The 71,195-nt window shown below is 47.6% G+C and overlaps 2 protein-coding genes across 2 annotated transcripts; one reads left to right on the top strand and one right to left on the bottom strand.

The window, feature by feature from the left end:
• The first annotated feature begins 15,938 nt into the window (after window positions 1–15,938).
• On the top strand, window positions 15,939–25,721 carry AQP8 (aquaporin 8). Its single transcript, XM_040973716.1, has 6 exons — window positions 15,939–15,950; window positions 16,079–16,320; window positions 21,024–21,150; window positions 22,327–22,541; window positions 24,410–24,544; window positions 25,673–25,721. The coding sequence occupies exons 1-6, from the start codon at window positions 15,939–15,941 to the stop codon at window positions 25,719–25,721; spliced, it is 780 nt and encodes a 259-aa protein (XP_040829650.1).
• Window positions 25,722–33,261: 7,540 nt separating this feature from the next.
• Window positions 33,262–47,971, bottom strand: ZKSCAN2 (zinc finger with KRAB and SCAN domains 2). Its single transcript, XM_040973887.1, has 7 exons — window positions 47,567–47,971; window positions 46,439–46,625; window positions 44,975–45,066; window positions 44,518–44,644; window positions 39,297–39,980; window positions 37,014–37,505; window positions 33,262–34,187 (listed from the first exon to the last, which is right to left on the bottom strand). Exons 1-7 carry the CDS (start codon window positions 47,969–47,971, stop codon window positions 33,262–33,264), a joined length of 2,913 nt encoding a protein of 970 aa, XP_040829821.1.
• Window positions 47,972–71,195: the final 23,224 nt, after the last annotated feature.

Raw genomic sequence — 71,195 nt, 5'->3', positions numbered from 1 at the left:
ATCCACTCCCAGTCCCGGATCTGGCACCCTCTCAATAGTTCCGCAGTCTTGCTAGACAGGATCTGCCCCCAGTCCCAGCACTTGCCAGCTGATGCAGTGGCAAAGCCCAACCAACCTGTACTTCCTCGGACTTATGCATACTCTAATGGGTACAGTCAGTCAGCCCAGCCTGGCTCTCCCTCTAACCCAGTTCATATGCAGGCGAACAGTCTTCCAGTCATATGCAGCCCTCCCCAGTCTTGTCTGCCCCAGTCCCAGTTCTCACACTCACCAGTGGGAGCGGTGGTCTAGCAGAGGGTCCCTCAGCGCCCCTACCAGGCTCACACCCTATCTTAGGTCTCATGTGTGCTGAAGTGTGTTGCAGCCCAGTCAGGCATGGCCTGCCTCACCTTGGCATTGGCCAGTAGTGCTGTAGTCTAGCCCAACCCGGTCTGCTCCCAGTTCTAGCTCATGTTGCTGGGTGCTGCAGCCTGGTCCAGCCCAGCCAGCCCCCAGTCGTGGCCCTAATGTGAACTGGCTGGTATTGCAGTCTGACCTAGGCTGAACCACACCTTGTCTTAGTTCTCAGATCTGCCAGTGGATGTTATGAACTGGCCCAGCCTGGCCCGCCCCCAGACCTGACCCACACAGATGCTGGCAGGTCTGGGCTGCTCCCAGCCTTGGTTCTTGCACTCAGCTGCAGGGACTGTGCCCTGACAAAGGAGTTCCCCTAGCTCCTCTCTCAGGTCTCCTCCCAGTGGCAGATCTCATGCACACTGATGGGTCCTTGGGCCAGAATGAGTCCACTTCCTGTGCTGGCAGGAACAGTGGCCTTGGCCAACCAGCCCACACGCATTCTGGTTCTTACTGTTGGATGTTACAGCCCAGCCACACCTGGTCTACGCCCAGACGCAGCTCTCGTGTGGCTCAGTGGGAGCTGAGATCTAGCTTTACCTGTCCTATACCCTCCCTGGCTTTCCAGAGCACTGAAGGGTGCTGGAGTCTAGCCCAGTCTGGCATACCCCAAACCCAGTCCACACTCATGCCATGGGTCCCTGCAGTCATGTCCATCCCAGATCGCCACTACGCTCATTCCTGCTCTGGTATTCACCAGTGGGAGCCACAAACCCATCCGGAGAGTGCCCCTAGTTTTCCAACCAGGCCTGTTCTCAGCCACAGGTCTTGCACACGCCAGTGGTTGCTATAAGCTTGGCATAGCCCATCTCCCTCTTGGCCTGTGCCACCAGATGCTGCAGCCTGACCTGTCCTGGCCTGCTCCCAGGTCCAACTATCATTGGCAGGTGCTTCAGCTAGCCCTGACCAGTCTGTTCCCATTCCTGGCTCATGCAAACTGGTAGGTGTGATAACCTAGCCCAGCATGACCCACAATGCAGCCTGGCTCCTGCACATACCAGTGAACTAATGCAACCACCAACCTTTGATACCTAGTCGTCCCTAGCTTGAATTACCCTTCTGCATCCTAACTTAATATCTCTGATTGTTTCAATTTCTACGATTATGTAACAGGTCAGTGCTTGACTCCCAGGTCAACTTAGATGAACCCTTTGCCTTGTGCCTTGCTCCTGCTCACCTCCTCTCCACTATGCCTAACCTCTGCTCCCATTACTACTGAATACTAGCACTTTATGTCCATCTTTATTCCAGCTGGGAATGTCCCGGCCCACCCATGGGTGAGACCTTGTAGCTCCAGCCAGAGGCTACCACACCCTTCCAACTGGGGTCTCAGGTACTGCTGGCACCTTCCCTGACACCCTGCTGACCTGTGGTCCCAGGTGTCCTGGGGTGGCCTCAGAGGCCACTAAGGAGTCTCAGCCCTTCCCAGACATTTGCATTCCCAAAGAGAATGATTGGGAACGAAAAGGACTCCCTTACTGACAAATTCTGGCATTGTGACAAAGGAGACACATCCTCTCTGATTGCCCCAGGGTCAAGCCCTCTGTGACAGTCATAAACTCCAGGGCAGGGTATCTGAATGTGATTTTTGCCCTTGGATGCTATACCTTGAGTAACAGTTATTAATGTGGCTGTCATGGGGCTGCTTGAGTTGACTGTAAAGTGCACGGGAGATGATGTTACTCACCCTTATTCTGGGCAGAGGTGTGCCCCAGGATGAGTCAGTGTTGCCTTGCCCTCTACATCCCAGCAACTATCTATGGTCCAAAAATGTCTGCTACCCCTGGTGGCTTCTCGCCCGGTGCCTCCCAGGAAAGCAGCAAGTGATATGTGCAGAAGGAAAGGGAATGTTGTAAAGCTGGACTAAAACCCAGCTATGCCTGGTCTAAGGAAGCCAAAGACCTAACAGACAGGGGCTGGCCCAGGCGAGGTTGCACCCGGGGCGGCTCATCAGACTTGTTCCCCACCATGTCCTACTTTCTTCTGAGTGTCTCCTTTTCCTACAAGCTCCTTGGCTCTTCAGTGAACAGAGGTGACTTCAGCAATGCGTTATCACCCTCAGTGACTCCACGGGATGGGCTGCTCTCTATCATCCAAGTTCCCGGGAAAATTTCCAGAGGTGCATGTGATTGCATGGCCACCCCCAGGACACAGAACATCTGATTGGCTAGACTGAGGTTGCATGACAAGCTTTGAAAGGGTGTGAGGGGGATGGGTTGCAGGAGCAGGGAGCGGTGCCTGCTCCTCCCTGATCATGTGAACCACCCAAGGAGCATCAGGATGGCATAACCCAAGGAGGGAGGGATTTGACTTTGTATAGAGATTCAAGATCCACAGCAAGCACAGAACAAGATTGGAGGGGCACGGAGGCAGGTGTTTGGTCTCGTGCTTTGTTTGCCCCTCAGACACCTGCAACTCCGCTCAGAGATGGTGTGTTGGATTCTCAGCTCTGGCTCCTGACTCCAGCTTCCTCTGTGCTGACCAAGGAGATAACAGTTGTGCAAGTAACTGAGTCCCTGCCCACCCCATGTGGGAGGCCTGGACTGAATTCTCAGCTCCCAGCCACAGTCCTGGCTCAGTCCAGACAGCCTTTCCAGACATTTTGGACCATAGTTTGGTTTTTTTTTTTTTGCCTCTTTTTTATGGTAAAAAAAAAATCCTATAGTTAAAATTAGGCAGCTCGATGACCCCATTTAAAAAATATTTATTTATTTTTATTGGAAAGGCAGAATTACAGAGAAGGAGAGACAGAGAGAAAGGTCTCTCCTCCAGTGGTTCACTCCTAAAATGATCACAACAGCCAGAGCTGAGCTGATCTGAGCCAGGAGCCAAAAGCTTCCCACATGGGTGCAGGCTCCCAAGGCTTTGGGCAATCCTCCTCTGCTTTCCCAGGCTGCAAACAGGGAGCCAGATGGGTAGTGGAGTAGCCAGGATGTGAGCTGACACTCATATAGGATCCTGGATGTGCAAAGTGAGGCCTTTGGCTAGGAGCCATTGTGCCAGCCCTGACCCCGGTTTTATTGGTGACATGCACAACATCATAATGAGGAGCCAGCCGCACACACACCTTTTCTCCATCGGGTCTGATCAGGGTATTGGCTTTGGCCACAGTTTGATCTGGTGCTTGTTGGCCTTGCTGTCTGAACACAATGAACGAGTGTGTTGCCGTCTTCCATCTTCTTCATAGCGGATTCTGTGGTCAGGGGAAACCTGGTGATGGCCTATTGGTCAGGTTGGCTTCTCCTGGGGGCATTCTTCCGAGGGCATTTGGGCTGCTGCAGACACAATGTCTGGGACCAGCGGAAGGTGGGTGACATGCGGACACCTTTCAGCACTGCTTTCTCGGCCTTCAGGGCTTTTTCGCTTCGGCATTGGGAGAAACAGGAGCTTCCTTTGAAAAGTCTCTCTACCTGATAAATAAAATATTACAAACTAGAAGGAGAGTGAAAACAAGATAGACCAAGAGAAGCTCATCATTGATAGAGAAAAAAAATATTTTTGTAAGTTTAAGAAAGAAAAGTGACTTGTCAGAATGCTACTGCAAATCCAGGCTGTTCCTCTGCCCTTCCATCCCCTCACTAATGTACCCAGGAAAGCAACAGAGCACGGTTCAAGTGCATGGGCCCCTGCACCCACGTGGGACATCAGGATGGAGTTCCTGCCTCCTGACTTCAGTCCGGCCCAGACATGGCTGTGGCAGCCATATGGGGAGTGAGCTCTCTTTGGGGATGGAAGCTTTTACTGTCACTCTGCCTTTCAACTAAACGAATCTTTCAGAGTCATGGCATTCTGGCACATGCTACAGCATGAATGAACCTCGAGAACATTATGCTAAATGCAAGAAGCCAGGGACAACGGGATGCATGTAGGATTCCAGCATTATGAGGGACCATGAACTGTGAGATTTGGAGACAGGAGGTAGAAATTGTGTTCAAGGCGCTCGAATGAGGGGTGGGTGAGGGAGAAGGGAGGGTTGATGTTTAGTAAGACTGGAGTCTTGGTTTTGTGACATGGAAAGAGTTCTGCAGCTAGAGGACGTGGTGGTAGGAAAACCTTGTGACAGTGTTCAGGGCCACAGAACTGTACACTTACAAGTGGTTAAGGGGCAGGTGCTTGGCATGGTGCTCCAGCTGCCTGCATCCCATATCCCTGGATCAAGTCCCAGGCTCCTGGCTTTCCCCTGGCCCAGCCCTGGTTCTTGCAGGCACTTGAGTAGTGAACTAGCAGTTAGAGCATATCTCTCAGCCTATCTCAGTCACTTTCCGTTTCTCTTTGCCTACCAAATTTTAAATGGCTTAAATGATAATCTTTATGCAAAAATTATTTATCTTATTTGAATTTCAGAATGACACGGAGAGATCTTCTATCCACAGGCTCACTCCCTAAAAGACTGCTGCAGCCAGAGCTGGACTGATCTGAAGCCAGGAGCCAGAATTTTCTTCCAGGTCTCCCAGATGGGTGTAGGGCCCCAACGGCCTACACTTTCCCAGGCCACAATAAGGGCACTGGATGGGAAGTGGAGCAGCCAGAACACCAACCAGTGCCATACAGGATACAGGAGAGGAGTTAGCATGCTCTATCACCCTGCTGGCCCCAGTGGTAAACTTTATGTATAGCTTATCACAATGAGGAATAAATGGAAAGAAAGGAATTATTGTAATTGGGTCTGTGAGGAAGAAAGTCTTTTTGCCCCTGGCCTTCTAGACAATCCATCTTATCTCAGACTTTTCCTGGTGCCTTGCTTTATAGACACAAGCAATCAGAAAGAATTTGCTGGCCTCATCTGTAAGGACCTTGGAATGTCCTGGCTGTCTCTCTCTGCAGACTGGCTGTCATGTCTGAGCTAACAGAGGTCACCAACCCCACAATGTCATGTGGGTCCTGAATGCTTAGGTCTGTGCAGGGACCTCAGTGGGTGCTGTTGAGACTTGATGGTCACTTGTGCCTGTGGGAGAGCAGAAACTCCCCCAGTTACCCCAGATCCTTTTCTGTTCTCAACCTGTTTGGCCTCCGAGGAACAAATACCTAGAGACATTCTTGGTGGTTACAACTGGCGCAGGGCAGGTGGACAGAAGCCAGAGACATTGCTTAGCATTGACCGTGCACAGGACACTCTCTTCCCCCACACACATGCACACACACACACAGAGTTATCTGGTCCTGGTGAACCAAACTGAGAAGTCCACACACACACACACACAAACACACACCCTTACCCATCCCCTCCCAGCTGTTATCCTGGTCTTTGTTAATTTTCAATCAATCATAAGACGTTTACAGTGTAAAAATCCACTTCTAAAATTAGCTTCTTGCTCAATATCCTTTAAAGCAAAGAGTCATGCAATGAAATTGCTTGGGATCTGATCTTGTGCCCAGGACTCTGACAGGGCTGCAACAGGAAGACGGGGGTGGGGGGGTTGGGGTGGGGAGAGGGACATCAGGACACCGCTGTTAATACAAGACAAGGCTTAGGACACGCTCCTGCGAACCATTTGGAACTCAGTGGGCAGGTGTCATTCAGCCATTTTGAAACACACAGAACAGACTTTCTGGGAGCTGTGAGAGATGGGGGTTCAGAGTTAGGGATGCGTGTTGTTTGGCAATACATTTCATATGGCATATTTCAAACAGTTTATGCAAAATGGAATTAAAAAATAAGCGTAGAGGGTGGAAGGGGGAATGCCCGAGCCTATGGCACTGTATCACACACACACAAAAGATAACTGTATTTTGGTGTGAGATATTTTTTGAGATGCATGCATAGTATTTTCCATAATATGTACTTTCTATAAGTTAGAACTAAAAAGAGGAATTGAGAAGCAGGGAGAGTGAGAAAGAGAGCGAGCTCTCATATACTGGTCCCCTCCCCCAGATGGTCCCAGATGAAGTAGGATGCAGGTGTTCAACTCAGAAAACCAACCGCGTTACCTCTGTTGTCCAGGATGCGTGTCACTTGGAAGCTGGAGCCAGAGCTGGGGATCGAACCCAGTGACCCTGAGGTGGGACATGGGGACTCTGCCTGGCACCTTCACCCCCCGAGCTCCTACCTGGCCTTCTCCCACAAACATTTTGAAGACCTCTCTTATGGTCAGCTTAATTTTTGAGAGAGAAACAAATTTTGACATTTCATGTTTCTTGAAAAGTGGTGTCACTTCAACAATATTGCGATTTTACTTTGTGTCAAAAATTAAAATGTCCATGTCCTAACAGTGGTCTTCTTTAAAGACAAAGTCCTAAAAATAAAAACAAAATAAATTGAGTTACATATTCCACTCCCTGCTTTGAATGCTAGACAGTGCCAGCGTGAGTTAGGCTCAGCGACTTTTAAACTCACCCAACTTTAAGAACTCGTTAAAATCAAACTTGAATGATTTTTGTTGAGTTCTTCGTAGAATTTGCAGAACTTTATTTCGTTATTTTTTTTAAATAGTCTTAAATATTTAGCAGTTAATTTAAAAATATTTTTTCTTTATAAGTTCCCCACCCAATCTTTACTGCTTGGAGAAAGCATATTTTTTTAAATCATGCTTGAGGAGGCGGTGATTACAACCAATTTGGAGAAGATCCTTAGTTAAGGCCAAAATTTATTTCCTAATTTTGCCCACGGCAGGATTTTCTCTTCTACAAATCTGTTTACACAAAGGATTTGGTTTCCTCCTTATCAGAGGACGCGTGCTCCAAGACTCCCACAGGATGCTGAAGCCCAAGACAGCACAGCATCTGTGTCGTGTTTCTTCCTGCATGTATGGGTACGTACTTGTGATTTCCACCTTAGGCATGGTAAGAGATGAGCAACAGTAGCTCATAAAAAGAGAGTAACTAAATGATACAGGGTAAGAAATGTTAGCTAAAGATTTGGAACTGTTTATTTCTGGAATTTTCCATGTTTGGACTGCATTTGACCATGGGAAATTAAATTCCCCGAAAGTGAAGCTACAGATAAAGGATTGCTACTATAGATCATCTCGAGGAATCTGTCAGAAGATACTCGTGGTTCCTGTTCTTGGATGGCTCGGGCGTTTGTAGAGAGGATTCGCCTTTTGAAAGCACAGTCCTAGGTGGATGTTGTGGTATAGTGGGCTGAGCTACTGCTTGGGACACCTACATCCTATAGCTAAGTCCCACTTCTGCTTCTAATTCCAGCTTCCTACTCACACACCTGGGAGGTCGTGATGATGGGCCAACTATTTGGTTCTTACCAGGCACGTGGAAGACTCTGATGCAATTCCTGGCTTCTGCCTTACTCAACCCTTCCTGTTGCATGCACTTGGGGAGTGAATCAATGCAGGGAAAAGCTGTCTCTTTGTTACTCCTCTTTAAATTTGATTTACTTGTTTTTTGTTTTTTAAATCTTTGCCAACTGACTCCGACCCTACTTACATATGCCTTTAAGTGAGTTTCCAGGTCCTTGAATGTCAGGTTCCTGTTAGCAGGATGGGAGTAGTGCCCTCTCATCACATTGTCCTGAGGAGTAGATAGGATGAAGTTGATGAAGTCCCCTTTACAGAGCCTGGGCTGTGACTTCCTGGTCGTTAGCCCTTATTGCTATTGCCAACCAATTATAATTATGGTGATAATATGTTAGCTAGCGTTCACAGTATTGAGACAATTTGTTATTCTCTTCTTAGGAGCTGTAGATTTACACACCGATGTCTTCTTTTATGTCCAGAGATAATTTCCTAAGGAATGATTCATTTTATTATCTATTTTTGAGGGGAGGTAAGATTTTTGATTGATTTATCAGATGGCTTCGATGTGGCTTAGCCAGACCACAGCCTGAATCGAGGCGCACCCCCGGGGTCTCCCATGTGAGTGGCAAGGACTCACTCCTTGGAACATCATCCACTGCTTCCCGGGCTCACGAGCAAGGAGGTGGATGGAAAGCAAAGATGCTGGGACTTGACCCGGCACTCTGATACGAGATGAGAGGGTTCCTAACTCCTCACAGCAGAGTATGACTTTGCCTAGTTCTCTCACCTTTGTCAGCCCTGAAGTTGAATTGGTAAAAATTAAGATAAAAAAAAATTGTTCTTCTAATGTAGCGATAAAAATGTTATTGCTGGGACTGGCGTTGTGGTGCACCAGGTTAAGCCGCCGCCTGTGACACTGACATCGCCCATCAGACGCACCTGTTTGAAGCAGCGGCACTATTACCTGTCTGGCTCCCTGCTAATGAGCCTGAAAAGGCAGCAGGTGGTGGTCCAATAACCCACGTGAGGCTGTGAATGGAAGATCCTCTCTCTGCCTTTCAAATAAATAAGAATCTTTTTTAAAGATAAAAAGGAAAATGTTCTTTCTATGTATTTTAAAAGAGAGAGAGATTTCATCTGCTGGTTCATTCCTCAGATGGCTCAGCTAGGGCTGAGCAAGGCTGAAGCCAGGAGCCAGAAGTTTCCTCCAGTTTCCTAAATGGGTCCAGAGGCCCAAACACTTGGGGCTTCCTCTGCTGCTTTCAGAGGCACTTCAGCACAGAGATGGATTGGAAGTGGAGCAACCAGGACTCGAACTAGCACCCTTACGGGATGCTAGCAATTCAGGTAGTGGCTTAACACCCTATGGTATAGTACTGGCTCCTTTGTATTTGTTTATTTACTTAAAAAAATTTTTTTAATTGGAAAAGCAGATACACAGAGATAGAAACAGAGAAAGATATTCTGTTAATTGGTTCACTCCCCAAGTGGCCACAATGGCCAGAGCTGAGTTGGTCCGAAGCCAGGAGCCAGGAGTTTCTTCCAGGTCTCCCTCATGGATGCAGGGTCCCAAGGCTTTGGGCAGTCCTTGACTGCTCTCCCAGGCCACAAGCAGGGAGCTGGACGGGAAGTGGAGCAGCCAGTACATGAACTGGTGCCCATAGGACATCCCAGCTCATGCAAGGTAAGAATTTAGCCACGAGGCTGTTGTGCCAGGCCCTTTATTTATATTTTTTTTTCTGAAGAAAGAGAGGGAGAGACAACGGGGGAGGAATTGGTGCAGGGAGAGAGAGCTCTTCCATCCTCTGGTTCACTCTCAAAATGGCCTCACCAATCCGGCTGTGCCTGGAATGAGGAACTTCTCACGGATACAAGGGATCTAATTCCGGCCATCCTCCGATGCCTTCCCAGGAGCATGATCTGGGCAATGGAAAAGAAGCAGAGAAGTGGGAATCAAACTAGTATCCTGATATGGGATGCTGATTGCCTCAGGTGGTTGGTGGTCCAACTCCTTGCAACACATCACGGATCCCTTTGTATTGTTTCAATTGTTTCAACTTGAGCTCGTGGCTATTGGGTACATGTGTCTGCTGACATGCAGGGTTTCCTCTTCTGTAATGACCACATTTGAATAGTAGAGACAAGGATAACAGAGAAAGAAGAGGAGGAGGAGTGAGTGTGTTGTGATGGTCTGTGTAAAATGCGTTCCTAGTGCCCAGTTCCCCGCCCCTCCTGCCCCCACCCTCCACCCTCCACCCCTGTAGGTCTTCCGTAAATGGAAGCCGCTTTTACTGCCATCTTCACTGTTGTTACAAGTGCGGGTGGTGAGATCATGACCGCTACCCCGACTGACAGGGCAGTGACCGCCTCTGTTCAGAGCATCTGCCTGTTAGCGGCTCTGGACTAGCCCAGCTGTGTGGTTACCAGCGTCCCCAAAGACGGTCAGCACATTGAACTTGACATTGCCAGGAGGAGGAGGAGATGGCTCTGGTTCACACTGACCTGCAGTACAACCTGACAGAGGGTGGAAGCCACATTCATTTTCGACAACCGAAAGTTCCAAGGGACCCTACACGGAAAAGCAAAACCTTGGGACCCTGCACCCACATGGGAGACCTGGAAGAGGAGCTGGGCTCCTGGCTTCGGCTCGGCTCAGCTCCGGCCGTTGTGACCACTTAGAAAGTGAATCGATGGACGAAAGATCTTCCTCTCTGTCTTTGCTCCTGAGAGGAATGCCTGCTAGTTCTGTTTAGTAGGTAATGACACCCCGAGGTATTTAGTATTTACATTCTAACAACTCAGAAGCTATTTGGAAAAAATAGCGCAAGAGCACCAAAAAACAACCCACACCCATTGTACAAACACAGCAGTGCACACTGAACACACACACGAAATAAACATTTTATTTGCATTTTTATTTCACTCTGCAGTAACTAATGAAACAGCCGTGAATTTTTTATAACTTTAATTTTTATGTATTTGTTCATTTGTTTGAAAGGCAGGATTACAGAGAGAAAGAGGGAGAGACAAAGAGAGAATCTTCCACCTGCTGGTTTACTTTCCCAAATGGCCGTGACCGCCGGGGCTGGGCCAGGCTGAAGCCAGGAACTTCTAGGTGTTACGCCTGGCCCAGGGACCCAGGCACTTGGGCCACCTTCTGCTGGGACTCCAGATACACCTGCAGGGAGTTAGACTGCAAGTGGAGCAGCTGGGACTTGTACTCCCTCCTTTGTAAAATACTGCTGCTGCACACAGCGGCTTTTCATGACTGTGCCAGGGTGCCAGTCACATAAACCCTCATTTTTAAATGTTGCAGTGACTTATCACGGAATGTATGTACCTTTGGGCTACTACCCAGCTTCTCAGATCTTAGAATCAGATTGGATACTGTCCTCATTCCTTCTTTTCGTTTTTGAAATCTTATTTATTTGAAAAGCAGAGACAAAAACAAATATAGAACTGGGAGCAAGGGAGGGAGCGAAACAGACACAAAGAGATTTTCCATTGGCTGGTTCACTACCCGAATGCCCACAACAGCTGGGACTGGACCAGACCAAACTCCAGGAGCCAGGAGCTCCATCTGGCTGCAGGGACTCCAGCACTTGAGATGTCCCCTGTCCACAAGGGTAAAGCATTAACCGGAAGCAGAGCAGGGCGTAAGCCGGACACTCAGATACGGGTCATGGGCATCCGAGCAGCATCCTAGACCCTGGATCTATTGCCCAGCTCCTTCCACCCTGACTTCCAGGGGGTTCTTTCATTTTATCGTGACAACTGCCACACGGCCATCTCTGTGACAGCAGAGCACAACGCGAAGGAAGGGAGGGCCATCTCGACAGGAACCTGCTCTTGTGCCTACTGGGAGTGGTTCCTGACAGTATCACTGTTTCCCTTGGAAACGGAAAGTACTCTAGCCCCGCCGCGAGTTCTCTCAGTATCACCACACTCTTGCATGGACTGTTCATGCAAGAAAGGAGGGAAAGGACCATGTGCTAGGAATTTAAGAGAGAGAGCGAGAGCACTGCCTTAGCTGGGTTGGGCTGTGTTGAAGCTCCCAGAAGCAGGGAGCTGAGAACCCAACCCAGGTCTTCCACGTCTGTGTGTGTTTGTGGGGGGGCGGGGAAGGACCTGAATCACTTGAGCCGTCCTTGCTTTCTCCAAGGATCTGCATTAGCAGAAAGCCGGCGCGAGGTGCTAAAGTAAGAACTTGGGGTACTCCACTGTGGGCCCCTGGGTGTCTCAACTTCCAGGCCCAAAGCCCCTGCCATGTCTGGCTTTTGTGTTCCTTTTATGGGCCTGCCTGCAAGTGGCACACAAGATGCCTATGGGTACGTAAAGACAACTTAAGACTATTGCCATTCAAACAGGGGTAGAACCTGGAAGACTTGATCAATCAGCCTGGAATTGAAAAGTTGGCCTTCCCCCTTCTCTCCCTCCTTCCTCCAGATACTGGAAAAAAGTGTAAAAAACTGGAAGCAATAGTCTCATCCACTTCCGTGTGTTTCTTGATCCTTTCCACCCTAATCACTGCTCCACATGGGCATCTCAATTACATAAACATCATCAAAAATAAATGTGTTATATATGAAAAAAAAGCTGGCACGTTTACCAGTTCAGTTATTTCTTTGAATGACAATGTCTCTCTGGCTTCCCAGGTGGCTTAGTGATTTAGGTGGCATTGTGTGTGGGAACAGCAGGCCAGATAAGTATCCACCTGCATTGCAAATAAGTTGTTTTAACCTGCATGGAATTCAGATTTCTCTAGAAAACCACAGGCTCTGAGCTGCACAGCCCAGCCTTGTCTCCCTCTCCGAGGGAGAGGTGTGGCCCGATGACTAACCATCCCCTTGGGTCAGGAGACGTGCAGGGTGTACCACCTGGTCTGAGATAGGAATGTCAAGACATGTTGGCCAAGAGGGCACAAGAGGACTCGAGGTGGGCAGGGTGGCGTGAGGACATGGGGCTTCTCCAGTGAAATGTCGGTGGATCATGTGGCAAGAGGTGAATCAGGGGCTGGCGCTCAACGCCCGTGCGGCTGAGGGAGTTTGATGTTGCCCTGATGTCGTGGGAGGTGCTGACGGGTCAGATGTCCCGGAAGGGCTCGATCAGCGAAGCAGCCTGGGGATCCGCAGCAGTCTGCACATGGCAAAGAGTTGCTCGGTACTCACACCGTGCCTGCTGCCCCTTCCTGCACGCACAGCCCGGCTGCAACTCTTGGAGTCTTCTGCAGTCGGGGGAGGCCACGGGGCTGAGTCGCAGCCCAGCCGATGTGGATGGATGGAAGAGCTTACTGTGTCCAGGGATCACCCGGTGGCAAGGTCCTACACAGTTCTCCGTATTCTCTCTTCCCCATTTCCTAAGAAGACCCGAGGACCTCGATGGGGGAACCCCAGCATGGCAGGAGCTTGGATTCCTGAGGCACCGTGTGGCAGAGCGTGCGATGGGGACTGTCATGTGAGCAGTGAATCCGCTGTTGTTACGCTCAGGGATCAAGGTGTTGGGATTATTTGTCAGAGCAGTGAGATAAACTGTGCTAATAGCTGCTAGCTTTTAAGTACTTGCTGTGAACTGGGCTGGTGCCAAGTGTATTGCCTTACTTGATCCACACAACAGCCCAGTGGGATAGGTCCCACTTGTTAGATCGGCTGTACAGACAAGTACGTAGAGGCTGAGTGAGCAAATAGGGGATGAGGGTCAGAGCAATCCGATCCCCAAATCAATTCACGGGCTGAAAGATGCCCTGCTGCCTCCTTGCACTGAAGGAGATTGGATGAGAAGGGCCTGCCTTGCAAATGGGAGGAATAATAGGTTATTGTAAATAGTAATTAATGGGTTCTGGCACATGTTAGTTCATAGGCTACTAAAAATATTAATCATTAGATTATAAATATGAATTAATGTGTTATTTGTAAATATCAATTAACAGGCTATTGTAAACATGAAGAAGTTGTAAATTTCAATTGAAAAGTTATTATAAATATTAATTTCTCCTGTGACATGGAGGAAATAACTGATATTAATTGGTCATTATAAAAATTGCTAGGTGGTTCTAAATGCTAAGGAGCAGGTTATTGTGAATCTTTATTGAGAAGATGCAGCTGAAGGTTCTGGTGTCAGGCCCACCTGCTGGCCGACGCATACCAAGTGCTGGTTCAGCTTTTCCTCCAGAGACTAAGCAAGAGGTGTTGAAGGCCTGGTGAGCAGAGCAGAGAGCCATCCTGGGAGCATCCTGGCAGGCCTGGGCGAAGGCTGAGGGAGACAGGGAGGAACCCGGAGGGAGGTGTGAGAAATAGCTTGTCCAGTGTGCTACGGCATGGAGAATGGGTTGTGAGGGACTCGGTCAGCGGCGTGGCCTGGGACTCCAGGGCTTGGAAGCTGTCGAGCAGCCATGTCCTGTTCCTGGGCCACCAGCTCACCGGGGCCGTCAAAGCCCTGACCAAATGCACGCACTTGGAGGCGGAAATCTTTCTCTGCACAACTGGGAGCTGATGCCTGAGCTTCTCTCTTGGTGCCTTCTTTTTCTTCTCTGAGGGCAGAGATAGCAAGTCATGGGACTCACAAAGTTGAGATGAGCATATTCCGAATGCTTGGCACAGATAATAAATGGCCATTAAAATGCTCTTATCTCTACCACGGTGTGTCTATACGTGCACACCTTGCGTGAGAGCTGTGAGCCGAGCCTGGCTTGTTCATTGCTGCAGCCTTAGCTAGGTCTTCGGTGATGGGCTCACGGAGCTCGTTAAAATGTTTGTTGACTACGAAAACCTGTCTCACTGTTTCTCTCCCTCACTTCCTTCCTTCACCCCTCTCTCTCTCTCCATCCAGATAGCTGTGTTAGCTCCTCACTCCAGCGTCCTGGAGGCATCATGACATTTTTGTGTGTGTTTATCTGCTCTGTGTGGTACCTGAGCTGAAACTAACAAGTATAGCTACTTTTTTTTTTCGGGGGGGGGGGTTGTTGTCAGCTGTGAGCTGTGTAAAGTCATCAGGTTTCATTGTAAGCATCTGAGCCGGTGAAGGGGAGCGACCCTCCCCCCCAAGAAATCATTACAATGACGATGTAGTGGCTTAGCCCTCACGCCTCTCTCCCACCTCCATCATGTTAAATTACATTTAACATGAAATTTACCGCCTGGCTTCTTTTGAGCGGATGGTGAGTGGCAATAGGTGCATTCCCACGTGGGTACAGTCCATCTCTGTCTTCCCAAACAGGAACTGTGCCTGTTGAGCCCCCACTTCCCACCTGCCCTTCGGCTGGATCCCGGGAGCCACCCTTCTCCGTCACGTCTCTGTGAGTTTCATTCCTCTGGGAAGCTTGTTGCGTACGAGGAGCTGTCCGTCCTGCACTTGTCCTGCCGCGTCCCACAGTTAGGCAGCCACTTAAGCCATGCTGTAAGCGTAGGACCCAGCTGGGAGGTGTAGCTGAGATGATGTGCTTCAGGTGCTTAGCTCGGGATCTGGTGTATTTGAAAGTGTCCCAGAGAGAGCAGTGAGCTTGAACTTCCACGCAAGTGCATGTTATGGTGTGGATTATGTGGTACTGTCTCGAGCCCTCTGCTTCCATCGACTCCTCTCCACCTCTCCTTGACCCCTGTAACCTTGGAGCTATTCCTGTCGTCCACACCTCACCCGGGATCAGATTCCAGGAGGAAGGTGCTCTGTGAAATACAGCCAGCTCAGGGTCGAGCTCAGAGTCAAGGGCAGACAGGCAGCCAAAGTCCACGGCTTTTCTGTGCTCCTTGGGGATTCCCGTGGGACCCTGATGCTTCTCCGAGGCGTGTGTCTGTGCATGTGTAGGGGAGAGGAGTTATTTTGTCATCTCCGTGCTGCTCCTGGGTCAGGCTGTTAGGGGGCACCTGGCTATCCAGGCGACCCCAAGGAGATGTTGGTGACGATCATGGAAAAATCAACTGACAACCACCCTGCTGCTGCTTAACACGCAATCCCACCCCATAGGGGCCCTCTTCCGGCCTGTTTGCATGCACTGTGGGGAGCTGGGGTACTGGGCCCCCTCATTCCATTGTGTGGGCCTGGATGGTATCACCAGGTTCATTTCTTTGTCACCCCCAACCCTTGGCAGAAAGCCCAGCAGCCCTTATCCACCCACCTCCCTCGCTCCACTCTGCCCTGTTGAGATAAAAAAAAAAAGGTTTGCTCTTCCTGGCCTCAGGGCCGCCTCCCACCCAGGCTTTATTGCTTTCTCAACACCCGCGGGAGCCTCTGCAGCCCTTTAAAAGGGGCCGAGCCTGTAGCAGGATCCACAACCCCTGTCCCGGAGACGTGCGTGTGCAGTCAAGCAGGTGCAGGTTCCCAGCAGCTCTGGCAAGGGCCCAGACCTCATACCATCTCGCCCCGATGTCCGGAGAGGTGAGCCCACAGCCAGCGTGTCACGTGTGTGGCAGCTGGGCAGTGTGAGCGGCGGCCGGGGGTCGGGACTTGGTTCCGGCTTGCTTCTCACCTCCTGTGTCCGTCCTATGGTTTCCCCCCTCCTGCAGGCATCTGATTCGGAACTTGGCAGCGGCAAGGTGATGGAGCCGGGGATGGGGGACAGGCGCCGCGTGTGCTTGTACGAGCGGTTTGTGCAGCCCTGCCTGGTGGAGCTGCTGGGTTCGACCCTCTTCATCTTCATTGGGTGCCTGTCGGTCATTGAGAACGGGCCGGACACCGGCTTGCTGCAGCCAGCCCTGGCCCACGGCCTGGCTTTGGGGCTTGTCATCGCCACCCTGGGGAATATCAGGTGAGAGCCTGCTGCTGCCCTGGGGGACCGGGGAGGGGATGGGGGCTGCGAGCTGTTGACAGGGACCCCTGGACACGCACGCGGAGCAGGAGGAGCCCTTACAGAAAGGAGGGTGGGGCAGGGGTCTGTGGATCCTGCTACGGGCTCGGCCCCTTTTAAAGGGCTGGAGTTAAGGGCCCCGGGCACTACAGTCTCAGTCTAGTGGTGTAGGGCAAATTCCCCTGTAGACTTCAAATTTTCCACCCAGCTCATGGGAATAATCAGTATTGTAGGATATTTCTGACATGTAAAAATTGCATATCCTTATGGGATGCCATGAGATGCTCTAAGGAGAGTATTACTAGAGACTTTTAAAAGCCAACATGCAGAGATTGCTGTCCGGGTGCTTTTCTAAGCACTTTTTTTTTTAGCTATCAATCTTTTTATCCTGGCAACTGCTTTGTGGGGGTAGAAAAGACCAAGGAACCTGTACAAGCTTACAGGGAGGGGTGCAGCCAGGAGTTACAAACACACGCTGTCTGGCTCCAGTGCCCAAACCCACATGTTTTGGGGTCGGGGGAGAGGTGATATGAGACTTTGCAAAGAACTTGGAGTTTGTCACCTGTACCATCACCTGTGACTGCAACTGACAGGAGAGAGGCAGAAGAACCACGCAGGGGCTTGTCCCACCTGGTAGGTGGGCACCTGCCGTGGCGCCCGCCTACGGGGAGAGGGGAGCTGCTCCCCCACTGCTTCGTGCTGTCGTCTGGGTGGGAACTCGTGGAGGGGGACAGTGGGAATTGGTGGGTGCTAGGTGAGACAGTGTCTCTTGCTTGGGGCACCGCGCAGGGCGGTCAAGGCCCATGGCTGGTCTGCATTTTGTCTCACTCGGGCAACGGAAATAATGTTGCTGAGAAAAACAGAGTGAAATGTGACCTTGCACACCTGTGAAGGCGTGAGGGAGGCCCTGTTGGCCTGAAGGGGATGTGCTATTCTGATCTGATGGGTCCCGGGTTGAGTGCAGCGTTGCTCTACCGTGGTTGGGCGGGTGGCTGGGGTGAGCTGCGGAGCCTCTCGGGGTGGGCGGTGTGGACAGTTCCAGTAGCCTCAGGTGTTGGCTGTGTCCTCATCACGCAAACGAGGCCAGGTGCCGTGGGTATAATCTTTCCCTGGGCCTCTGCAGCCTCCCCAGGGATCATGTGCAGCTCGCCCAGCTGGCAGAGCTGTGCTTTGAACCCAGGCCAGCTGGTGTGAAAGAAACCTCTTAGGCACCTCACTGTATTGTGTCTTGGAAACACCAACCTTTTTTTTTTTTTTTAATTTAATGTATTTTATCTGAAAGGGAGACACACACACACACACACACACACACACACACACACACACACACACACACAATCTCCCATCTGCTAATTTTCTCCCCAGATAGCTACACAATCCAGAAACTCCATCCTGGACCTCCCACGAGGGGAGCAGGGCTCCAGGGACTTGGAGGCCACTGCCTTTTCAGATACATTAATTGGAAGCTGGGTTACAAGTGGAGCAGCCAGGACTCAAACCCAGAGCACCAAGATAACATTGCTGGTACTGCAGGCCGCCGTTTCACCCACTGCACCACAGCACCAGCTCCTGAAAAACTGACTTTACATTCAATCATTGACTTCTTCAGCCAATATTTATTTAGCCTTGACTTTGAGGCTCCTGAATGGATTCAAGATAAGGTGTGTACCAACACTGCTCCTGGTATACAATAAGTGTTTAATAAATAACCAGCGCATGCTGTGGCTGGCGCAGTGCCTTGACAGGCTGAACTTCCACCTGCAAGTTTAGGATGTCAGTTTCCACTTGACATCCTATAGAGGTGCCAGTTCCTATCCTAGTGGCTCCACTTCCCATCCAGCTCCCTGCTTGTGGCCTGGGAAAGCGATTGAGGATGGCTTAAAGCCTTGGGACCCTGCACCTACTTGGGAGACCCGGAAGAGGTTCCTGGCTTCTGGCTTCAGCTCAGCTCAGCTCTGGCCATTGTGGCCATTTGGGGAGTGAACCAGAGGATGGAAAATCTTTGATTCTATAAATCTTAAAAATCAGTACTGTATGCACAACAAATGAAGGAAATTGGGAAACACCTTGATCATGTTTGAGTTCATGAGTGTGAGGTTTGTCTGGGATGCTTGTGTGGTCCTTGGGTCACCCACCCTGGTCCTGGCTGGCTCGTGCTCGGTGCACAGGGTAGGGGACAGCGTGATGGCGTGGGAGCTTTATTTTGATTTTTAAAAAAGTATTACTATTTGAAAAACATTTTTCAAATTCTTTATGGGAGGAATTTTTGCCAATTATGAATATGACAAAGGATTAACATTTAAAATTCATAAGTATTCACATGGAATGGAGAAGCTAAAAATCTTAACGAAATTCAATGATAAGCAAGCAGGCAGTTAAGAAATGGGAAGAGGATTTGAATAGACAGTTGTTCGTTATTTTTTTCAAATGTTTGTTTTGCACCTGTTTGGATGGGGCAGAAGAGAGAGAGAGAGCCATTTTCTATTTGCTGATTTGCTCCCTGAAGACCCACAACAATTAGGGCTGGGCCAGGCTGAAAGCAGCCGCCAGGAACTCCATGCACGGCTCTAACACGTTTGGTTATCATCTGAGGCCTCTTGGGGGCATATTACTGGGAAGTTGGATCAGAAGTGCAATGGCAGGACCAGTACAGTGGGGCAGGGTAAGCCTCTGCCCGCAGTGCCAACATCCTATACGGGTACTGGTTGGAGTTCCAGCTGTTCCACTTCCCATTCAGCTCTCTCTTTATGGCCTGGGGAAGCAGCAGAGGATGGCCCAAGGCCTTGAGACCTTGCACTTGCATGGCAGACCAAAAAGAAGCTCCTGGCTCCTGGTTTTGGACTGGCCCAGCTCTGGTTGTTGCAGCCATTTGAGGAGTGAACCACTACAAGTGAATACATCTAAACACACACACATACACACACACACGTGCAGTAGAGGGGACTTGATCAGAACTCTATTTGATACAGGCTGCAAGTGTTCAAAACTGTGACTTCTCCAGCCTGAATAGATATTTTCTTTCTTTTTTTAAGTAAAGATTTATTTTTTACTGGAAAGGCAGATCAGATTTATGGAAAGGAGAGACGGAGAGAAAGATCTTCTATCTATTGGTTCATTCCCCTAATGAATGGCCAGAACAAAGGCCAGAACTGAGCTGATCTGAAGCCAGTTGCCAAGAGCTTTTCAAAGTCTCCCATGGTGGGTGCAGGGTCCTAAAGCTTTGGGCCGGCCTCTGCTGCTTTCCAAGGCCATAAGTAGGGAATTGAAAGGGAAGTGAGGCAGCCGGGACACAAACTGGCACCTGTATGGAATCTTAGGACTTGCAAGGTGAGGATTTAGCCATTGAGCTATTATGCCTGTCCCTGAACAGATATTTTCTTTTTAAAAAAGAAAGAAAGAAAGAAAAAGAAACACAAACTTAAAAAAAAACATGAAAAATGTTCAATGTTGCTAGCAAATGCAAATAAAAACATTACAGGTACTATCTCATTCCAGATAGGATGGCTGTTATCAAACAGACAAAATAGCTGCTGGTGAGAATGTGGGGAGAGTCCTCACACATGCTTGGTGGCAATGCAAATAACTTCTGGCATGAAGGAGTGCTGTGTGAGGAGTCCTCTGCCTACTAAAAGTAGCTCCACCCTGTGACCAGCTCTTCCCACTTGTGGGAGCAAATCCTCAGCAAGTGAAGCGAGCCACTGACAGAGACCCTGCATGCACATGTTCATTGCAACCCTGCTTACAACAGGCAAGAAATGCTATCCGCTTAGGCGCCCATCCCAGGCTGAGAGGATGCACAAACACAGGGAATGTGGATGGATGGGCTCGGAGATGGCGCTGCCCCGTGCGGTGAGCCAGACGCCCAGAGACAGCTGCCACCTGTTCCTTCCGATGGTGTAACTATCAGGAGGATTGACCGGCAGGGGGTATCCGAGAAATCCGAGGAAGGTCAAGCTTTGCTGCCAGCCACATTCCCCCCACCCCCTGCAGGGATGACGTTCCAGGAATGATGGAAGGGCTGGTGAACCTGAGCGTACCTTTGGACCCTAGGTTCAGACTTGTCTTACTCCCATCCAGGTCCCTCCCTAAACTGACGGTGAACTTCCAGCCACACCCAAGTCCTCAACACCGTTTCCACCTTGAACTCTAATCTCACCGTGACATTCTGAATTTCAGACTAAAGCCAGGATTTTTATTGGCTGAGACGTTCAAGCAACCAGCTTTTCTCCAAGGCCTGGCTGTTTTTAAGGTTCATTTTACTTATTTGAAAGACAGAGTAATACAAGAGAGAGATAGAGACAGAGGGGAAAAAAAAATCTTCCATCCGCTGGTTCACTTCCCAAATGGCCACATCAGCTGCAGCTGAGCCAAGGTGAAGCCAGAAACCTAGAACTGCCTCTGGGTCTCCCATGTGGATGGCAGCAGGGACTAAAGTGCTCGAGTCACCTTTCTCTGTCTTCCCAGGGACATTAGCAGGGGACTGGATAGGAAGCAGAGCTGCCGGGACTCGAACCAGTGCTGATATGGGAGGCTGGCATCAGGAGTAGCGGTTTAACCCACAGTGCCACGAGGCAGGCCCCTTCTGTTTCTAGCTGGGGTGTAGCCGCAGTCCTTCACCGTGCACCTTGACCTCACGTCTCTCCTTCTGCTCTTGCTGCTTGCAGTGGTGGACACTTTAACCCTGCCGTGTCCCTGGCGGCCATGATGACCGGAGGCCTCAGTCTGCTGATGCTCCTTCCTTACTGGGTCTCGCAGCTCTGTGGGGGGCTCCTCGGGGCCGCCCTGGCCAAGGTGGGTGTCCCCCAAGGGGCTGGGCTGCTGGCTTCAGCTCTTTGGGGTAAGGGGGAGGGCATGGGGAGTACATGGGTAATCCTTTGTTTCTCCCGTGGGCATTGGGTGGTCTCGTGTTATACACAGGGTAAGGGCTTCTTCCGGGGCTTTGGGCCCCTCCAAACCTGTCCTGCCCAGAGCGGGGAAGTCGACTAAGCCGTGGCTTTGGAGAGGATCTGGGGAGTTCTTACATGCTTGACTCATTTGCTCATTTTTCCTCCCTCCCTCCCTGCCTCCCTCCCTCCTTCCCTTCCTTCCTTCCTGCCTTGCTTCTTCTCTCCCTTCCTCCCTCCTTCCCTCTCTCCTCCCCTTCTTCTCCTCCTCCTTCCCTCCGTCTCTCCCTCTTTATTTCCTCCCTGCCTCCCTTCCTTCTTCCCTTCCTTCTCATCCTGCCTTGCACGCACAGCCCTCCCCCCACTTACCTACAGCTCAGTTGTAGCTTCCAGAGACCCGACTTCCCTAGAGTACACCTCACACCTGGAATCATGGGAATTCCATGGAAATAGCCATGCTGCATTTAGGGCTTAACCACCAGAAGATAGTCTGTGCATGCTCAGTAGCGATGCGGTTTTGTCTGGGATATTTTGATCTGCGCTAGTGGAATATGTAAATACAGACATCATGAGAAGCCGGCTGCTCCTTAGAGTGTGCCCACCGTGTGCCAGGCACCTCATGCCCTGGTGTGCGAGTGAGCAAGGAGCTCTCATGATCACCCCCACTGTAAAGACATTGGGATACCCTGCCCAAGGTTGAGCAAGCTGCTGGCTGCAGAGCCCGGAAGCTGTGTGCCGACCCTTCTCCCTCTCCGGGAGCCAGACCTCTTTCCTAAGGAGCCTGCTCTTCAGGACTGTCCTTCTGGAGTCTGGCAGGGACCTGGCCACCTGTGAGTGGCGTGTGTGACACAAAGATCTTAGTGAAAAAGATGTCTCAAAGACGGTCACCTGCGTTACCCAAGTGTAAGGCTCATAAACGCTGGAGCACGCAGGATTATCCCCACCTGGCCCAGGTGAGGTCAGAGGTTCAGTCACACGCAGCACACTCTGGGCACCCAGGTCAGTGCCCCCGACAGTTGATGCCCACAAGAGGTGGTGACGCATTGAGCACCCCGTCCCCCCCTTCTTCCCTCCTTCCCCGCAGTCGGTGAGTCTGGAAGACAAGTTCTGGAATGCCACAGGAGCGGCCTTTGTCACGGTCCAGGAGAACGAGCAGGTGGCCAGGGCACTGGGGGCGGAGATTATTATGACGACGCTCCTGGCACTGGCCGTGTGCATGGGCTGCATCAACGGGAAGACGCAAGGTCCTCTGGCCCCATTCTCCATCGGCCTCTCCGTCACCGTGGACATCCTGGCAGGGTGAGTGTCCCCAAAACGTGGGGTTGCTGGGCTCAGATCCGGGCTAAGGGCTGGCTCAGGAGGTGGTGTGTGTGTGTGTGTGTGTGGTGCGTGTGTGTGTGGTGTGTGTGTCAGACACACACTTACCAAGGGGAGCCAGGACGGTGTTGCCGTGTGGGGGACTGGGCTGGCACTGGGCAGACAACAGGGAGTGGTGAGGACTGCGGTGTTCGAGGAGGCTACCGTTCTTTCAGTGCTAGTGTGAGTCTGGAACTACCCTCCTTGTACTTTCTTCCCAGGAGAGTTAGAAATCTGGATTTTTACATAAAACGTTCTTCCATTTTTTAGGCATGCATAGAATGACTCTACACTGTTGTATTCCTTCTGTGGCAGGAGGGCTTGACCCACTCTCTCCTTTGAGCCTCTCGGCAGGTTTGTGCAGGGATTAAAGAGACAAAGTTGGCTCTGGGATTATTTACTCTCATTTTATAGATGACATGAGGCAACAGGATTAATGTAAGGTGACCCAGCAGTGGCAAGTTAAGTGACCAATCTGGAACAAGAGCTGGTGTCTGCTGCAATGAATGAGGGAGCATCTCCTTCATGTCTGACTTGGTTTCTGTGGACACAGAATCTAGGTCGTTTCCCCCATCAGGATTTTGCTGCCTCCCATGCCCCCTTCCTGGGCACGGACGGACACACACACACACACACACACACACACACACACACACACACACACACACACACACACACACACACACACACACACACACACACACACACACACACACACACACACACACACACACACACACACACACACACACACACACACACACACACACACACACACACACACACACACACACACACACACACACACACACACGTAGTGACATGTTACTGCCCTCTAGTGGCATCTGCTTCACTTACAAGACTTTTTCAAAAAGAATTTTTGTTTTATTTGAAATGCTACTGGTTTACTTCCCAAGTGGCCGTGACAGCTGGAGTTGGGCTAAGCGGAAGCCGGGAGCTAGGAGCTGGGAGCTTCATCAGACTCTTCTACGTGCGTGGTTGGGATGCAAGCATTTGAGCCGTCATCCGCTGCTTCCCCGCTGCATTAGCAGGAAGCTGGATCAGATGTGGAGTGTCTGGGATTTGAACCAAGCACTCATATGAGATGCAGGTGTCCTGAGCAGCCATTTAGCTCACAACACCTGCCCCACTTATGAGATGATTGGATCCTGACTGTGGCTGCTGGGTCCAGGGGTGGAATGAGGTCTGCAGGACACTCCCAACCCAGTGAACGGCTGTGAGGACACAGACCCAGACATGGAAACAGAGAGGTGCGCTTCGAGAGCCTGGGCCCCCAGTCCATGGTGCAACAGGCCTTCAGCTGAGTCAGCATGATCGTAGTCAACATCTGTTGTACATTAACTACATACGTGAGGCCTGGGCTCTCACCCCCTGGGACAGGACTTCACATCTGTGGGGAAATGGCAAGCGGTGAAGCCAAGCTCACACAGCACTCAGTGGAATTAACTGTGCTGGGTTTTGCATCTGGGTCAACTTGATTCCAAAGTTGCTGACACCTGCTTGACTTTGCCTGCAGGCTTGGGTGAGGATCTGGGTCCATCTTCTCTTTCTGCTATCAGGGAGCTGACATTCCTGGCTGTTCTAGAAGGGTGGGTGGGTGGAGAGTGGCCAGGCAGGAGCCAGGCTATTGTTTTCTACCTCTTCACCTTCCTTGAACTCTGCCCAGGAGTGCCTGACATGATGAGGGAAGGGGCGGTGAGTTCAGAGAGGGTTTTGCGGGGAGCGGGCTGGTCAGGTCTCAGTGGGGGCCTGCTCGGGATCCTGGGAGCAGCATGGTTGGGTGTTTGCAGGGGGACCATATCTGGAGCCTGCATGAACCCTGCTCGTGCCTTTGGACCCGCTGTGATAGCCAACTCCTGGGCCTTCCACTGGATCTACTGGGTAGGACCACTCCTGGGTGGCCTGTTTGTAGGACTGCTCATCAGGTAGGCATGTAGCGGGCACATGCCCTGTGGGCCCCTGGGCTGGAGGGCCAGGTGGCCCTGGCTTCTGGGGTATCCAAGCAATGTCCCTGGGATGGGGTCTCTTTCCTGAAGGCCTCAGGTGGGGAACAGCTACCCTGCAAAATCATCTGGTCTGACCCCATCAAGTCAACCACAGGCAGGACTCAGAATTAAACGAACACATATCCGTAGCAGGCTGGTTCTTAAGTTGGTCATTGGTATGGCTGATACATGATGCTATAACACCTGAAGTTGATGTGGGCAGAGAAGAGGAACCCCCACCCACCCCTGCATCTCCCATCCCCTCCTCCTGCCACCAGACCCTCCTGTCTTCCTCCTTGCCACCACCATGTGGACACAGTTGCCAGCAGAGGCCCAGTGCTTGGCAGCCACGCTTGGCTTGCCTGCTAACAGCTGAACAATTCCAGAGGAAACACAGCTCTAGCAGAGCTCCTGCCGTCAATGCTCACTGGCTGGGGCCCTGTGCCCACGCCCCCATGCTGGGGTCCATCACTGTAGCCAGAGCGGTGCCAGGCAAGCAGTGTCCCAGTACGGATCTAGCCCTGCAGCCTTGACCGGCTGTGAGCATGGGAAGGGGGAGGATGAGCTTCCCCCGCAGAGCTGCTGCTGTCTGCCACCATGGGGTCATGTCCACCAGAAGGTGATGATGCCCCCCAGCAGCGGGCAGATCAGGGCGTGCCATTCGCATCAGATGCATGGTGAGCAGTGCTCCCTCTGTTCCTCCTGGTCCTCCCTTCTCAGACCCAGCTCCCCTTGCCCATGGGGTGGGGGTGGGGGGACACAGGCGGCAGTGTCTGGACTTTGCAGAAGCCGGGCCCACTTTGCACTGTCTGGAGGGGATCCAAGCAGCGTGAAAGCCTCGTGGGTCCTTCCGTGGCTGCTGCGGTTGGAATGGCGGCAGGGCACATATGTTGCCAGGAACCGGGCTGCGGACCAAATAGGAAGCAACGTCTCCCTCACCCTTACCTTCATCTGGCCCTTGCTGGACAGGCTCAGGGGGACATTTCCCTGGAGTATCCTGGACCTGCATGTTTGATGAGAGAGGCTCTTGGAAGAAAGAAACCCGACAAGGCTGTTTTTTTTTCCTAGGTTAATCATTGGAGATGGGAAAATGCGCCTAATCCTTAATGGACGGTGAAGGGAAGCTGGTGGGATTCCTGCTGTGCCAGGCGCCCTCAGCTGACCTTCCCTGGGCTGAGGCCAGCTTCTGCATTTCCCGCCAGGGCGAGGCCCACAGGAAAGGAGAGGCCGCCTGGCTTCCAGGGTCCGCGGGAGGCTGCCGGCTGGGGGAATTCTTTTGCTCTCCAGAGCCCTCAGCCAGGAACATGCTAACAGCATCCCCTGCCCCAGAGAGCACCGCAGACTGCCCAACAGCAGGGGTTTCTTTTTTCCCCCAAAGAGGAACGCTCACAGGAGCACCAGAGCAAAACAAAGCTGTTCCATCAGTTCCCCGCCTCCCCACCCACTTCCCACCACTGCCGCCCGCTTCTTCCAGCCTCTTCTCTTTCCCCGGCTTGTTCCTTGGGTCCTCTGTTACAGACTGGCCTTCTGGGGCCTGACCACTTCCTTGCTTCCGACAAAACTGATAATAAAATTTTCAGTGTTTCCTTCCATGCATCTGTTGTCTTGTTTTTCATTGGCCAAGTGGGCGCTGTGGCAGGGGAAGGAAGCAAACATCTGGGGTAGGTTAGCTCAGTGACATGTACAAGAGCCAGGCTGCATTGTGGGTCATGCTGGGCTAGAGTAACCACTGGCATGTGCAAGATCTGTGGCTGAGAACAGGCCTGGTTGGGGAGTTAAGGAGACACCCCAGCTGGTTTGTGGCTCCCATTGGTGAGCACCAGAGCAGGAATGAGCGTAGTGGCGATCTGGGATGGACATGACTGCAGGGACCCATGGCATGAGTGTGGACTGGGTTTGGGGTATGCCAGACTGGGCTAGACTCCAGCACCCTTCAGTGCTCTGGAGAGCCAGGGAGGGTATAACACGGGCTAAGCTAGATCTCGATACGCATTGAACCATGCAAGAGCACTGTGTCTGGGCGTAGACCAGGTGTGGCTGGGCTGTAACATCCAACAGTAAGAACCAGAATGGGTGTGGGCTGGTTGGCCAAGGCCACTGTTCCTGCCAGCACAGGAAGTGGACTAAGTCATTCTGGCCCAAGGACCCACCAGTGTGCATGAGATCTGCCACTGGGAGGAGACCTGAGAGAGGAGCTAGGGGAACTCTTTTGCCAGGGCACAGTCCCTGCAGCTGAGTGCAAGAACCAAGGCTGGGAGCAGCCCAGACCAGGCCAGGTTATGGTACCTGCCAGCATCTGTGTGGGTCAGGTCCGGGGGCGGGTCAAGCTGGGCCAGTTCATAACATCCACTGGCAGATCTGAGAACTAAGACAAGGTGTGGTTCAGCCTAGGTCAGACTGCAATACCAGCCAGTTCACATTAGGGCCACGACTGGGGGCTGGCTGGGCTGGACCAGGCTGTAGCACCCAGTAACATGAGCTAGAACTGGAAGCAGACCGGGTTGGGCTAGGCTACAGCACCCAATGGCCAATGCCAAGGTGAGGCAGGCCATGCCTGACTGGGCTGCAGCACACTTCAGCAAACAGACCTAGGGTGGAGTGTGAGCCTGGTAGGGGTGCTGAGGGACCCTCTGCTAGACCACCGCTCCCATTGGTGAGTGTGAGAACTGGGACTGGGGCAGACAAGACTGGGAAGGGTTGCAACACCTGTTGGCCTGCATGTGAACTGGGTTAGAGGGAGGGCCTCTCAAGGAGCAAAGTCTGGGAACCCGTCAGTCTGGCCGGCTCCCAGGCTTAGAGAGATTAAATAAGTGATGGCAGTCAGGCAGTTATCTAGAAACTCAGCTCAATTAGAATCTAGGATGTGGGACGCAGTCTGGTACTGGGTGTGTGCTGTCTCCTCTGGACTCTTGGTGGTAGAAAGACTGATTTCCTTTAACCAAAGCAGCCTTAAGTCCTCACAGGCTGTGCTGTCGGAAAGTTTGGCATTACACTCTTGTCTGTCAATGTATTGTTAAATAACTCTGGGACCCTTCAGCCATCCAAAAGGCTCCAAAAGACAAGTGCCATTGTTCTCCCTGCCACATGGTGCCGCTGTTGGAAGTGGTTCTGAGACGCCCAGGCCACAGCGGCTTCAGGAACATCATCCCAGCCAAGGTCCTCTGCTTGCTGCCCTGGCTCTTTGCTCGTATATTCAAACAATCCTTTAGGCCTTTCTGACGCCTCTTCCCCCCCGCCCCCGACCCCCAATTCCTCCTCTACTCTCTCCCATTTTCTTTCAGAGTATTCCTACACGGCTCCAAGTGGGTTTATGCGTGTTAACGTGTTTATTTTGGAACCCAAAGCCATTGTTCTCTCTCCAAGTTCCTGGACCGGTGATGGAGTTGCTGGGAGCTGTGATTAGCTGTGTTCTTTTTAGTACTTGCATGCTCTAAGATTGTGCAGGAATTTTATGTGCCTTTATCTTGGCATTCTCTAAAAAAGGACTGCCCCCATTCATTTAAGGAAAATGCAGAAGACACACTTAGGGGAACTGTGGGTTAAAGTGTCGCTTGCAATAGCAGCAGCCTGTAGCAAAGAGCAGATTCAAGTCCCGGCTGCCCAGCTTCCCTCGCAGCTTCCTGTTAGTGCGCCTGGAGGCAGGGCCTGATGGCTCAAGTGTGTGAGTCCCTGGCACCCACAGGGGAGACTAGGATGGAGCTCCTGGCTTCAAGCCGGCCCAGATCTAGCCGTTTTGGCCACTTTGTGAAGTGAATCAGCGAACAACAGGTCTGTCTCTTCCTTTCTGTTGCTGTGCCTTTCAAGTAAATGGATCTGGGCCTCATGTGACGGCACAGTGACTGAAAACCTTCAAGTAAATCAATCTTAAAACCAAGACCGAAAAAAGCCCGCCGGGACTCTATAGATGGCAAGGCCCTGAAGGTACAAGCTGGGCAGTTGTGGAGGTCCCGGGTGCCGTGACAGCCTGCTGCACAGCTTCCAGGCTTGTAAAACCCACGAGCTGGACACTTGAGAATCCAGCTGCTTAGTGAACTGGTTCTGACCTCCCCCTGTGGCTCTTCCTGCAGCTCCTGCACAGGGTTAGAAATGAGCAGCAACAGCTGTGGACTCACGGGGGGGGGGGGGGGCTAGTCATGAACTGAGACTGACATTCTTTTTATCAGCTACTCTGATTTTTTATACTGGAAAGCCAGATATACAGAGAGGAGGAGAGACAGAGAGGAAGATCTCCCGTCCGCTGATTCATTCCCCAAGTGGCTGCAATGGCTGGAGCTGCGTCAATCCAAAGCCAGGAGCTTCTTCCGTATCCTCCACGTGGGTACAGGGTCCCAAAGCTTTGGGTCGTCCTCCATTGCTTTCCAGGTCACAAGCAGGGAGCTGGATGGGAAGTGGGGCTGCTGGGATTAGAACTGGCATCCTCATGGGGTCCTGGCACATGCAAGACAGGGACTTTAGCCACTAGGCTACTGCACTGGGCCTACTCTGATTGGCTTTTAAATTCTTGAATTAAAAGTTTTATTTTACACTCTCCTCCAATTTTTTTGTTTTGTTTTTCTCCTCCAAATTTAATAGAAGATATCCTTTACAATATAGAAGAAATGAATGGAAGCCGTTTATTTTAGACATTTATTTCACATACAGGCCTTCAGGAAGACATCTAGGTGAACATTAATACGAAACGATGAACATACAGTTACACTTGGTCTGGGGAAGCATTCATCAGAGAGAAGCAACAGTTCACAGTTTTATGAGGTACCGGCTCCTTTCACTCGGGAACTCAACGCGTGCTCCTGGCTGTCTCATCTGTGAGCAGCCTCTCTTCCCTTCAGGCCCCTGTCTTTGGTGATCAGGGTGCCTGGGGGGCTGACCGCTGTGGCTGTGGCTGTCTTGTCCCTTTCCTGAAGCAGGAAACACACGGGTACTGCACGCAGGCTGGGAGCCCGGCCGAGACTTCTCCCTGCTGTGTGTTACACCCTACAGCCTCATCCAACATTAGATCCTGGACAGTCCTGCCAATCAAGTCCAACTTTTCTGCAGAACAGGAACTTGGACCAGTCACCACTCGGGAAGGGGTGATGAATGGCAGGACCAACACCTGTCTCTTTCGGTTTCTGGACTTATGTTCCTCTCACAACCTGTGGGCTGTCCTGAGCTTTTCATGTGTATATGTAAGGTTTCCTCTTTAAAAAAAAAACTAAGGTTTCGGGGCTGGCACATTGGTGAACAGGGTCATTCTCTCCCTGTGGTGCCAGCATCCCATATGGATGCTGGTTCATTCCCAGCTGCTCCACTTCTGAGCCAGTTCCCTTCTAATGGCCTGGGAAGGCAGCAGAGGAGGGCCTGAGAGCTTGAGCCCCTGCACCCATGTGGGAGACCTGGGAGAAGCTCCTGGCTCCTGCCTTCAGACTGGCCTAGCTCTGACTGTTGCGGTCATTTGGGGAGTGAGACAGAGGATGGAAGTTTTCTCTTTCTCCCCGTCTCTCCATAATTTTTTAAAGTAAAATAAATGTCTCAAAAAAACCATTAACATTCCATTCCCAATGAATGAACTGGATTGAGTACATAATAACATCAGTAAGTTCAAGAGGTGTCTGTGAGAGGGACAAACAAGCCTTGCTAGGAAATACAAGGTTCATTCTAAAATACCTCGGATAATGTGTCAGAGAATGAAGTGTTTATTGGCTTATTTTATTTTTTCAAAAACAGGATTTGAGGCAATCCCTAAAGAAATAAGGCAGAATTAAATAAACAGAAGTTTAGACAGCTGGTTGAGGAGTGTCTTACTAAACTTTCCAGAAGCCAGCCAGACAAAAAAAGCAGTAAGTTAACAGAAATTATATGTTAAAAAAAATCACAGTGTTTATAAGAGAAGCTGCCCCTTTCCTTATTTTTGCTTAAGTTTACAGCATTCCCTGGTACTGAGATACTGAAAAAAAGCTTTTCCTATGGACCTTCATACAGGCAATGTGATGTAACAGACATTTTAACTCCTATGCCTCAGCTGAAGATAAAATGCAGCAGACAAGTCGCCTTGGGCTAAGATGATGACAGAACATTCCATTTCTTCAGAACAGAGACACGTCCCTGAATTAACACACACAGTCCACGTTCCTTTAGGAATCTAGGTAGCAAAGCCTACATCCCACTTCAGCTGGCCCTGCTGCATGTGGGAGAAATGATTTATCCCCCGAGAGCAGGAGTGGGCCTTGAAATTTTCCTGCCACTTGGAGAGACAGAGGTACCAAATATAATTTTGGGCATTTTAGACAAACTCCTTTGCAAAGGAAGATGAGGAAGATGATCTACTGACTTTGATAACTAGCACAGGTGTAACCATGTAATTATCTTTTGTTGCAATACTTCTTCTATCATATTTTAAAAACATTTTTATTGGAAAGTCAGATATACTTAGGAGGAGAGACAGAGAAGATCTTCCATCTCCCCATGTGGCTGCAATGGCCAATACTGAGCAGATCTGAAGCCAGGAGCCATGAGCTTCTTCCGAGTCTCCCACTTGGGTGCAGGATCCCAAGGCTTTGGGCCGTCCTTGACTGCTTTCCCAGGCCACAAGCAGGGAGCTGAATGGGGAGCCGGGCCACTGGGATTAGAACCAGCGACCATATGGGATCCTGGCACATGTAAGACAAGGACTTTAGCCACTAGGCTACCAGGCCAGGCCCTCCTCTATCACACTTATAGGTTCCTGGAGAACTGGCAACTTGCCCCCATTTTAAGTTTTCATTTCTCTTTGTGGCTAGAACATGACCTAACATGTAACAGTGCTTAATAATAAATATTTATGAATGAGTCATCTATCTTCCTGAATCATGCTTCCATACAATTCTCAATCCTGTGTACATATTACTAAGCAATGATTAATATTTATGCGTGTCTTCTCTAGAGCTGGAATTCTAGAACATCTACATAACGTAAGCACGGGCCCACTGGCACACACCACACACAGCTCACTGTGCTAGGCATACTACTGACATGAAATCACGTGTCATTAGACATCTATAAATTAGACAACACAGAGGAAGTCAACCTACTGGGATGTGAACAATTTTAAGTTAACATGGCCAACAAATCAGAAACATTTATCAATGGTTACCTGAGTCACCTGCCTTCCAACAGGCCACACCCTCTTCTGACGACACAAATCACATTTTTTTCTACAGTGCCTATCCGCCTTGGTACTTGGCTGAACAGCTGCAAACATACTTCAAGGAAGAATATTATCTCCACATGTCTTCAAACAAGAGAACATTTGACAAACAAAGAGAGAGAACAGCAAAAGAGTAACTTATACACATTTCTGACTCTGGGGGGCTTGTCCTTCCCCAAAGCCAAACTGCCTTGGGTCATGTACGTAGGAAGGGTGCAAGCGCCACCAGTGTCATCCTTTTGCAAGTGGCCCTAATTCCGATTCCTGGTTTTTTTCTTAAACTCCATCAGTGAACTAGCCACTCCTCCTCCTGTCTGAAGGTACATGAGGAAAACAGAAATTCTCATTAGGAAGTTTCTATAAATTATTTCAACTTTCACTCAGTGGGCTGTGGGGTTGCATGAATTACACAGGCCTCCACTTAGTTTTACCATCCTAATGACAGGAACCAGAAGCATCGAGAACAGGAGACTGGTCTACCTGAAAGTCAGCCCTGGATTAAAGGGACTCTCTGGTCTACAGCAGGCCTAAGAAACATCAATATTTCAGATCTCCAATGCACACTTCTTCCCTAACCCTTTTAATATCTCAGAAACACCACTATAATTTTCTAGTGAAACTTGGGGGAGGGCATTAGGTCAAGTCTAGATAAGATTCTGGAGAGCTACAGGGTAGATCTAGAGTGTTCCTAAAATTCTACTTTGAGGAGACACTCAGTGAGCATGCATCCTGAGGGGGGTGCGGCAGTGCTGGAGTCAGACAAGAGCACCTGGGACAATCAGGAGATCAGCGTAGGGCTTATGGCAAACAGAGCGACCGGGAGATGGGAGAAGCAGCAGCTGATGGGAGTAAAGTCTTCAGAAACAGAAAAGATGATGTATGATCAACTGCTTCTCGTCTTGAGGGAGGGCCAGTGACAGTACAGAGATTGGACTCTATTTGGGGTAACTTCTTGACAGGAAAAGACTTTTCGACAGTAGCAGATTTCTGAAGGAAGTTATCAGATCTTCACTGTCCGTTTGGTGACTATCTTCAAAACTAAGATAGATTTTGATGCACTTCTGAACAGATTCCTGAAAATTCTATCCAAATGTGAAAATCCATTTTCAAGTTGCATCCAGGATCTTATATAAATAATAATAATAATAATAATAATAATAATAATAATACCTTCCACTTTGTGTATCTCTTTGAAAACAATTCACTCACAATGAGGGATCTTAAGGAATGAAGCAGAACTTGGCAATCCTGCAGCAGTGGCCTCAACAGGCTGGAGAATCTCTCATTCTGAACTCAGACAGTGTGTCTTCTCCGAGACGCTGAGATTCAGATGGAGAAAAACAGACTGATTGAGACAGAGGTGAGGACACGATGCCAAGGCTTCAGTTTATTCACATTCTCGTTTGTTTTGGGAATTACACTTTACAGCTTCCGTGACTGAGAGTAGGGTAAAGATGGCTCACGGGACAATTAGGAAGAGAGGAAGCCATCATCAAAGTGCCTTCCTGAATTCCTCAGTCTCGCCCTTCAGTGGGTTCTCTGGGAAATACACGGATGGATGGTGTGACGGCAGCTTTTCTTTCAGGTGAACCTCCCGGTGTTTGGTAAGAACAGAGCTCTTACTGAAATGCTTGCCACACTGGGCACATCCATAGGGCCTCTCTCCGGTGTGCATTCTGCGATGTTCTCGAAACCTTGTGCAGTTATTGAAACTTTTCTCACAATCCACACATTTGTAGGGATTCTCGCCAGTATGGACTCTCCTGTGGGCACTGAAGTGAGAACTGTTGGTGAAGCTTTTCCCACACTCTCCACACTGATAAGGCTTCTCGCCCGTGTGGGTTCTCTGATGTATAATCAGACTAGAACTTTGACTAAAGCATTTTCCACACTCTCCACATCTGTAGGGTTTCTCTCCTGTGTGGATCCGTTGATGGGCACCAAAGTTGGAGGAGTCGTTAAAGCTTTTCCCGCAGTCAAGGCATTTGAAAGGTTTTTCTCCTGTGTGGATTCTTTGGTGTCTGACCAGGCTCCTGCTTCTACCAAAGCACTTTCCACAGACACTGCACTTGTAGGGGTTTTCCTTCTGGTGGGTCATCCTGCACAAAAGACGAGCACTCCTTCCGAAGCTTTCTCCGTATCTGAGGAGCCTGTAGGGCCTCTTCCCCAGGAAAGGCCTCGGATGCACGACGACGGCTCTCCCTGTGTCTCTCAGCTGAGACATTAGTTTTCCCTGCCTAATTCCTTGGAGGTTTTCCCTTTGTCTTCCTGAGATGAACTCTCTTTTGCGACATTTATTTGGATCAGTGTTCTGTGCAACAGCTCTTTCAGACTTCTCCATGAATGCTCTATGTTGCTCCATGTCCTTATAGATGATCTGTGTCGGACCCTCCTTGGTACTACTATCAATTTCAAAACCTGAAAAAAAAAAGACGACATAAATTTCACTTAACTCCTGTATCCACATAAATAATCAGCCTAACCTGCCAGATTTGATATGTTACACTTCCTAGCTACCTCCTTGGCCTCAGATATGATGACTCAGATACGACTCCTGGGTTTACTGTGCAGTATTTTCTTCCCATTCCATGAACAGGCCAATAATATCCAGTACTGAGTGGGCCTTGAGACATATTCCCAGAATTGGACTATGATTCCAGCCACTATCCCTGCTTGTATTACCACTAACTTGGGAGCAACCTGGTTTATCCCATGTGGTTATACTCACATTCATCCTATTTTGATTTCACATCTATATGAAAATATGGTACAAGTGTGTAGAGTCTAATAATCAGGTCTAAATTCTTCAAAGGTCAATTCATTGACGTCCAATTATATCCTACCCAAGAGTATTTTCCTTCTTGGCCGATGTTCAAATCACTTTTTCTTCCCCTAGCTGTCCCATAGATGATATTACCTCAAATCTTCTTACTGTTTTCCAAACTGGAATTACCTTCTTTTTAATCTTTGCCGCACATTCACTGTAAGATACATTTTAGGACAAGCTTTTCCATGAATTCTTCTGGGCAAACAGCATAATACAGTGAAGAGACACAAGTTTTGGGTTCAAACAATTCTGGTTTTGGCACATGTATTGGTCTCTATTACATGTATGAGTTCAGCATTAACTTTCCATCATGGGAAATTCAAACACAGAGAAGTTAAGAGAACAGCATGTGTCAGGCTCACGTTGTGATGCAGTGACTAAGGTTGTCATCTGAGACACCAGTATTGCATATGGGAAACCAGTCTGAGTACTGGCTGCTCCACTTCTAATCCAGCTCCCTGCTAGTGCACCTCGCACGGCAATGAGATGGCCCAAGTACCTGGTTCCCTGCACACATGTGGGAGATCTTGAAGAAGTGTTTGGGTCCTGGTTCCGACCTGGCCCCATGCCCAGCCATGTGGCCATTCGGAGAGTACATCATCAGGTGGCAGTCCTGTCTGTCTCTCCCTCTATCTTTCAATTAAATAAAAATAAAATAACAGAAGAGTACGTTAATGAATTCTCACAAAGCACTTACCTGCCTTTAACAACAATCTGTTCATGGGAAATTCTGTTTCATTTCTATTCCCACATATTCTCTGTCCCCTCTGTCTATACTACCTAGAAACAAATTCCAGACACACACTACTTCAATAAACATTTCACTGTGTACCTTGGGCCCACTGAGGCTTGATTCCCCAAGCCTTTGTTATTAAGCATTTGTTATATTGTCTTGTTTCTACTTATCAGTTTCCTTATTGCCTTCCTTCCACACATTCAGTGGAAAAGGCTTGTAAGTCTCAAATCCGAGAAAGGTGGCTGTGGCATGGGCTGGGGAGAGGACGGAAGCCACCTGCTGGTCCGTCAACTGGAGCAGAAAGCCCTAATCCATCTTTCACCGAGCAGTGGTTCTTCCAAGGCTTTGACTGAATCCAGTGGGAGGGAATCTCAGCCTAGTAGTTGAACCAGACGGGGCCCGCACATTTAGGTACAGGTCTAGTGTTGACCTTTAAAACAAGATACACTAGGATTTCACTTTCAGAGTTCTCAAAGCCAAAGTTATATGAGATCTGATTTAAGCTTTCAAATGGCAATTTCTCGTATTACCAGAGTGAACGTGGTAAAGTCACTTCTCTAATGTAAGCGGATATTACCTTCCCTTGTGCCTCTTAGTTCCCAGTCAGTTCCGACAGAGCCACCCTCTTCAAGGAATCAGTACTGTACAGTGCACACATGCAGGGTACCAACCCTGTGGGCTTCACGCAGTGCCACACAAGGACAGAGTGCTGCTCCTTCGGGTGCTCATCATGTCCTGGGGGATTTCAGGACATGCAAAGTGTTTAGTGGCAAAAAACAGAGGGAGACAAAGTAGGGGAGCTGAGAGTTAGAGCTTAGACATGCACGCAGGTAGCGCTAAGGGCACTCAGGCAGAGGTGAAATCATGAAACATCTCACAGCGTATGAGGGAAGCAGCACATTTTGGACAAGGACACGGTATAGGATGGAGAACGCTAACCAACACGCCAGCCAAGGAGAGCAGGACGGGCTTTAGTTAATGATGGGGAAAACGGGCTTAGGAATTTTCACCATAAAATTTCAGCATCAAAGACAGAGAGAAAACCTCAGCTAGAGTAGGGGACTGAAGGGGGAGAGAGATGAGAGGGTCTGTGACAGCTGATCAACTGTGTCATCTGCTTTGATGTAAGTGATGAGGAAGGAGACAGTAAACTCGCCTGTGAGGTTTTTAAGTCTGAATGTGCTGTCGGAGCACACGGGGGGGGACCGTGACGTGGGATTTTAGCTCTGACAGTTAAGTTGGCTCCGCTACCCACATGCTAATGGGAGCATCTGGGAGTCAGTGGGAAACATACAGGTGGATGCAGGACCAGAATAACAGTTGAGAACATATAATATTACACATCTTGTCTTTAGGCACATCACACATAGGTCTGAAACATTTTTGTTTTGAGCATATTGATATATCTCCCTCATTCAAGTTGTTTTCTTCTGTATAATTCTAAGTTCTCCTTGTTCACAGTGATTTCCAAGAGATACAAAACACTGTTTGACCAATACACATGAAAATCAAGGCTGAGGGCCTGGTGCAATGGCCTAGTGGCTGAATCCTGACCTTAAATAGCACTCAAATATTTGCTGAATAAGTATTCATAAGCGATATGCTCCTCACCTGATTCTCAGTAACTTACACTAGTTCCTCTTTTAGTTCTTTTAGACTAAAACCTCTTGCTGATCCTTACCGTTTGGGCTTTGGAGTCGACGTGGGGGTTCTTGGAATTCTGGTTCTTGTAAGATTTCCTCTTCGCTCATTCTCTCACTGTCAGAATCTTCTATCACTGCCTCTTGTGAGGATTCTTCAGGCTCCCAGCCTGTAGGTTCCTGGGGTTCAATCTCAATAACCCCTCTTGCTTGTCTCGAGGGCATCAGGATCTCTTCTGGGGGGTCGGTGGAAGGGGCAGGGGCCCGAGAGTTGACCAGGGCGTCCATCTCCTTGTAGAATGCGCAGGACTCTAACACGTGGCCGTTTTTGACTTTGCGGTAACTCTTCTGGAGGCTTTTGAACTTAGTTCGGCACTGCTCTGGAGTTCGGAGGAAGCCACACTCCCGCAGCTGTCCGGCCACAGCCCCATACAATTTGCTCTTCCGATGACAGGCTTGCAGCGCTTCATAAAAGCGAGTCTCACGGAGAATGTCAAGAAAGGTCTTGGTTTCTTCATAGCCCCAGTGCACGCCTGTATTCAAGGGTAAAGCGAAGGGTGTAAGAAGTCTGTAGTGTTTTACACTACATATATTAGGGGTTAAAAAAAACCCTCTATGATGGACTTGGGAATATGCTTTGCAAGGAATGAAGAAGTCTCTATAAAAATACTCTTTAGTTTTTATTGAAAGGTATAAAAGAACTTGACAAATGAGATGCTATGGTCTTAGATGGGGAGACTTAAGTTGTACAGGTACCGATTCTCAAGCGAATCTATAAAGGCAAAAATCCCAAGAGCATTTTAAAACTGAAGCTGCCAAGCTGATCACAGAGTTTATTTGGAAGAATAAGACGTGAGCCCTCAAGTCTATCACTGCCATGGTGACTACCACGAGGCTCCAGCTGTGTAGAGTGCTGCTTTGCCCAAGTGGACGAGAATAATGGGTAAGGAAACTCAAGTAAGGGCATTTCTCCTAAAAGTCTCACTCACTCCTTTGCCCATCTTTCTTGATAAGAACTACGAGTGGTTTTTCTTTATGCCACTGAGTCCTCACAACTTTGAGAAGTGACACAAACTGCAAGACAAGCAGTTGTTCTGTATTTATAGCCAGAACAAAATTCTTCAAAACATGTCTGAGTCCAATGGGCTAATCATGTTTTTTGTTTGTTTGTTTTCAGTGGTTGAAAAGGGATTTCTTTCTCTTATTTTACTGGATTGTCTCATCCAGTCTTATATCATCCCATATTCGAGACCATCCCAAGAGCCCCATCCTCATATTTATCAATGTGCAGGTTGGTGAGCACCTGCATTTGCATAATGCGCTTTGTCATCTTTGCAGCAGATGTAGCCATGAATGCATTTATAACTCTCCTAGCCTGATTTATTTTTCCTTGCTAAAAACTGAACCCTTTTTTCATAAATTTGAGTGGAAAAGCACTGCTGATAGGTGATGTCAGGAAATGGTGTACTGTATATACTGTACTTCAGCACTGTTAGAGCCCTTTACCCACACGTCACACACTGAGACAACCCTGTAAGGCATTCCTAGTCACGTTGTACAGAGAGAATTTGATGAGAAAAAACTGAAGCTCAAAGTAGTTCCACGATATTTTTGCTGTCAAACACTTATCAGCCAGAAGCTTAATTCTGTATAACCAAGTCCTCAAATATTCAATTTCAGTTTTCTCTTGCACGGCATAACTTTCTTTGATTTTAATGTCTTGTGTTTGTACATTTAAGATATACCTTTTGTAAGCAACATAAAGGTATTTTTAATGGCTCATGATGTTAACCTTTAAGTTTGTAATTAATGATACACTGACTTGCATCTATCGTGTGACTATTTTTTTCTATTTGATCCTGTTTGTGTTCTTTTTTTCTCTCCTTTCTTGCCTTGAGATTAAGCAAACATTTTTACTAAATTATTTTCATCCTTTTAATTTGTTACATACGTATTCTTTCACAAGACAGTACTTGAGTATCCCAGGCACTCAAATAATGCATCTTTGACCTATACAATCTAACAGAAATGGTTGCACTGCCAGTTCTCAAATAACAATCCTCAGAGTTCACTCAGCTCCATATATTTTTCTTCCACGAGTCCCTGAATACTCAAAACCCACGCTGACCTCTAAAGTGAAAAAGAACTCATGTGGCCAACCTCACCGCGAACAGCAACAAACACTGTCAGTACGTTGATACGTGCCGTGGAAGTGGCAAGTCACTCGCGCAGCTCTCCCCAGAGCTGGTCACTACTGAGTTACTCCTTTTTCAACACTATTACATATCAGTTTTTAAAAATCAGAAAACAAGCACAATTCTTACCACTCAGATTTTGAAACAAGACAGGGGCACCACGTATCTTAGATTTGCGGATAAATTCAATGCCCGTTTCGTCACAATCAGATTCTTCTGCGGCTTCCTCGCGCTCTACTGAACTGATGTGTTGTTTAGCACCAATGCCGATGCTCTTCAGTCTGGGGAGAGAGAGCACCTCCTTTGGTTTATCAGAGGACGAAGCATGGGCTGCAGGGTTGAGCAAGGCATCCATGTCCTCAAAGAAGGCACAGGGCTCCAGCAGGTGGCCGTTCCTCACCTTCCGGTAGCTCTTCTGGAGACTTTTGAATTTGGTGCGACACTGCTCTGGGGTTCGCAGGAAGCCGCATTCTCGCAACCACTCAGCCACAGCACCGTAGACCTGGCTGTTTCGGGGACAAGCCTGAAGCGTTTCATAAAAGCGAGACTCTTTGAGGATTGCTAGGAAGGTCTTTGTTTCCTCATAGCTCCAGTGTACGCCTGCTATTTTTTCATCTTCTAAACCCCACTGCTGCTGCTCTCTCCATGTCTTTCCTGCGTTGATCGCAGGGATTTGAACAGCATGAACCGACTTTTCCTTAACGTAGCTGCTTCTCAGGATGCTTCTCTTATTAGAGGAATGCAGGCTTACAGTCCACGGCTCCTTTCTTTGTTCCAACCGAGCAGTCTTGTTAGAGGTAGACACTGAACTTCCTACAGTAAAAGAAACACACTTCACGGTAGACAGAGAATTCATAACTGCATGCCTCAGTCTTTGGGTGTAGCGTGCTCTCCTGGGCTGCTCCTTCATGCCAAAGCCTCCCTCCATCATGACAATGCACGCTGTGGTTACTCTTACGTATCTGACATAATCACCTAACTCATACTTATTCCTGATGTAGGTATCCTTCCTTTCCTACATGTTTCTTAAGAGAAAAACCCTTAAGGATAAGAAATTTGTATTTTATTGCTTCCAATTCCCCTTTAGTAGCTAACATTATATCAGGGTTCACAGTATGCTCCTGACTAGTATTTGTTAATTATAAAAGAAACCATGTTTGTATTCCTTCCATGAACATCCCAGCATCACACACAAATACAAACACATGGACTGTGAAAGGTGTGAAGTCAAGAATTTCTGTCAAACTATGTTACAATGCTACAATAACCAAACGGTATGTTACCAGTATAAAAAACAGATTAAACCAGGGCTGGCACAATAGGTCAACTAGTTAATCCTTCCCCTGTAAGTGCCAGCAACCCATATGGGTATGGATTTGTGCCCTGGCTGTTCTACTTCTTATCCAGTTCCTGTTTGTGGTTTGGAAAGCAGTGGAGGATGGTCCAAAGCCTTGGGATCCTGAACCCACAAAGGATCTGTACAGTTATTTTTACCAAGACATACAAATGGTGGTAAGGTACATGAAAAGGTGTTTAATATCACTAGTCAGTGGGGAAAATATCCATTAAAACCACAGTGAGGTATATCCCACAGCCACGGGTTCATATGTTGAAGAGAAACCAACAGTACTACCGCTAATTGCTAAGGCATGGGGGTGACTTAGGTGTCTTCTCTAGATGAATGGGTAAGAACTGTGGTACAGAATGCATTGTGAAAAACAATTTAAAAATTTTAAAATGTGGTACGCATACGCAATGGCATATTATTCAGCTTCTAAGAAGAAAGGAAATTCTGTTACTTGTGACTATTAGGATGAACATGGAGGCTCTTATGCTAAGTGAAAGAAGCCAGGCCTGGGAAGATAAACAATGCATGATCTCCTGTCTGTCTGAAAGTGTCCAACGCACAGTAGCAGAGAGCTGAGGAAAGGGTATGGAATTCCAGCAGGAGCAATGAGCTTTACTGATGTCCTGCACAGACTGGCAACTGAGGTAAGATAGTAGTGTACATCCCCAAATTCCCAAGCAATTTTAAATGCTGCAACCACAAAAAAAGTACGTGAGCTGATGAATCTGTTAATTAGCTTGATTTACTCAAAACATCATATTGCACTCCATACATGTACACAATTACTAGCAATTTCACAGAACAAGGTCAATGTTGGCGAGGCTGCAGGGAGAGCGAAGCCATTCTGCAGAGCTGGGAGGAATGTAAATTGATACACTCATTGTGGAAAACAGCACAGCAGTTCCTCGGAAGATTTAAAACCAGAGCGATCGTATGATCAAGCAATCCCATTTCATATGATGGAACTAAACTGGTATGTGGAGGAGTTAACTGCAGCCCAAGCCTGCTGCAGCATGATTCACGACAGCTCAGACACAATCCAGGTGCTTGTTGACAGAGGAATGAATGAGCAAAAGTTGTACTTTAATTTGGCCATTAAAGGAAATGCTGCCATTTGCGACAACACATATGAACGGAGAGCTTCTATCAGGTGAAGTCAGCCAGAGACGGGTGAACATCGTACTCATCACATAGCTCAGCTACACGGAGGACCCAGAAACGCTGACTTCACAGAGAGAGTGGAACGGCGGCTGCCGGGTGCTTAGAGGGGAGGGAAGCAGGGCAAGGCTGTACAATGGTCAGGCTCTGGGGAGCGAACGTCCGACACGGTGACTCCGGTTAACAAAGCTGTGTACAGACGTGAAGTTGCTAATGAGTACATCACTAGTGTTCTCCGCACACACCGGGACACAAATATGTGAGGTGATGGCTGTGTTAACTAACTTCACCGGTAAACTGCAGTGTATATGCATATAAAACCATCAGCATTTGCATCTTAAACATGAGTACATTTTATTAGTTATACTTTAATAAAACTGGGAGAAAAACCTGCGACAGGAGAACTTAATTTTCAAACAGTTATAGGCATCCACAGATACACATGGCAAATAATGTGGAGCTGTTTTGCATAAGGGTGGGGCTGCAGAGGAGACTTATTATAACTTAGCATCTCGTTCTAAGGCACAAAAAATCTGACTTTTCCTCAAGACAAAGTGAACTCCACTTTCTATTATTAGGAGAGACATCACCTGCAATGATACACTCTAAAATCATTAGCATGTACTTTCACAGGTATTCATGCCAAACAAAATATTGCATTAACTGAAAAAATAAACTTTTAGGGACATTCTGGAGAAGTTGGGGACATTCTAGAAAGCTGTAAGGACAGGACTGGAATTCAGAGCTTGCTACCTGAGAACCCTGAAGAAATCAACATGTCTTAAATCTGAATCCTAGCTAGTTTGCTTACTTTGTTTTTAGACCAGCAGAAGTTCCTTAATCTTTCTAAATCTTGGCTTCCCGGGGAAATGATACTATCTATTCAAAGAGGTGCCGGGAAAATTAAATAAATGTTCATTTTATAAGTATCCAATGCCCAACAGGAATGGAATGACATTTAGCTTTGTTTCCCAGACAACACAAAAAGAAGTTTCAGGATTTGACAGAAGCAACATCAACCCGAACCTGCCTGACAGCACCCTGCGGAAGGAGGGTTACTCCATTTCTACAAGAGAAAAGCAGGTATGCAGACAGGGCAAGCACACACACCTGAGGGACTGGGCAGGCAAAGTCCACTGTGAAGGAGGTTGGAGCGAGAAGTGCAGTCAGTAGGCGAGCGTGAACCCTTCACTCAGCTCTGGCCCTTTGCTGCCATACTGGAAAATGGGCCCAATGTGTCCAACATTGGATGTATGAAGAGACAGTGGAAATTCAGATTTACAAACTTATTTTAAATCAAAACACCATGTGGGCCAAAATATATTCCAGTGGCAGATTTAGCCTTTGAGCCACCAACAAAACGTAGGAGGCGGTGGCTCTGGAACTGGGATTTTGCACATGAAATCAGTTAGGTGAAATCTGAATTCTCAAAGTAAGGTCCCTTCCCACAGGTAGATCTTTCCGAGGACTCCAGTTCAGTATTTTGCTAGATCTGGATGTTGTGTGAGATTTCCAAGGAAATGGTAGGAGACATTTGTATGTGCCTCCTAAGCCGAGATGCCAGCTGCTGCTTTTGTTCTTCAAACGCCCACTTGAAGTTAGTGTTTCTTTTATAACTATCCTAACTGCTTTCTAATGATAAACAATGTCGCTATGCTTTTATCCATTTAGTCCAATGTGGCTCATTTCATACTCTATGCTGGTAATATATGTATGTAGCCTGGCCAGTAGAACATTCTGTGATGATGGAAAAGTTCTGTAACAGTGCTGTCCAACAGAACTATCAAATGTTTTAATCACGGCTACTGCCACTGAGGAGCTGGAATTTTAGCTTAATTGATATAACACATTTAAAGAGCCACATCTGGCTGGTGGCTACTCTATTAGGAAGCATAGGTATAAACCACCTGTGATGTGGATTAGTGTGCATTTCCGACCCATAATTTTATTCGTAAGAAAATTTTAACTTATGAATCAAAGCTCACATATGAATGAATCACACTTATGTCTCATGTTAAAATGCATGAAGATAATTATCCAAAAGACCTGCCCGCAGAGCGACACTTCAGTGGTTATGTACGCCCAAAGACCTGTGCTATTCCATCACCAAGGGATGGGTGCTTGGCCTAATGGTTAAAGCCACTGTGTGGGAAGCCTGTTTCCCACATCAGTGTCGGGGTTCAAGCCCTGACTCTCCTGACTTCAGCCTTCTAAGGCACATAGTGGAAGGCAGCAGCCATGGCTCAAGGACCTGCTGCCCTGACACACTCAGGGCAGACCTGGAGAGAGCTGCTGGCGCGACCACAGCCACTGGGAACATTTAGGCAATGGTCGAGCAGGCAGCGGCACTCTCTCTCTGCTGTTCTCTTTCTCTGCCTCTCATGCACATAAAACATTTTCAAATAATTCACCACATGCTATTGCTTTTTCGCCCCTTACTTTTTCAGTGTTTCCATTCATCCAACAAATAATGGGCATGCACGTGTAAATTAAAGATCTGGCTTATGTGTCGGAGTTACTATGATAAAATGAAAACAAATCCTGAAAAGAGCCTGTGACTTAACGCAGCTTCTAGTCTACTGGATGTGTGTAGATTCATATTTTTGATAATATGATAGTCATATATGATTCCTCTTCACTGTTTTAATCACTACACTCTCAGTACTTTTTAAATAGCAATGAGGACATGGGTGAGGTAAGGAACGTAGTGAGGGACTACACTTGGTAACTCAACGCGATCCTTTAAGTGTTAATATGGACATATCTTAATGCTGACATCATCAGCAGAAATGAGTATGTCAGAAACTCCCAAGTCTTCTATTTGAAAAGGGAAAGAATTCTTACCTAGGGAGACAGTACTTCTGACACCCCCCTTCCTGACATCGCGGCAGAGGTCTCTGGGAGCAGGAATCTGGTGCAGGCTCTTCTTGTAGGAGAAACCTCTGGTCACGTGGACATCTTTCGCTGGTTCCTGGAACAACACTAACACCAGTCACTACCATGGCAACTGCATGAGTCTTCACAGGACGATGATCATGGAGGAAACAGAAAAAGGCCCTGAAGAAGAACTAGAATCAAGGAGTCAAGCGCATGCTACGCGACAAGTGCGGCGGAAGATAAAATAGAGAACCCCGAGATGAGAGGGGTGACCCGGAAGGGGTTCTGCTTTTCAGGCCTTTTGTAGAAAAGGTACAGGAGGACAAAGTCTCGTAGGGAACATAAACATTTGAGGACTGTGACGGCAAGAGACGTGTGACTGAGGAGCTGAGGACAGGAGGCCAGAGAGGACAACCGCCTTTACCTGGGGCCCGGCAGGAAGACGTGTGGCCGTCACTTCCTCATCAACGGCGTTCCACTCACCAGCAGCAACAGAAACCCAGGCAGAGGGCCGAACTACAGAAAGAAAAACAGTTAACACTCTGGCTTCTTGCCCTTTTCATTCATGCTGGTACTGAAAAATAAGTGTGAAAGAACATTCTACCATTATGTGAATTTGGTATGACGGGGTGGGGCATGGCGGTAGTGAATCTTGCTTCTTGGTAAAGGAATTAAAGGTACCTGGTGCGACAGTCCAGTGCCTAGAGTCCTCACCTTGCACATGCCGGGATCCCGTAAGGGTGCCAGTTCATGCACTGGCTGCTCCACTTCCCACCCAGCTCCCTGCTTGTGGCCTGGGAAAGCAGTCGAGGACGGCCCAAAGCCTTGGGATCCTGCATCCGTGTGAGAGACCCAGAAGAGGCTCCTGGCTCCTGGTTTTGGATCATCTCAGCTCCAGCCATTGTGGCCACTTGGAGAGTGAATCAGTGAATGGAGGATCTTCATCTGTCTCTCCTCCTCTCTTAAATCTGACTTTCCGATAAAGATAAATAAATCTTAAAAAAGGAAGGCACAAATTTTTTAAGCACTATTGTGCATTGTCCCTTCTATACTGCCGGATTTCACCTGTAGTGATGACTCCATTGTTTTCCTTTTACAGATGAGAATGGCTCACCTGTGAAACATGAGGTAACCTGACCAAGGCCACACAGGCCACAGCAGCGTCAGTTTTGGCACCCACGTCTGTTTGCTTTTTTTTTATTGGCAAGTCAGATCTACAGAGAGGAGAGACAGAGATCTTCTGTCTGCTGGTTCACTCCCCAAGTGCCACAATGGCCAGAGCTGAGCCAGTCCAAACGAAGCCAGAAGCCAGGAGCTTCCTCTGGGTCTCCCACACGGGTGCAGGGACCCGAAGCTTTGGGTCGACCTCCACTGCTTTCCCAGGCCACAAGCAGGGAGCAGGATGGGAAGTGGGACATGAACTGGCACACATATGGGATCCTGGCGCGTTCAAGGTGAGGACTTTAGCCACTAGGCTATGGTGCTGGGCCCTCCTCTGTGTTCTTACTGGTAGTCCTTTCCACGCCACCTAATTGGTGTGTCAAGTTTTGGACATGTATAACTGGTTTCTCTTTTCAAGGAGATTTTCAGGATGTTCAAGATCAGTCAACTGCACATATGCATGGAAGGACTTAAAAACACAAGCTACATTGCAGAACAGAGGTTTTAAAAAAAAAATAACATGGCAAGACCTCAAGGCTGGCTGGGGCAATGTAAGCTTCCTCAGGTCCCACTATTGAACTCCAGTCTTATATTGAGTATATATATATAAGACTCTTGAAGCAAATGAAGTTTTTCTACCCAAATATTCAATTTCTTTTCCAATACGTACTGAGGGCAGCCTGCACTGCCCAAAGATCCACCCTAGGGACGGGGCCCTTCCTCTCACCGCTCCTGGGGACCAGCCGGTGCGCCCTCCTCTGCCTCAGCAGTCCCTGGCATTCTGAAGGAAGGCTTCGAGCTTCGTCCTGAGACACCATCCTGGGCTGCCTCTCCTCTGGCTCAGGCTGCAACTCTGCCACCTGCCAGGCTTCTCCCAGCGGGGCTTGCTTCTCAGAACGTACGGCACTGCTGACCTGGGGAACAAAGCCAACGTGAAAACACGAAGTGGGCGCAGAGGTCCATAGCAGGGTCATTCTTCCCCCTCCCACCAAGAAAAAAAAAAAGGAAGACAGGAGACATGAGAAGGATTGAACATTGCACTCCTTTCCCCAAGAGGTCTCCCCGGGCACTGGGTGAAGAGACCACTCCTCTGCTGAGTGCGCAGCGGGGGACACTGCCAGCAGCGACATTCAGAACATCCCGGGCCAGACACCGACTTCACAGGAAAGGGAAAGTGATCAGAACGTGAACATATTCACTACCACCCTTACAGAGTCAACCCTCGTATCTGTCTATCCCTGTCCGGCCCAGCAACCTGCTGACAGATCTTCCCACAGCGCAAATCCTGTGCCGGCTGAGGCTGCATGGTCTCGTGACTGCTGCGGGATTTTACCAGGTCAGTGAAAGGATGTTCAAAGACGCGAGCACACGCAAAGCCACTGAGAGACAGGGACCTGACGGTGACCCTGAAGAAAGGGGACAAGGCTGGTGGCACTGAGAATGCCCCCGAAGGTACCAGCTGCAACATTAAAGGGTTGGAGAAGGTCCTGGAATAAGGGCTGTCCCCCCACCTCCATCCCCCACCCCCCAGACAGCTCTTTCAGGATCAAGCTGCCAAAGTCAAACCTTGTGAGCCATCACATTTGCTTTCCTGTTATAAAAATGTTGGAAAGGTGACACCAAAAGTCAAAACAAGTCCACAATGTTGATTTTCACTTGCAAGACATTTCAAAGCTTCCCCCCAATGAAATTCTTTTACATGAATTCACTTTAGAAGTCTCTCCCTCCCCCCCAAAAAACTCTCTCATCTGTACTGTTTTTCTACAATAAGCACTTTCTGCAACGTCCACCTGCTTCTCCCCTCCCCCCGCCCCTTGTTAATAAACACAACATTTTTCAGAACGCGCTCTCTAACCTGTTGTCTCAGCCTTCCTGTCTCTTTCTCCAAGCGTGCCACCAGGGCCACGGCCTCCTCTCCGCTTTCGGGACACTGCCTCTGCGCCCACGCCTGAATCTTCTCGGGCAAAATGGTGAGAAACTGCTCAATGACCAGCAGCTCCAGGATCTGCTCCTTGGAACGCATTTCTGGCTTCAGCCACCGGCAGCAAAGTTCCCAGAGTTTACTGAACGCTTCGTGGGGTCCGGCCACATCCTGGTAACAGAACTGCCTGAAGCATCGGCGCAAGGTCTCCGACTCACAGCCGCGAGGTTCTTCCAGAACGGGCTCGGATGTCCACTCAGGGCCCTTCTCCACCTTCATGATCACACATCCATCCACCTCCAGGGACGCATCAATGAGCGCATTCAGGGTTTCAGCCATTGCTCACGTCAGGCTCACGGCCGGGAAGGAGGTGGGGAGTGGGTGGTCTGGCAATGCCTTCCAAGAGCTCTCTCTGCTCCTTCCTGGATGTGTGGGAAGGTGTGTGGTCAAGATCAGGGGACCACCCCGGCTGCTTAACTAAATCGATCCTAGCTAGGCCCTTGGGGGAAAGGTGACCGTGTACATTAAAGTCGCCCCGAACCCCAGTCCCTTCCCCAAACGAGATGTGTCCTTGCAACGTGCCGTTCCAGGGTGCATCCCTTCTTGGTGCTGGAGCGCAGGAGAGAAATCGAGCTGGGACTGAGAGGAGGGAGACAGGTGGAGGCGGCCGGCGGGAGGGGGGTGTGTCAGCGCCCCGGCAGTCGGGGCTCCCCGGAGCCGAGGCCCCGGCTGTGGGTGCGCCCGGGGCCGCTGCAGCTTGTCTCGTTGGAGCCCGGCTGGTGTTCGAGACCAGCTCCGACCGTTCTGGGGGATACCTCCTGACGCCGACAAAAGGCCACAAAGCGTTTCCACCCTGGAGAGGACGAGAAAAAAAAAAACAAAACAAAACAAAACAAAAAAAACAAGCCGCAACACGAAGCAGGGCCTCGTCGCGGCGGGGCGGGGGACGGCGGCCGCTCGGCTCCGGACGCTCGGCTTCGTCCACTCAGCCCCGCGGCCAGCGCGAGGGGCGCTGGGAGCCGCGGCCACGCATGCGCCGCCCGCCACGGAGGGCCACGCGAGCCTTCCCAGCGGGCGAGGGGCTGGGGGGGGGGGGTGGTGCAAGGGGCCGGCTCTCGCGAGAGCGTGCACCTCGGTGACTCGCCGCTGAGGGACTTCGGGGCGGGAGGACGTTCCCCGGGGCGGAGGGACACCGTGACAGCTGACTGAGGCACGGAATGTGTGTGAAACACGCAGTCCTTGAAAGGGAGATTGCGGCGGGGGAGCGGGGGCTGCGGGGAGGCTTATTGTGAGGCGGAGGAACATCGTGCTGGGCCGTCGCGTCGCGCGCGTCCTGGCCGAGTGGGAAGAGGAGGACTATTTTGTCTGGCGGAGGAGTCGCGCGGTCTTGGGCGGCCTCGCCGTCCATGTTTTCGGGTTCGGTCCTGGCTAGTGGCTTCTTCAGCTGGCAGCGAGCCCCCCCTTCCTTCTCCTTCTGCCGAGGGACACGGCGCAGGTCCGGTTCTCACCTCAGAGAGGAGCCTCCCGTGGCGCCCCCGTTCCCTGTCAGCCACGCTGGGTATTTTCCTTTCCAGGGGTTTGTGAGGAAGTGCCATGGCCCAGCAGGTGCAGAGGGGCGCTGTGCTCGGTGGCCTTCTTTCTGGAGCTCCCCACGAGGGACAGTGCATTTATCCCCTCACGTAAAACCCAGAAGGGGTATTCTAGCAACCATGCCAGTCCGTGTGGTGTTCACTGAGCGCTTACTCCACCAGGACAAATTCTCGGTCCTTGGCACGCGCTGTAGTAGGTGATAGCTGAGTAGAAAGCAGTTTTGTGCCTTTTTTTTTTTTTTTTTTTTGCCTCTCCAAAGTCTTAGTTAAAACTTGGTCCAAGTCTAGCAGTTCGGAGGCTACAGGCTGAGGAAACTTCAGAGAGGCTGTGGGGGCACCTGCTGTGCCAACAACTGTGAGTCATTTGTGCAGCTTTTCTTTCTTGACATTCTAGAAAAAAATTACAAAAAAAAAAAAAAAGGTATTTTTTGAGCACTTGTTTTGGTGCCGGACAGGATGTAGGGATAAGTGACATGCAAAAATAGGGCCCTGTGCCATCCCTGTGGTGCCCTGCTGGTGAGAGAAGCAGGTGCAGGAGTTGGCTAATCCACAAGCGAGTGTGTGGTTATCGCTGAGACGTGGCGCTGAGAACCTGCGTGGCTGGGGGATGTGAGCCATTCAGGAGGTCTGTGAGGGCTTCCTGAAGAGGCAGTCCTGGAGAGGACGTGGGGAGAGAATGCTCAGAGCTGATGGGGCAGAGCCCAGGGCGTCAGGGCCGTGTTATCGCCCAAGGTTACTGCAGGCTAAGTGGCCACCCAGGAGTCTCTAGAACATTTGATTTTAGGAAAGGCTAGTGTCACAAGCAGCTCGGGGACATTGCGGAATGTCTGCAAGACTCAGGCTTCTAACAGTAGTGGAGGTAGACAGAGGTTAAGACTGTTGGGTGCAAATGAGCTTGAGGCACACTCTGGTCTGACAGTAGAAATGCCTACCACTGGTTCATTGGTGAGCTTTGCCACGTTTTGTGAAATTTTAAAGGAAGCTGGCCAATAGGTCCCCCCCCCCTCCTATGAGTAGATTTCTTTTTAAATTGTGGCAGGAGTCAAAAGTGCCTTCTAAGCATAGCAGGTACCCATAGATCCTCGAGTGATCAGCTTACCTCCTAGGGTTTGCATAGCAGGAAGAGGGAGTCAGGAGCTGGGTGCTGGGATAGGGTAAGTGAGTACTCTCAGGTTCATTTTCTGTTCTCCACTGGCCTCTCAGCGACTGCTGCTTGAAAAGGCCCTAGCAGATTTCCAGCTGCGAAGTCACTGAGGTGTGTCTCCCTTCCATACCTTTCCACCCCTTCCTGCTTTAGCTCACGCGAATGTGCTTGACGTTGTATCCTGGTCCTACTTATTTATATCCTATTTTTAATAATTTGTTGTTTTGGACCTTCCAACCACCAGGCCAACCTGGCACCTGACCCTTGACACTCAGCCTCAGCCCCTGCAACTCCAGGCTACACCCAGCTGCTGCTTGCTGAGGGAAGAGCTAGCATGAGCCGTCCTCAGAAGAAAAGTGCTCATCCTTAGGTATCTGAGCTTCAGATACGTCCTAGGCTGCTGCTGATTTTTTTTTTTTTTAAGAAGCCTATTTTTTATTGGAAAGGTAGATTTATAGAGAGAAGGGTTTTCCATCCACTGAGTCACTTCCCAAATGACCACAACAGCCAGAGCTGAGCCTATCTGAAGCCAGGAGCTTCTTGTGGTTTCCCACATGGATTCAGGGTTCCAAGGCTTTGGGCCATCCTCCTCGGCTTTGCTAGTCCATAGTAAGGAGCTGGATGGAAAGTGGAATATCCGGAACACAAACCAGCGCCCATAGGTGATGTTGGCAATTGCAGGTGAAGGATTAGCTAGTTGAGCCACCACACTGGTACCAGGCCTGGGCTTCTGAAGCTTCTCTCAGAGCAGAGCCTATGTTCCTCATTATCACTTGGTGCAGGATCTTACAGTCATCAGGAATGATTGCAATGTATTAGTGCCTTAGGAGTACACAAACAATGTACATATTTGTTTAAGTATTATGTAAATTTTAATGGGAAATTTTTGAAACATAAAAAAATTAATTCCTGCTCCTGTCCTTTGGTTTTAACTATGAGCAACATTTCACTGATCTTGTGTTATTCAGCATTTGGTTACTTAAAAGTGCCTGAGAGGAGTTTGTGCAATGGCTCAATTGGCTAATCCTCCACCTCCAAGCGTAGCATCCCATATGGGTGCCTGTTTGTGTCCTAGCTGCTCCACTTCCCATTCAGCTCTCTGCTTGTGGCCTGGGAAAGCAATTGAGGATGGCCTAAAGCCTTGGGACCCTGCACCCATGGGGGAGACCCGGAGGAAGCTCCTGGCTTCTGGCTTTGGATAGGCTCAGCTCCGGCTGTTGCTGTCATTTAGGGAGTGAACCAGCAGATGGAAGGAAGATCTTTCTGTCTTGCCTTGTCTGTGTAAATCTGTCTTTTCAATGAAAATAAATTTTAAAAAATCTTAAAAAAGTCAAACAGTGCCTGAGAGGAGTTGTGTAGAAGAGAGGAAGCATTGTATCAGTCCACTGTTCAGAGGTTCAAAGTTTGAGATCAGGTGGGACCCCTTTAGTCATGTGTTTTACAAAGGCTGATGACACAGAATGCGTACATCTCATTTCCCAGCCTCAGAGCAACATTTGACAGACATTCCTCTGTCCATGGTGCTGATCTACCAGCCAGCCAGCTGATTAATTTGCTTTTGGCCAACAGCTATTTTTAAATATTGTTTACATAGTTGAGAAGGATGCATGCCCATGTGGCTCTCCAGTTGGAAAGTGGGGATGAATGTTCCAAAGGTGTTACTTGAATGGCTTTGATAGTTCTGAAATGTTTTCAAAGTTTGTTGCACCAGGGTTGAGAAAATCTTTCCAAGATCTAATGACTGACGGCCAACAGGAATTAATGAAGGGTCACCGTAAAAGTGAACATTAAATATGCATTAAATAGTTTCAAGAAATGCCACCTGTGTCGTGGCTAAGTTAAAATGAAACAAAACAACTCCCTTCACACTTCTTTCCTACACAACTCCAGTCCATTTCTGTTAAAACTGAAATGAAAGGTTATGTATGTGTATATTGGTGTTTCTATTTCAGACAGTATGCTTAATATTATTCTTAACCAAGATAACTAACTGAAGTAATTTTCCATTGCACAAATTAAAAATTGCCTTCCCCCCTTGGCGCCCTAATAATAGATAGGTGACAGAACAGCTGTTAAAATTTGCAAGCTTTTGACATTTTTCATTAAATCCAACAATAATGAAAAATTGCCAATCAGTTCTCAATAGGTGTGTATAGTAACCAGCAGCTTCTTGCCGCATGCCTTCTTTTAAGCCATGCTAGGTTGTGGTGGGATAGGTCTTAGACATAGCCCTTTTAGTCAAAACATTAACAGCAAATTGGATAAAATTAAGACTAATTTTGTCAAATAATAGAATAAATCTGGTAGAGGTATGCATAAACTACAGAGTAACACCCCTCTGAGTAACAGGAAGAGCTTCATAGAGGGAATCTTGGAAGGTGCTTTGCAGGAGAGGAAAGAGACTTTTCAAAGAGAGATGACACAAGGATGAGTAGTACTGTTCTGTTATGGTATGAATTGCAGTATGCTGGGAACTTACTGTGGTGAGTGAAATTGTGGAAGATGAAGTTATGCACAGAGGTTGGAGGGCATTTAGACTTTCTGCCAGAGAATGTGTTCCTCATATGAGGCAGTGGAACATGTACTCATGGCTGTACGAAAGGAATATATCTCCTCTTCCTGGAAGAAAAAGTTCTTTCCCATATAGATTCCTTGGCTAGAGCCAGTTTGGAAGTAGCATGCTGAGAGAAGATCTAAAGTTTCATCAAGGGAATGTTTTTCTAGGGTTCGGTGTTTGAGCTGGAGTCTGAAGGATGTTTAGAAGTTGTGTATGTGCTGTTGGTAAAAGAGCATTCTTGGAAATGGAAATAGCAAGGATACCTAGAGGCCTCCATGTGGGTAATAGAATTAGTATTCTGTAAACCCAAAGGAGATCAGTGTGACTGTGGCATAGAGCACGAGGGGAGAGATGAGTGAGAAAAATCAGAGGCCTGCAGGGACCAGGCCATGTAGAAAGAATGCACAGGTCATGGTCATGGCTCACGATTGTTTCTGAAAGTTAATACTCAAGGATATTAAGCTAAAAGTGAAATTGTATCACTTCTACTTCAACACAGTCACTTTGTATGGTGTTGAGACTGAGTTGGGTATAGACAAGTGTAAAGGCAGATTGATCAGACGTAAAAGCATGTGTCCTGATGGAAAGAATATGGCATGGCTTTGAGTGTGTCAACAGGGAGAGAGAGAGAAGTGACTGTGTGCTATATATTTTGTGTGTAGAGCTATTGGGACTTGTGTTGTTCTGGTGTTCTGGTGATGGTGCATAAGAGCAAAGAGGGGCATTGAGGATGATTCCTAGATTTTTTATTTGAACATTATTTGACAGGCCTATTTTTTAGTGGTTATTTGAAAGGCAGAGGAACAAATATTCTTGAACCTTCTGAATCATTCCCCAAATGTTTGAAGCAGCCAGAACTGGGCCAGGCCAATTTACGAGTCAGGAGCTCAGCCTTGCGTGTTTGTGTCAGTAACTGAAGAACTTGAGCCATCATCTGCTGCCTTCTAGGATGCACACTAGTAGGAAACTGGATCAGAAGCAAGGGAAGTAGGCACCTGTGTGTGTTCTTACATCTTGAAATCAGTCCTTCGAGGTGAAGATGCCCATGTCCATAATTAAAGTCTTGGGTTTGGGCTGGCCCTGGATCCTGACTACAGCTTCCTGCTGGTGCACATGCTGGGAAGCAGTGGTGATGGCCCAGACAACTGTGTTCCTGCTACCTGCATGGGAGTGACTCCCCAGCTCTCAGCTTCACCTGGCCCAGTTCTGATCATCATGGGTTTTGGGGAGGTAAACCAGTTGGTTGGGAGCCTTGTCTCTGTTTTCCAAATTACATAAATGAAACAAAAATCTAGAAAATGTTTTGAGGCTTGGTTTCTCCAAGAAAAAAAAAAACAACCGATAATTCATGATTTTTTACAAATGACAATTTCCTGCTGTTTGGCTTCAGAGTTTAGTTCACAAGTTGCCAGGCTGACTTTATAGCTGTTCATACAGTGTGAGAACTTTCAGTTTATGGTATTTGGTAATTTTGTTTTCGCCTGCTGTTTAACAAATACAGTTTTGTGAGTAAACATTGCCCGTGATTTACATCTACCACAGTAATCTCTTTCTCTCTCTCACACACACACACTTTCTCTCTTCCCTGCAGCAGTCCACAACTCTCTGAGTAATCACATGTGTAAAGTACAGTGTTTACAGGAAATCAGCAGGTGGCAATTAGCATCTCAAAAATTATCTGGGAAACAACTGGAGCTGCCACTTCAGAGTGGATTTGTGGTGATAAACAACAAAGTGACAAACTCTGTTGGAGTTGGGAATGAGGGGGTGCTTCTGGGCACCTGGTGCTGGGGGGTGGATCCTGGGGAGGATCACAGAGTACCTGCCAGCCTTCCTCTTTGCCTTGCAAAACACTCAAGGCACAATCCTTAGGTACAGATACAAAAAGAGTTGCTGAGCAGGCTCACCATTTAACAGCAATCCTTTTTTTTTTTTTTAATTGTTGTTTACATTGTATTATGTGGTACAGTTTTATAGGCGCTAGGGATTCCCCCCACCCCAATCCTTGAAAAAATACTCGGATCTCAGTCCAGGACAAGCAGACAGTGTTAGAATATTGAGCTGTTTCTCATTACTCGATGTGCCACTGCTGTCTTGAGCCTTGTAAGGGACAGCCCACTGCCACCCTCTCTTGGGACTCCCCTTGCTCTTCTGCATCAAGCAAGCAAAATGTTTAACCCTTAGACCTGCTCCAGTGCTACGGCCTAAGGTCCATTCTGATTGGTCAGTCAGTGCCTGTGCCGATTGTTGAGAATTTGCAGTATCATCTCCCAGGAGATTCAGTAACCACTACAGAAAGCAGAAACATGGGGGGTAGGCCCACTTCATGGAATAAGACGAGGAAACCACATAGTTCATTTTATACTCGAGATGTTCTTCATCAATAACTGAAAAAAATACTCAAGGTGTACTAGATCTATAAGGGTACTCCAAAAAGAATGGAAAACTTATATTATGAAAATATAGTGCACAAATCTTAAAAAGATTTTTATGGCACAAAACTTGCCTTTTATTTCCATTTTTACAAAATTTTTATAGTACCTTTGTATTTATGTCTATATAATCTATGTCTAACTTGTTAGGGTTTGACGTGCTCTCTAAAAGTTAATATGTTAGACACTTTATCCCAAAATACACTATGTTTTTTTTTTTTCAGATTTTTATTAATTCATTTGAATGGGAGGTAGGGGGAGGAGAAAGAAGGAAAAAGAGGGAGAAAGAGGGAGAAAGAGAAAGACAACTCCTATCTTCTGGTCATTTCCCTGATGTCTGCAATGGCTGGAGCTGGATCAGGATGAATAGCTGGTAATTCAGTCCAGGTCAGGGGTGTGGGTGGCATGTTCTCAGCCACTTGGCTGTCACCCATCACCTCCCAGGTGCAGGTTAGTAGAAAGCTGGTGTTGAAAGTGGAGCTGGGATTTGAACCGTGGCACCTGATACTGGATGTTGGCTTCCTAAGAGGCATCCTAACCAAAACTAGGAGCCTGGAATTTAGTCTGAGTCTCTCACATGAATGGCAGGAACCCAACTACTCAGACCATCCTCTGATGCTTCCCCAGGCCCGTTATCAGGGAGCTGGATTGGAAGTAGAGTAGCTGGGACTCAAACTGTCGCTTTAATACAGGATGCTGGTATCACAAGCTGTGGTATGACTCAATGTGCCACAACATGGGCCCCACTAACTTAAATTTTCTGAACTCCAGCTTCCCGTGTAATGAACCAGTGCCTATCCCATGGGAATTTTCATACAGCGTTTGGGATATGAGTCACTAAATGTTAGTTCCATCAATAATTAATATTCACCATCTTTAAAAGAAGCTTCTGCTTTATTTTGATTACATAGGTAGCAAGAAAACTCATCCCAGTTATCAACAGTTGAAATGATTAAATAGAACAAAAAGTGATGACAATAGAATAAAATAGAATAAAAAGTGATGAAATATTTTTCTACTTCCTCATGTGCACGGAGGTAAACACCCAGTCCCCACACATACCCTTCCAAAAATTTATACTTGTTTGCAAAAATGTGCATATTCAGTTACAGCTTCCCAAAAAGTCAACCTGAGTGGCAAGACGTTAGCCCAGAAGTCAAGATGCTGGTTAAGGTACATGTGTCTTCCCATCAGAGTACTTGGGTTTGATTCCTTGGTCTGGCTCCTGCCACTGCAGGCCCTAGGAGGCAGCAGTGATGGCCCAAGTAACTGAGTTCTTGCCAGCACCTGAATTGAGTTCCTGCTCCCAGCTTTGGCCCCCTCTGGGGACTATTGTAGGCTCTTGGTGACTGAAATAGCGCCTGAGAGCTTTCTCTCTTTTTTTCAAATAAAATATAATTAAAACAGCATATCTGAATGTAGAATAGTGAACTCTAGAGGCTGGAAAAGGTTGGGGTAAGGGAAGATGAAGGATGGTCGGATAGCGAAGCACAGATAGGTCAGAGGAGAAAGTTGGTAGACTTGCACAGCACAGTGGAGTGACTACAGTTCACAATAAGGAACAGTTTATTTTCTGCGTATATAGGAGAGGGGCGCTCCTGGGCCCAGTCATCAAGTATGAGGGGAGGGAAACAGTCACCAGCCTGATTTGGTGTGTGCACTGTGTACATGCATCCAAATGTCACACCATGCTTCATAAACACGCACAACGATTGCTAATCGAAAACATTTTAGAAATGTTGAAAGAAAAGGAAATGCTAGCTACCTGATTTTATCTTTACGCATGGAACCCATGCATTGACTTACCATATCACATTCTATAAACATGTACAATTTAAAAAGAAAAAGGGAATACAAATAGGGCCATTCACATTAGGTCTATAGGTCTATATTATATCTTGGAGATCTCCATGTTAATAAATACAATCTACCTTGTTATTTTGACAGTCATTTCCATTCTATGAATAATGGGTGTGCCAGAACTCATTTAACCGCTGTTCATATCAGTGGGTGTTTTAGTCTTTCTAGATTTTCACTCTTCCAAGCAGACCTGCTTGTGAACATTTTTGTATATTGATTTTCACACACATGGCAAATTTTTCTCTAGACTATTTCTAAAATTGATAACTCTAGGCCAGGTGTTACTGTGTGTGTGATGTTGTTAAAGTCAAATTTCCCTCCAGAAAACCCTGTGCCAGTGGGGTGGAATGTTTGGTTTGGTGGTTGAGATGACACTTATGACACTTGAGATGTTCCTGTCTCATGAAGTGGGGGATTCAGGTCCTGGCTCTCTGCTCTGGATTTCAGTTTCTTGCTAGCGAGCCCTCCAAAAGGCAGTGAGTAATGACTTAAGTCACTAGGTCTCTGCCACCCACAGGAGAGACCTGCAGTGACTTCCTGCTGCTTGGATTTCGTGTGGCCTCGCTCAGTCTGTCTCAGGTGTTTGGGGGAAGGAATCAGCAGGAGTCTTTCTTTCAGAAAAATCGATGCCAGTGAACCTTAGCAGGATGAAGGAGAGGGTTTGTTCACTATCCATTTGATTTCTCACGTTTTTGGGGGAAATAACATTTTGCTTCAGGTATGTTCTTGCACACCTCCTGATAGGGCTCACTCCTGCAGTAGTGAGAAGGTACAACCACTTCTCTATCTTCTTCTCAAGCGTTTTCCTCCAAGTCCTTTTTGAATTCATAACCTCCTTGTATTACCGTTGGCATAGTCATATATTCAGACTACAAACTCTACTTTCATTAGTATACCTGTGTCCTTCAGTATGGCATATTTACTTTCACATCAATTTGTCTTCTAAGAATTTTGCATCCTTATTATTTTCTTAATCTTATTTTAGGTTTACCGTGTTTACTTGTTTTTCCTCTCCCACTCCTCGTTCTCCTGGATATTGTTGCACTAAATTTCTTTGGTTCATTTTTTTCCATACTGGGTTTAGGAAGTTGCAGATCCTATTTTCTTCTTCTTCAGTGGTTGCTCTAATATTTTAAGACATTAAAAAAACATTACTAAATTAGGGTGCAAATATTAAAAGAAAAAACACAACAAATCTAATAGGGGAGACCATATAACACGAAGTCTTCCCTGCCTGATTTCGCAACTCTCACCACCTCCTCAGAATAACATACTTTTAAACCATTTCTTCTAAAGTATTCTGATCGCCATTTTTATAACTTGATATTTTTATTTTTGCTTTTTCCTTTTTTTAAAAGAGAAGAGTGACTTGGAGAGAGGGAGTGTGGGAGAGAAAGAGAGGAAGAGGGGGAGAAACATCTGTCCATTGGGTCACTCACCAAATCACTAGTGTCTCCCATGGAAGCAATTGGGAGCCAAGTATTTGAAGTATTCTGTGCTTCCTCCAGCTACTCCAGGTTGGGAAGGATCAAGGTTGAGGGAAAATTGGGTGAATTCATTGCTTCCAAATTTGCTCTTTCTTCTTGTTGTTCCTGGGGGAAGGGGAGAGACAAAGGGGAAAACCACTTATGACTTTCCGCACATCCCAGTACCCAAGGATGAGGAACTGCCACCTCATATCAACCCAGAGTCTCAGTATGTACATATTCCAAGGGTTCTGTCCAGGTGGTTTGGATAGTTCTGAAATGCTGCCAATTTCACCAATCCAAGGATTATGTTAACCTCCCAATGTCTATTGGCTCCATTCACCGAAATTTTTTGCTGTCATTGTTTGTTTGGGGTTGTTGTCCAGTTAGTTCTGTTCTTCTGCTACAGCACCAAATGTGTTGCCTTATTCTTTTACAACAGGGGTACTGTTCCACCTTTTCATTAAGTAGGGCATGTTCTTGCAGGCAAGTCCAAGTAGCTGGGCCAGGTGTCCCAAGCCTCACTGAATCCCTCTCCCCTGGGACTCACAAACTAGCACCCACCTAGTAGGATGAGACCCAAGACCTGCCAGATTCCTTACCCTGGGGTTCATGAAAAAGAAATGATCAAACTTAAAAATTTCACCCACAAATTTAGGTAGCTGCTTCACCATTTGTAGTTCTTCAAGCAATCACTCTTATACATTAAAAAGGATCTTTATACTCTTATTTCTAGTTCCACTACTATTAGATACTACCTCTAGATGTGCTAATTAATACTCCTACATCTTTCCCTACGTTTCCTGCATTCCTCTGACTCCCAGCTTCTATCATGGCAAGGTTTGTAACACTTAACATTTTGTTAATAGGTTTAAAAGAGAAGTTTAAAATGAACAAACTCCACGGACAGAAATAAGATCATATAAATATCTTCTATGATAGAGTTACATAATATGTTTGAATTTGTACAAAGTAAGAATTTGATCTTACATTGTTAAATCTATATGTTTAAAGATAAGTGGTCTAGGGCATCAACATGGAATGACTTTTCTTTTTTTAAACACTGCTTGTAATCACTCTGTATTTTACTTAGCTTCATATCTGGAGCCCAATTTTCTTGCACAGTCTTTTTCCTTAGCTTGAGAACCATCCTTATGATTTCTTTAAGGTCAACTATATTTCTAACAGATTTCTAACTGTATTCTGTTCTGAGTGGTGTCTTGATGATGGTTAATGATATCTAACCCAGAGCCTTCTGGCTTCCTGCCTGGATACAAACTAGTGGCTTTCTGGACCTGCTGTGCAATTATCCTGGGGTATTTTTGTTGCTGGGTAACCTCTGACACCTCTTATATCCCGTTTTCTCTTTTGTCTTTTTAGAATAAGGACATGAGTTCGATATTTTGAATCCTTGACTGTTGGAAAATATAAGTTCGTTTATCATATTTTAAAGAGTTATTTGGCAGGCAGAGAAAGCTCTCATCCACTGGTTCACTGCCTGCATGTCTGCAGTGACTGGGGCAGGGCTGGGCAGGCACATATCCCATGTGACTGGAGGGAACTCAAGCACTTGAGCCATCACCACTGCTAGCGGTGGGTGTGTGTTGGCAGGTAGATGATTCAGGGGCTTTGCCAGAACTTGAACCCAGGTACTCTGAGATGGGATGCAGGCATCCCGACTGGTCTTTCCCCCCATGCCCAGTGCCCACTTTGTTATGTTTCATATATCATTTGACTGTTCATGGATTCACATTGCTTTTTTTGGGGAAAAAACTTACCCCATTTTTGCCTTTGTTATTTTATTCTCCATGTTTTGTCTAATCCCTTTTACAAAAGCAAGAGAGATACCAATCTTGCATCTGCTGGTTCAGTCCCCAGTTGTCCACAACAGCTGGGGCCAGGTCATGGTGAAACCAGGAGCCAGGAATTCCATCCCAGTCTATCTTGTGAATGGCAAGGACCCAAGCATTTTAACATAGTAACTGGCACCCAAATTGGAAACATGGAGTAGTTGGGACTTGAACTGACATTCTGAGAGAGGGATGTGGGAATACCAAGTGGCAATTTGGTTTACTGTGCCACAATGCCTGCCCTGCAGTTTGAGGTCTCTGTCTCTCAGATGTGCGCATTCATTGCCTGTTTTACTTCTGCTGGCAAGCTTTCCTGAGACTGCAGTGTCTTTCATCTTGATGTCCATGGCATCCAACGGACACTGACTGTTATAGAAAGCAAGGCTGGGCTGCTCACCAGTCAGTGGCCAGGGCTGAGATACCAGGGTTCCTGCAAGGCGCTCAAGTTTATGCAAGATGGAAGCCACTTTGTGAGATGCAGGATGTAGCTGTCACCAAGACTGTCTCAAATGCTCTGCTTTTAGAGGGAACAGAAAGGGAAGGCAATGAAGGAGCCAGGAGCAAGGGGAACAAAGGACAGGGTCAGCTGCATGTTGGCCTCCTGCTGGGTAATAAGGGGCTGACCAGAATCAGCCTTCCAGGAGGGTACTTGCAACTACATGAGAAGTCCGGTCAGCGTGGACTGGATCACTTTGCAGCTTCAGCCAGCTTTCTCCAGGTCAGTGTCTGGAATTTTCAAGCAAGCATTATATTTATCCATTAAGTTGAACATATGTCTAACTTGTGGCAGAGTCAGCAGTTAGCATTTGTTAAACAAAACAGAGTCATTTGAGCTACTGTTATGTGGGTTTTGTCCTCTGCAGTCCTCAATGAACTGGTTGTCATGCCCTGCTCCCCTTCCCCCCGTGTGCATCTGGGCATGCCATCCACTGCACAGCTTCAGCAGCTGAGGAGGCCTGGTTCTGACACAGGCACTCCACCGTGGTCAGACCACAGAACCCGTGATTTTTTCCCCGTGGTTGGAGTTTTGAGTCCATCAGTCCAGTTCAGGGGGGTTGGGTGGGATGACCAAAGAAACTTCACCAGAGGTGACCCAAACCAGACTCCTGTATGTGCCGGCTCAGTCCATCACTCACATCAGTTAACACACACACACTGGTGGGTGAGATGAATGACCTATGTCACTCTACCTTTTAAATAATAATAAATAAATATTGAAAAGCATTTGAAAGAGAAATATACGGGGAAAATATGGACATATTTCCTTTCTTTTTTTGATCTGGTCTTTCAGGACTCCCTGTGACAGGTTCACTGGCAAGGAAGATGGGCTTTGCCATGGCTGGTTATCTGCTTTCTGCTGGAACAGGCACTTCTTTAAGGAATGTTGGCAGTTACTCTAGAAGCTAACAGCAGAGGGCAGCCTATGTCCAAAAATCACAGCTCTCTCCTGCTGGCTCCCAACAGGCTCACATTACTGAGTCCTGGGATTATGATATTATGCTTGTGGAGTCCACTAACATGGGAATCTGAGGGTGCAGCTCAGAATTGCTATTTGGTTTTGCTGTATATATTGGTTTGAAATTATTACTTTGAAAGAACACACACCACACACGGTTAAAAGAGATGTGAACTGTACAAGAATTTACAGAAGATTCCTTGCAGTGGCTCTCCACAAGGTGGCCTCCCCTGTCCCTCTGACCTCACCTGCAGCTCTCTCCCTGGCTCTAGCCCAGCGGGGCTCTCTCAGAAGGTCCTCCCCAGATGGCAGTGAGGCTGTGGACTCAGCTGTCACCGTTTTATGCAGGCTCCTGTCTGCTCTCTCACTGTTACAGCCCTTTGCAGCCTCATGACCCTCGTCTGAAAGGTACCCAGAACATAATAGCATTCCACAGGATTATTGTTATTGTCATTGTTTAAGAATTTGCTTATTTGAAAGTCAGAGTTATAGAGAAAGAGAGAGACACAGAGAAAAAGGGAGCGAGTTCTAACATCCTCTGGTTCACTCCCCACACTAAAGTCAGGAATGTCTATCAGTTGTCTCCCGTGAGTGATATGGGCCCAAGGCCTTGTGACAACGTTGCTTTCCCCTGACCATTGGCAGGAAGCTGGATTAGAAGTGGACCAGCTAGGACGTGAACTGGTGCCCATATGGGATGCCATCATCATGAGTGGTGGCTTTACCACCTATGCCATGCTGCTGGTTCCCACATTATTATTATGAGTTATTGTTGTCTTTCCACAGACCACACTTGCTCAGATGACTGTAGCTAATGGTGTAAGAATTTCTGTTTCTGCCCTGCAATGCAAGCTGTGTGAGGGCAGACCCATCTCTGATCTCCTTTTTTTTTTTTTCTCAGTTTACAGCATTAGCTCTTAGAACTGTCCTCTTAGATAATAAGAGGTACAGATGAACTGACCACCAGCTGTTACCCAGGCATGTGAGCAAGCCCGCCAGTGTGGCAGGGCTACCTGGCTCACCCTCGGTAGGCCCCAGGAACATCTCTTGGTTTCTTTCTCCAGAGGATCTGAGAAGACAGAGCAGGAAGCTGTGGGCTCCACAATATCCACATTCTAGAGGAGCTACTCGGATCTCGGGGGCCCTCAGCCCTGGGGAGCCCGGTAGCCATGCCTGGGCCTGTGGGCTTGGCTGTGTTGATGCCTCCTCTGCAGACCTGCCTGTCCTCTTCCTGATCACCGTAGGCTACCCAGCTGGAGGGCTCCAATGGCTGTATAGTTTCTCTTCTTGGCTCAGAAAAATCTTTTTAATTGTCAACACGCTGGCTGGAGCCAGACCCTGCTATCTGATGGAAAGGGTCAGGAGCAGCAGGAGAGGAAGCTGGCCGCAGCTGCCCACAGCCTGCCTGGAATGATGGATGGGAGGCCTGGCAGGCACGGAAGGATGGAGGTGTTTATGTTTCCTAAGGCAGGGCGTTTTCTCCCAGGGCACAGAGCTCCTGGAAACAGGGTCAGAACAAATCACTTTACATTTTCTGTCCCTTTTATTTATTTATTTTTTTTCTCCTGATGAGAACTAACTCCTATTCCCCAAGGCACGGGAGACCAAAGAAGCTGTAATCAAAGCTGCATTTACTCTCTGGAAAAAAAAAAAAGAAACCAAAAAACCTTCCTTGGATTCTCATCTTATGGGATACAGACCTCTCTGAGAATCTGATGAGAGACGTGGGCCCATTCCCCAGAATAACACTCATAAATAAGAAAAATTTTCTTACAGTATCAAGGGAATTAATAGTTTCTGTTCACTGTTGGAGCTTGGCTTAGGGAATTCGAAGAGAGAAACGGGGGATGAGATGGGAGACAGACTGGAAGGCCAGGAAGACAATGGTGGTGAGGGATCCAGAAAGCAGCGGGAGGGGAGTGAGCGTGTGCGCAGTGGTTCAGTCACTGCTAGGCCTGCATCCCACGTCACAGTGCCTGGCGGAGTCCCAGCTCTGCCTCCAATTCCAGTGTTCCGGTGCTGTGCACCCTGGGCGGTGCCAGCTGACCGCTCAAGTGCTAGCTTGGGTTGCTGGCACCCAGGCAGGGGACCCAGATTCAGCTTCGATCCTGGTTTGGCTTAATCCATCCCTGGCTATCGTGCACATTTGGGACATGAACCAGTAGATATGAGATTTCTTCTCCCTCTCCCTCTTTTTCTGCATTTGAAATGGGAAATGGGAAGATTTTGGAAGCACATTTTGGCAAGTTTGGACCCAAGATTCCTCTGGCTGCAGATATATTCCCTCCTTCCCTGTGCTAGTGTTGGGATCTACATTTATCCTGTAAACCACTTTTCTCAGTTAGTGACATCATACTTCAGGCCTCGTTCTGTAAAGTTGCTTTTTCCCTTTGGGCCTGTCTGTCTGAGATCTATCCACGGTGGAGCGCATTGATCTGGTTTATTCACGTTAACTGCCAGTCAGTATTCTCCAGTATGAATTGGCGACACTTCATATACTCATATCCTGGTAATGGGCATCTAAATTACTTCTTTTTTTTTCTGTCACCAACAGGAAATATTTTTGTGTATATCCCCTTGTACACTAGTGAGACAAGTTTCTCTGTAGAGTCTACTTAGAAGTTGAGTTGCTGAACTGTTGGGTGTGAGCATGTTAGAATTTTCTAGATAACCATGGTCATTTTGCCAGTCTACAGCGCTCACCACCAATGTGTGAGCACCTCTTGCTGAAACCTGTGGTTTTCCGAGTTTTGTATGTTTAAAATGAATCTATTGAGTGTAAAATAATGTGTGTCTGGGCCCAGTGTGGTAGCCTAGTGGCTAAAGTCCTTGCCTTGCATGCTCGGGGATGCGTATTGGCATTGGTTTGTGTCCCAGTAGCACTTCCCATCCAGCTCTCTGCTTGTGGCCTGGGAAAGCAGTCAAGGACGGCCCAAAGCCTTGGGACCCTGTACCCACGTGGGAGACCTGGAAGAAACTCCTGGTTCCTGGCTTCGGATCAGCTCAGCTCTACTCTTTGCAGCCACTTGGGGAGTAAGCCGGCAGATGAAAGAAATTTTTCTTTGCCTCTGCTTCTCTATGTAAATCTGACTTTCCAATTTAAAAGAATCTTTAAAAAAGTATGTCTGTTTTAATCTTTCCATTTTTCAACATCTGTGGACCTCATTTGCAACTTACCTATTCATATTCTTTGTTTGCTTTTTTTAAACTTTGTGAATTGAAGGTGAAGTCTTCCTAGGTCTTGTTTTTGAATTGTTTTAATTTTACTATAGCTTTACTTCCTCTAGATTTTTATTTTTAAAAAAAAGGGGGGGAGGCAAGCATGGCAGAAGAAAATACATGAACTTGGACTTCAGGTATTTAAATAAGAGTTCTGACTCAGGCTGGTTGGCTGTGTACATTTTGTAATTTATTTATATTTGTATGAAGCTATTTAAATTCTGCAAGCCTCAGCTTTCCCACCAAACAGGAGAGAGAACCATCTCTACTAAACTTTACAAGATGCTTAGGTACATTGGCATCCATACGTGATCAGCAAAAATGCAACGAGTTGAAGAAACCAGAGAAAGTTGTCTCTGCATCTAGACACCTTCAGATGCACCCAGAGCTTGCCCGTGGCACAGCCTCCTTGAAGGGATTCAGACAGCACCGTGGGACACAACCCTCTCCCGGGATGATCTGCCGTCCACAGGTGGCCCTGGAGCTGGAGTCAGGAGACTCACAGATTGCTCTGGGGCCCCCTTACTCCACCTCTGTTTCTTCCAGAAAAGCCCCATGAGACATGATCAGAGCAGTGCCTTTGGAAGGCCACACTGCCTTTCTCAAATAGGCAAGTTTTTGAATAGACAAAACGTGCTTAGAACTTTGTCTTGTTGTGGGTGTGAGCGAGATCATGCCAGACAAGTCTAGGGTGTTTTAAGGAGTCTTTATTAACCAAGCTTGGTGATAACTACTAGAAATAGCAAAGCACAAGTCCATATAGCAGTGCAGTCGATGGAAATCCCAAAAGAACAAATGGTCATTACCCTGAAGTCTATCTGTTAAGCTGAAGCCCTATGTCTCAGCTTCCCCAGTAATGTAAGTTTTCCTAAGAGACATGCGGTGAACAACCTGGACGCCCTTACAAAGCTGCAGACATCCACCTTTCCCTGGCTTCTCTGCCCACATAGACCTCACCTCTCCTGGAACTCTTGAAAGCACACAATTAGAAATACAAAGTGTATTAGCACTTGCATCTTCATTGACTCACCCAAACAGTGAATGGAGGGCGAGGAATACGGACGTACAGGGGCTGTGCTCAGGGGCTACCTGTCCTCAGAGACTGTCTGTGGACAGCTAGAGAGCAAGCAGGTAGGCCAAGAGTTGGAGTGGCAGAGCACGGGAAGCATGTGACAGAGAGAGAGAGAGAGAGAGAGAGAGAGAGAGACTCCCTCCCTATCATGGACCTTTATTGGGACTTGCAAGGAGAGTACTTAAACAACACAGCAATACTGCCCCCCTCTCAGATTCCAGTTGAAGATAGACGTCACAGGTGAGCAGGAAGGACTACCTAGGTGGGGGAGGTGTGGCTTTGGAGTTTGTGACCCTAAACAGGCTGCCTAAGACCACAACAATAGGTGTGAGCTTGCATCTTGGCTGCTTGACTTCTGTTCCTGCTCCCTGCTTGTGGCCTGAGAAGAAAGTGGAGGATGGCCCAAGTCCTTGGGACCCTGCTCTCATGTGGGAGACCCTGAAGAAGCTCCTGGCTCTCAGCTTTGGACTGATTCAGCTCTGGTCATTGCAGCCATTTGGGGAGTGAGCCAGCAGATGGAAGAGCTTTCTCTGTCTCTCCCTTTCTCTTTCTTGCTATAAATCTGACTTTGAAGTAAAATGAAATAAATCTTAAACAAGCAAAGATCAACCCAGATCTAAAAAATTTAGTAATATATGAATTTAGAACAAAACATTTTTAGTATAAGTATGTCCCGCATGTTGCATGGGACAGAATTATAGAAAAATTATTTATTATATATGTGAAATTCACATTTAACTTACTGTTTAATCTGGCAGCCTTTTCCTGGTACTCATTAAAGTGCCCAGCCAGGCATAGGGTACATAATCAATAAATGTTGCATAAATGAATTTGGAGTAAGCAGTAGGGTCGGCAAAAGAACTTCTGCAATCCTTGTCGCCATCCCTTCATTTGCCTACTTACCTTTCCTCTCACGACCATCCCGAACCTGTAGCCATCACCACTCTGTTTGCCATGACTGCCTTTGTCTTTTTTTGGGAAGGACATGTAAATGGAATCATATAGTAGATAACTGTTTTTTATTCTTAAAAAACAATTTGTTTATTTGAAAGGTAGAATACGTATCCCATTATGCTTTTAAAAGAAAGCACCAGTCTATTTCTTCCCAGTGATTATACCACGTTGCGTTCGAGAACTGTTTCTCCACATGCCTGCCAACATTTAGCACTGCTACCCCTTTTCTTTCTTTTAATTAGTTCTTTTTATTATTCTCATTTTATGATACAGTGCCATAGACCCTGGGACTTCCCTTATCTTCTCCCCATTTCCCTCCCCTCTCACTCAGTCCCCCTATATCATTACTGCAGTATAGTTCTTACACAGTGCTACTTCTTTTCTGAGACCTGCGTGGTGAGAGCTCATTGCGGTCGTAATGGGCATCTTCCCTCTGAGAGGCTGGTGACGGTGAGCAGCTTTTCATGACTTACTTGCCATCTATATGTTATGTTCTCTCTGACAAAATGCATGCTTTGTCCATTTTCTTTCTTTTTTTATTGTCACAATTTTATATTTTACTTTAAAATATTTTAATTAGTTTTTAATAGATCCAGTGTCCTTTATACATGTAATACATTCTTTGTGGGTCCATTCTCTAATTTTTTTTTTCAAAAAGATTTATTTATTTTATTAGAAAGTGAAGGAGAGACAGACAAGTAGATCTTCCACCTGATGATTTGCTCCCCAGGAGACCGTTAATGGCTGGAACTCAGTCAATTGGAAGCCAGGAACCAGGAGCTTCTTCCAGGTCTCCCATGCAGGTGCAGGGTCCCAAGGCTTTGGGCCATCCTTGACTGCCTCCCAGGCCACAAGCAGGGAACTGGATGGGGAAGCGGGGCTGCCGGGATTAGAACCAGTGCCCATATGGGATCTCGGAGCATTCAAGGTGAGGGCTTAGCCATTAGGCTACTGCGCTGCACCCTCTAACTTTTTTTGAGTTCTTCATTGCAGACGTGATTCTTGTGTTGGCTGTGGGGTTTGCAGATATTTTCTAGCACGTTATCTGAACAGGGTCTGTGGGAGGACAGGCTTTTGGTTTTCAAGTCTTCGGGGAATCGTGCCTTTTGTGTCATGTGTTTAAGAGTGTTCCAGCAAACTGTATGCCCCAACTATTCTCTCTTTTGTTACTTTTAAACATAATTATGATTTTACATTTAAGTATATGATCCACTTGAATTCTTTTTTTTTTTTTTTATATAAAGAGTAAGATTAGAACAAGGTACGTTTACCATCTCCAGGACTATTCACTGAGAATACCTGTTCCAATGAATTCATCACATCTTTGTCCAAATTCAGTCGGTTATCCTTATATAGCACTATCTCTGGGTTTTCTCTTCTGTTCTGTTGTTCCCTGTGTCTGTCCCTCTGCTTTCTCCAAAGACTTGATTGCTGGAACTACTTATAATAACTCTTGATACCAGGTGCAGTGATTTCTCCCGATTTGTTAATGTCTTTTCAAACTGTTCTAGTCATTCTAGGTCATTTGCTGCATGTATCCTTAGAATCATTTTGCCTAGTTTTATAAAAAATCTTGATGAGATTTTGACAAGCATGTTGCAATGCTTGTGGGTCGATTTTGTAAGACTGATTTTCTCTGCTATGTGGGCCTTGCTCACCAACCTGCTGCGTCTGCTTAAGGTTTTGACTTTGTAATGTGCACCCTGTAGTTAGTTCCTATTCATAGTGAGGTGTATATCTGTTCTATATTTTGAGTAATTATAAATGGTATTATGTTTTTACTTCAGCTTTCATGTGTTCCTTGTGAATACATAATCTTGCAGTTGATTTTTGCATGTTTTCTATGCATACTGTGACCTTACTGAATTCCTGTTAGTGCTAGTAAAATTTTTTTAGATTTCTTTGTATTTTTTTTATGCAAGCCATCATGTCATCTGCAAAGAGGGGCCATTTTGTTTCTTCCCCTGATCAATATACATTTTATTTCCTCTTATTGTACCCATCAAAGCTTTCAGCACTACATTGAATAGCAGTGATGTGAATGGATAACCTCTTATATCCAATTACCTCATCTTTATCTTTTTTAGGATTTGTTTTTATTGGAAGACAGATATTGTAGAGAGAAGGAGATACAGAGAGAAAGATCCTCAGTATGCTGGCTCACTCCCCAAGTGGCCGTAACGGCTGCAACTGAGCTGATCTGAAGCCAGAAGCTTCTTTGGGGTCCCCAGGTGGGTGCAGGGTCCCAAGGCTTTGGACCGTTCTTGACTGCTCTCCCAGGCCACAAGCAGGGAGCAGGATGAGAAGCAGGGCTGCCAGAATTCGAACCGATGTCCATATGGGATCCCGGTGCATGCAAGGTGAGGATTTTTAGGTGCTAGGCCACTGTGCCAGACCCCAAGCAGTTCTTTTTAATATCAGTTGTACATATTTATGTGGTAGGTACAGTGTGACATTTAAAGTACATACATACAATGTATACTGATCACCTCAGAGTGACCAACATTTCTTCCTCATTGGCATTGTTCTTGGAGCCTTGTAGTTTCTTCTGTTTGTTCATAAAACAGAGTAGTCCCTCCGCTTGGTCACCCCACTGGGCTGTTTAACACTAAGAATTCTGTCCTTTTGTCTAACTCTGATTCTGAATTCACCCTTCACCGTCCCTCTATCCCCCCAATCCTCCCATGCTCTAGTGATCACCATTCTGTGTTCAAATTGAACTTTTTCTAGCTTATACTCATAGATGAGGGAGAATATGAGGTATTCCTCTTACTGTATTTGGCTTATTTCCATTTTATATAGTGTCTCTTAGTTCAATGCATTTTATTGCACATGAAAGGATTTTTTAGAGTCAGATAATATTCCAGTGTATGTATGTATCTGTTAATTTACACCTTGGTTGGTAACATGTTGTCTGCTGTGAATAGCACTGCAATAAGCATGATGGAGCAGGGTTTATCATTTGCTCGCCTTCTAGGCACTTTGGCAGGTAGGTAGTTGGATGAGACGTGGAGTAGTTAGGACTCTAACTAGCACTCAAATGGGATTTCAGCATTGCAGGCAATGGCTTAACACACTGTACCACCACGGTAGCTCAGGTCTGCCAGATCTTAGAACTACTATGTATGTGATCTTGGGTGGATTTGTTGCTCCACATGTTATCTCATGTTTAAGGGTGAGATATCTATAGAGCAGAGGATAGTATAGAGATTCAGGGAGCAATCATGTGACCTTGGGCAAGTTGCCCAACTCCTGTTCCTCAGTTTCCTCTTCTGTTAAGTGGGCAAAATCAGACTATCTAATAGAGTTGGTGCAAGGATTGAATGAGATAATTAAATGCAACTGCTTAGAATAGTACCTAGCACCTCATAAGCACCAGAGAAGTGTTTTGGTTATTTGAAGTTGCAGTGTAACAGTGCATATTAAGTACCCTGACGTAGTGCAGTTGCTCAGTAGAGCTAAAGCTTTCTCTAAGTCTTCATGCTAATTAAATAGAAAAAGGCACAGTACCAGAGCCCAGAATGAAAAGCACCAATCTCCCTTCTACCCACGTTGCCTGCTGTATGAAGGCAAGCAGCTTTAATTTTGAAGAAAAAATAGTTAAGACTATTAGGTATTTTTAAAAAAGATATTTATTTTTACAACATAGAGACACAGAGAGAATGAGAAGGAGAGGGAGAAGGAGAGAGAGAGAGAAAGAGAGAGAGAGAGAGACAGACAGACAGAGGCCATCCATCTCATCATGGTTCACTTCCCGAATGCCTGTAACAGCCAGGGTTGGGTCAGGCTGAAACCATGGGCCAGGAAATCCTGGGTCTTCTGTGGGAGTAGCAGAGACTCAGGTACTTGAGCCATTCTCTGCTGCCTCCCCAGATGTATCAGCAGGAAGTGAGACTGTAAGTATAATATCTGGGACTGGAACCAAGCATCCCATATGGGATGTAGGAGTCTCAAAGTGGAAGTT

Source organism: Ochotona curzoniae, unplaced genomic scaffold (genome assembly GCF_017591425.1).
Source record: "Ochotona curzoniae isolate NIBS_2020 unplaced genomic scaffold, NIBS_Ocur_1.0 contig_2321, whole genome shotgun sequence".
NCBI lineage: Eukaryota > Metazoa > Chordata > Mammalia > Lagomorpha > Ochotonidae > Ochotona > Ochotona curzoniae.
This window is presented reverse-complemented; position numbering and strand designations above follow the sequence as displayed.

Excerpts from the sequence above, each read along its gene's own strand:
- AQP8 (XM_040973716.1), top strand. Across the intron at positions 16,321-21,023 it reads GCCACCCTGGGGAATATCAG|TGGTGGACACTTTAACCCTG; the intron begins GTGAGAGCCTGC and ends TGCTGCTTGCAG. Across the intron at positions 24,545-25,672 it reads TTTGTAGGACTGCTCATCAG|GTTAATCATTGGAGATGGGA; the intron begins GTAGGCATGTAG and ends TTTTTTTCCTAG.
- ZKSCAN2 (XM_040973887.1), bottom strand. The coding sequence starts at position 47,971 with ATGGCTGAAACCCTGAATGCGCTCATTGATGCGTCCCTGGAGGTGGAT. Across the intron at positions 46,626-47,566 it reads CAGGAAGGCTGAGACAACAG|GTCAGCAGTGCCGTACGTTC; the intron begins GTTAGAGAGCGC and ends TTTGTTCCCCAG. Across the intron at positions 37,506-39,296 it reads CTTGTTTCAAAATCTGAGTG|GCGTGCACTGGGGCTATGAA; the intron begins GTAAGAATTGTG and ends CCTTGAATACAG.